The 72,089-nt window shown below is 38.5% G+C and overlaps 2 protein-coding genes across 3 annotated transcripts in view; both read right to left on the bottom strand.

The window, feature by feature from the left end:
- Positions 1-29,288: 29,288 nt before the first annotated feature.
- CDK7 (cyclin dependent kinase 7) lies at positions 29,289-54,202 on the bottom strand. 2 transcript variants are annotated; one of them, XM_036741973.1, is made up of 12 exons: positions 53,940-54,202; positions 53,635-53,694; positions 47,010-47,043; positions 44,701-44,768; positions 43,975-44,043; positions 43,418-43,528; positions 40,806-40,924; positions 36,741-36,840; positions 35,415-35,501; positions 33,070-33,219; positions 30,696-30,843; positions 29,289-29,484 (listed from the first exon to the last, which is right to left on the bottom strand). In XM_036741973.1, exons 1-12 carry the CDS (start codon positions 54,003-54,005, stop codon positions 29,456-29,458), a joined length of 1,041 nt encoding a protein of 346 aa, XP_036597868.1. In that variant the 5' UTR covers positions 54,006-54,202; the 3' UTR covers positions 29,289-29,455. The 2 variants fall into 2 exon arrangements, with proteins under 2 accessions (XP_036597868.1, XP_036597869.1); XM_036741974.1 differs by lacking the exons at positions 47,010-47,043; positions 53,635-53,694; positions 53,940-54,202 and adding an exon at positions 45,257-45,729.
- Positions 54,203-58,693: 4,491 nt separating this feature from the next.
- Positions 58,694-72,089, bottom strand: part of MRPS36 (mitochondrial ribosomal protein S36) — a 20,757-nt gene continuing 7,361 nt past the window's right edge. Inside the window, exons 2-4 of the mRNA XM_036742114.1 lie at positions 62,965-63,028; positions 59,531-59,718; positions 58,694-59,446 (exon numbers count right to left, since the gene is read on the bottom strand). Of these exons, the coding sequence (XP_036598009.1) occupies positions 59,429-59,446; positions 59,531-59,718; positions 62,965-63,028 (270 nt within the window). The 3' untranslated portion in view covers positions 58,694-59,428. The remainder of the gene's footprint in view (positions 59,447-59,530; positions 59,719-62,964; positions 63,029-72,089) is intronic.

The raw sequence follows: 72,089 nt of genomic DNA, 5'->3' as shown, positions 1-72,089 counted from the left end.
TTGTTAAATGGCTTTTCTTTTTCTTTTCTTTTTCCCTCCCAATATGAAAAAGAGGAGGTGAGAGGAAGAAAGAATAAATGCTTGTTAATTAAACAATAAGATTAAATTTAAAATGAAAGAAAAAAAGGAAAATATAGCACCTAAGCCTGCTTAGGGTCATTCCTTATTTGCAGAGCTGTAACTGGCATGGTTTGACAGGCTTTTGCCCTGGGGCAGAAGTGGGGAACCTATGGCCCAGAAGCCACATGTGGCCCTCTAGGTCATTAAGGGAGGCTTTTTGACTGAATCCAAACTTCATTTGTTCTGTAAAGATCTGCTTATTTCCTGTGGGGGTCTTCTTGGGGCTCTCACATATGATCCCTCACTTGGCCTCAGGCAGCGGCTCCCCTCCCAAAGGTCCTCCCTCTGTCACATCCTTCTGTTGCTGCCCCCCCACCCCCATTCCCACCCAGGGCCAGTAGACCTGCCCCTGACTGAGTTGGACTACCTGTCTTTCAATAAATATTTTTAGATATTTGGGATCTGGGGACCTGTGTCAACCAGTATTCCAGGTATTACCAGCAGGATCACTGACAAAAGCAGCAAGGTTGACCTCGAAAGCAATGCCTTCTGGTTTCTGTCTCTCCTCTCAGTCCACCCTCTGAATTTTCCCCCACGTGCCAGAATTCCCAATGATAACTCTGCTGATTTCAAACACTAGTTTAAATCTCAGGAGAATGAACAAAAGAAGACCAGTAATCTATGGGCAATGCATCCAGCAATCTGTTTCCTGGCCAGCTCACACTGGGCAATCCTGGAAGCCTCCATTTCTCATCTTGTTTGCTATCTGGTCATGTGAGAGGTCCTGGACACCCAAGCTGTCCCTTCTTCCCCAGCAGGGACTAAAGCCTGTAGTTTCCCCTGAGACCAGCCTCAAGAACCTGAGCCTACAATTGCAAATTAATTTAGGTGTAACCTGAGGAGTTGGGGATTGCATATGCAGAGCAAACTCTCTAGCAGAGTTTAAGCTCATCCCAGCTACTGAAGCCCATGGTTCCAGCTGGTTCCGGCTTCTGCTTTCTAGGCTCCCCATTAGTTACTTCTAGCCCGACCTTGGGTAGAAGAGAATGTAAAACATTGATATCTTGGTGTTAAAAGAATTCATTATAGAATTGGCCCAGGGATAGAAAACAATAATGTTTTGTCCTGAATTGCAGCTGGAAGTGGGAGGGCTTCAAAAACTTTTTAAAACCTTTTATCTTTTGGGTTTTTCTTGCTGGGAAAGGGGAGGAGGCATTCATTCTGCCAGCCACTTTGGACTGGCTTTGGAAATACCTTAACTTAACCAGCTCTGTGATTATGGAAAAGTCACTTCACTGAGCCTCAGTTTCCTCATATGTAAAATGGGTACAGAAAATAAGAGGATGCATGTCAAGTTCTTTGCAAACCTCAGGGTGCCAGCATTCCACCCTCTACTAGCTAGCCTGGCCTCTGTGATCTAGGGAGGCATAGGCTCCTAAGGCTTCTGGGACCTCCAGCTGAGACCAGAGGAGTTTAGAGGTATTGAAGGGCATGTCGTTGATTATTAGAAGGGCGATGTTATAATGCCTTGCACATAGCAGACATTTAATAACTATTGAATTAATGAATGAATGAAGACTCCTTTGACTGACCTCTGGGTCCTATTTATTTTTAAGACAGATGCGAAATCTGACTGAGTAATGTAGAGGGCTACATTTGTCTTATCTTCAAGTTTGAATGACATAAACTTTCCCACAATTCTTACTCATGGGATAATGAACATATATGATACTAAAAGAAACATTTGCATTTTTCCAGGAGGCAGCATAGCACAGGGAGCAGCCTGCAGGGTGTGGAGATAGGAATATCTGGGTTGAAATCCCACCTCTAACAATAGCTATATAACTATGGGCAAGTCACTTAACCTCTGAAACTTACCTGTTTCCTCTTCTGTAAAATGGGAGTAATGATACAGGGTTATCACAAATATCAAAGGAAAGGGTATATTGTGAGTGTTTTATAAATTTAAAACAGAAAATAAATGTCATTTATTTAGTTCCCAAATATTGGCCATGATTTTGAAAATGCTTAGAGTTTTTTCTCAGTTGTTAGACCCAGATTTCACCCAGAAAATTCCAAAATAGTTTAGATCTGTCCTCAGAAGAAGAAAAAAAAAGCAATAGGAAAGGCACAAGATGGCAGCCAGGAATTCAGAATCCTTGAAATCTCTTCTCAGGCCGCCTGAGCAAGTGTAGGCCCCTTGCCTACCATGTGCTTAGCTTATTTGCCATTTTCTCTTACTGGGAGAGGGGAAGGGGAAGGGAGAGACAAAGAGCTGCCCCACCCCCCCACTCGCATCACCAATCAGCTTGGAGATAGACCCCCTCCCCTATACCTCCTAATCAACATCAACTCATTAAATAAAATATAGTAGCCATCTCTCAAAGGAGCTTGGGTGGTTGACTCTAGACTAGGTTTTTGTTTATTTATTTATATTTGATATGAGTTCGTAATATATTTTTATTTATTTTGTTTAATATTTCCTAATTACATGTAAAAAAAAAAGCTAACATTTTTTTTTTAAATTTTGAGCTCTGAACTCCTTCCCTCCTTTCCATGCTTCCATCCTCCCCAAGAAGGTAAGCAATCTAACATGGATAGAAGTTGGTATGAGTCCTTAAAGGAGTTTATTTGCAAAACATATGATCGATATTCACAGCAGTTCCCAGACTTTTCCCCTGTGGGCTCATTGCTAGGCAGGCCCCTTCTCTTGAACTCTGTCATCTCACAGGAGAAGTAAATTCATCTCCATCCTCACCCAGTGCTGCCCCTTATTCTCTCTGTGATGCTGTTTCTTGCCTAATTGGTCCCTGTCAGCTCTGGGCTTCCCAAACTTCCTCTTTTTAAAGGGCCTTCTCTATCATTTCTAAAATACCCCTTGGCTCTTTCAGCACCTCACAGACCACATCTATTGGTGGTGGTGGGGGGGATGGGGACGGACAGACAACCAAACCTAAAACATCTTTTAAAATGGATACCTTTTGTTTTTATATTCATTTATTATTTAAATTTCTATATTTATTATATATAAAATATTAATATTTTATATTGTATGTAATAATTATATTATTATATGTATATTCATTTCTGAATATCTCCCCACTACACACACACACACTCAGAGAATCATTAAAAAGAAAGGAAGAAAGGCAGCTCAGTAAAACTAGCTAACTCGTTGTGAAAAGTCAGCCTAAGGGATGCCATGCTTAAACCTTGCTTAAAATTTTTGTGTACCTCCAGCCTGCAGGGAATGTGGCTTTGAAATGGGCAGCTAACTGGTACAGTGGATAGAGTACCAGGCCCAGAGTCAGGAGGACCCGAGTTCTAATTCAGCTTCAGATATTTACTAGCTGTGTGACCCTAGACAAGTCACTTAACCCTGTTTGCCTCAGTTTCCTTGTCTGTGGAATGAGCGGGAAAAAGAAAGAAATGGCAAACCATTCCAGTATCTTTGCTCCAAAGGCTTTTTAAAAAAAATTTAATGGAGTAGTATACTTTGAAAAAACAGTAAGATTAAGTTTTTAGAAATCTAAGAACTAGAATATATAAATGACTGACTTTCAAATATTTCTAATGAGAAATAGAGGCTTTGAGTATGTTTTAGTATTAAGTTCTAAAAATTGGATTAAGGATTTTACATATAAAATAGCATTAATAGTTGTAAAGAAATTTTTACCCTCTTTCTTATTTTGAAGTCTGTCTGATAATACTAAAGGAAGCGCTCATTTTCCAATTCAGTCTTTCATGGATCCTTTTAAGATTCTTCCTTTAGCCTCTTGATGGCATTGTCCATATCAGATACAGGGTTTCGGTAAAGATAGAGTGAGTGATATGTAAAAACTGAAATTTTCTGAAGTTTCAGGTAAATGATAGGTTCCTAATTTAGTGTTCTTGGGGGTGAATAGGATTAGATCCATAAGTTCTGAACTGGTTTTTACTACATGAACTAATTAGTAGAAGGCCAATCTGGTTGGATTTTGTCACATTTTACTAAATTATACTGTCTTATCACCAGCAGACTTTAGCAGCATTACCTAAAGAATCTCCAATAAGCAACCTGGAACCTAGAAATGGTTGAGGAAATACTTCCACTAGCCTGCCCTGATCCATGCATGGACGTTTGAGAGATGCACAGGAGGTGTTTGCCAGACTCCCTTTTAATATGCGTTTTTTTAAATAAAATTTTGAGTTCCAAATTTTCTCCCTCTCTTCTTCCTCTCCCCCCTTCCTAAGGTGGTAAACAATTTGATATAGGTTATATATGTGCAATCATGTAAAACATATTTCCATATTAGTCATGTTGTGAAAGAAGAAACAGAACAAAAGGAGAAAAACACTAAAAAGATAAAGTAAAAATAGTACTCTGTGATCTGCATAGACTCCTGAAGATCATGGTCACTGCCAAAGGACTTGACACCCCTGAAGCTACAGCCATGTTGCATTTTGGTATTTACCCTATTGTAATTTTGCTTGTTTTATTACTTCTTGTGTGTATGTTACAGACCCATTACCTCTTCTCTAAGATGCTTATCGTTTCTGCTTGAACCAATACTACAAGTTCGCAGGTCATGGTTTGTCCGTGGTGTTTATGTAGAGACCCATCACATGGTCTCTAGCTGCCTGTCTTGTCAATAGTTTAACTCTTTATGGAAGAAAATGGGGAGAAAGTGGGTGACCCGGCCATTTGAACAACTACAGATGAATACTTAATTGAATTACCAAAGTCTATGGGCTACAGATGGGGTTTGGTATGCCAAGACCAACTGAGTCATTGGGTAGAAGCTTTTCCAGATCCTGTTGACCAGTGATACCGCCATCACGGTGGCCAAGCAGATGACCTGAATACATCACTCCATGGCCTATACCCAGTGTTCTCACTTGGGCAAAGAAGGGAGGCTGGTAACATTTTCTCATCTTTTCTCCTAGGCCACGCTTAATAATCAACCACACAGCATTCAGCTTTGTGGGATTTCTTGTAGATCACACTTATTAGGCCTGCTCCCAAAGAGTGTATCTTGCACATATTTGTTACCTCCTGTGCTTGGCAAAGCCCGGCCAGGCTCTCTTATCAGCTTTCTTCTTGTTTCTGCCTGGCAGCTCTGGGGGAGCCCTGTGCAGAGATAGCCTCATCCTATGAATCCTGCTGCAGCTGCTCCTCCCCCGCCACCACCATTATCTAATCCTCAAGGCCCTGCTTCAGTCAGTAGCCATGATGTCTCTCTATCAGTGGAAGGAGAGGGAGGGCAATCTTACACATAGGTGGAGGATGTTAACATTAAGTTCCAGACGTGCTATTTGTGGCCTTGTTTCTGGAGCCAAGAGTGTAGGCTGGAGGGTTTACTATCCTTGAAGAAATTAGGCTACCCCTTAGCAGAGACAAACCACTCCAGTATCTTTGCCGAGAAAACCCCAAGGACACCATTGGCATGCCATGGAACACAGGGTCACAAAGAGTCAGACATGACTGAACAACAATCATAGGGGCATAATGAGGCATATATCATCCCACACGGCCAATGAGCTAATTTATTTTGTTTCATTATATGTCTTTGTTACTAGGGTAGGATCAGAGATGGGAGTCTTTGGAAAGTGACAAATGTAAAATTTTTTTTAAAGTGCATGTTTTAATTAGAAACAACTCTGGTTCCATCCATCAGACTCTAACTTGTGCCCTATTTCCTCAAGAGATTTTGGACGCTTAATGACTTGCCCCTCTCAATCATCTCTTCATAGGGCCAGGACTCAATAAAAATCAACAATACCCATCAATCGATCAACAAGCATTTATTAAGCACCTACTGTGTTCCAGGCCTGTATCATTCTAGGTGCTGGAGACACAAATACAAGGAAACAAACAATTCCCACTCTTAAGGAAATTACATACAAATGAGGAAGATAATTATAGTAGAGTTTTTAAGAAGGTAAGAGGTTACCCATTGTCTAACCCACTCAGTTTAGTGGTGCCCAAACGGAGGCCTGAGAGGTGTAGTTCCCAGAGTTATTTATAGGAATAATTAGTACATTTAGGAAGAAAACCCCTGCTGATGATAGCAAACCGTAAGCAAAGTATATATTAATAATAAACAAATATCTCACAAGGGTGGAAGAATCAGTTCCTCCTTTCATGAAATGGCAGGACCTTAACTTCCAAATCTCCAGAATATCTCTGAAGTTCTGTGCTACTGTCTTTCATCTGCGATCAATCTACACATCCGTATTGGCCCTGACTTTATAGAAGAAACTAGCTAATGTAGCCATCTGCCCCATCCTGCAGTCTATAGAAGGTCAAAAAGTCCTCCGCCCTACTTAGTCAAATGCTTTCTCTTAGGTCCTTCCAAATAAAACACCTTCATAATTCTTGATTCACTCTTTCTTTCTTTCTGTTCATTCATTCATTCATTCATTTATAAAGCTGGCAAGGCAATGTAATCACCTGTTTGTTTTATTTCATAAATTAAAAATAAAGTTTAAAAAAAGGAATTCAAAGACAAAATGATTCAGTCTCTACCCTCAGGCAACTGACATTCTGTTTCTCACACTCAATTTTGGGTGGAGCTAATGTTAGAAATTTTGAAATATTCTAATTAGCATTTCATAGAAACATGAAAAAGAAGCTGAATGGCCACTTGCTCCAACACCCTCCACCTAAAGTGCAGAAAGCTTGAATTCACTGGCTGAGGTCAGGACAGAGACCGTCTCAGGACTAGAATCCAAGTCTCTTGATGCTCCCTTCTCCCAAGTCAGTAGTCTTTCTATTAAAAGATTAGCAGTCAGAAAATTTTAGAAATGCTAAAAGTCAAAGATTCAGCGGCTTGGTGGTCCAGTGAATGGAGCTCCAGGCCTGAAGTCAGGAAGGCTCATCTTCCTCAGTTTAAATCTGGCCTCAGACACTTACTAGGTGTGTGACCCTGGGCAAGTCACTTAACCCTGTTTGCCTCAGTTTCCTCATCTGTAAAATGAGCTGGAGAAGGAAATATCCCAGTATCTTTGCCAAGAAAACCCCAAATGGGGTCACAGAGTGTTGAACATGACTGAACAAGAAGTCAAAGAATGCCAGAATAGTTCCCGCAGATTTGGCAAAGATTTTGTCTGTGAATTTCTGTCTGTTAAAGAGCAGCCACTGAATAAACACAATTGGGTGATTAAGGAGGTAAACGAATTAATAAATCAGAACAGGAAAAATATTTCCTTTAGTTTATGGAAGAATGAAGACATAAGATCAGGGACATGAACAAATTCTCAAATCTTATGTATCAACAATGGTCTTTTCACATACATTTTCTGATATGCATGCTCATGCTAGAAGATGACCCCGTGAGGTGCCAATAACAGGGGCCAAACCAGGGTCACTGAAGATAAAGGGACAGAGATCACATTTCACCAGCAAGCTGTAAAAAAAGCAAAAATCCAATTTCAAAAGCAGGAGAAAACAAAGCTCCCAAAGGGCTGGAGTTGGTGATGCTTTATTAACATTAGGAAGGATCAAAGGACCCTAAATCTTTGATTTTTAAATTAATCCTTTGTATTACTATAAACCCCAAACACGTCTCATCAAATGAAAAAAAAAGGAATAAAATCCTAAATATAGATATAATGTCAATTAATGAAAATATTAAATATTAATGTAAACAAAGTACATTCCTTTTAATGTATTCTCTGTATATTTATAAGCCTGTATTGCTTTTTGGAGCCAAGAGCGTAGACTGGAAGGTTTAATATACCTTGAGAAATTAATAAAAATATTAAAATAATAAAAATATTAACTTGAAGAAAGTACATGGCTTCTAATGTATTCTCTGTATACTTATAAGCCTGTGTTGCCTTTTAAATAACTAAAGTCCACATGGGTGATGTTCTAATTCTATTTTCTTCTGTATATATCCCACCACATTGACATGTCACCATTTATTTAGCCATTCCCTAATCATTAGGTATATAATTTTCAAATAAAGTAACTGTGATCATTTTTGTGCAAATAGGTCCTTTCTCCCTAAAAATACTGTAAAACAAATTATTATCATTTTGACTTATTTCAGTGCTTCAGAAGAATTGTAATTTCATCTTTGTGCCTGTTGATAGGCAGCAACTCCACAACTTGATGAGATTTTCATGAATTGCTATAGCTGAAACACCCCCATCTGGCGGCCAAACTGGTGATAACCCTCTCCAAACAGACTAGTTTTAGAAAGACATTCCACCACCCGGCCCCTGTGGACCCAAGACACAATGTGCCTTCTAGATGCTTTCAGCCTGATTGAAAATCATATCCCTCCTCTCACATTGGTGCCCTTCCCTCCCCCTGATTAGAGAGGGTGAAGGGTGGAAATTGCAGAACTACTCCCGGATCTTCTGTTTAAGAAGGACACGCAGGGCAGTGATTTCCTCATTTCCCATCTGGCCGCAGGATTTCATTGTGTCTGTTTGCTCAGTGTCTGCCCCCCTTCCCCCTTTTCAGAGTCTTTTTAAACTGGGAGCTCGTTGAGGGCAGAGCCTATGTTTTACCTTTTTTTCCCTCCTCAGCACTTGGCAGAGTGCCTGGCACATAGTGGGTACTTAATAAATGTTTATTGACTATTGAATGCAAGAAAAAGACAGGCATGCGTTGACACATTAGAGAGGAATAGGTGGAGAGTAGGAACAGATGACAGTAGCAAAGAGAATTGGCCCTAGCAAGAAAAGCCAACCCTTTTAGACTGTCCTACTGAGAATTTGGTGCCTTCTTGGCTGATAGGCTGAGAAAAATCGATGCTGAGTATACTACTGTGTTGAGATGGATAGGAAGTGATTAAGCAGAATAGCTTCAGACTTTAATCTTTAGCATCTTGCCATGAGTAATCTAACTGTCCCTTGCCTGCTGTGTGAGGGAGATATCAGAATTAACTGGGAAATGACTAGCCCTCCTCTGGAAGTACTAGAGTTGATAGCTATTTGTTATAGGTACAGCAAACTTTTACTTCTTGATTCAATTCCGTGCTCGTGTGTTTCATTAAGGACTGTTTGCTCTGAATTCATGTGTCTACCATGATACGAAATAAATATGGCCTGGTGGAGGTTCATAGCTATGGATTTGAATTCCCCAAATAGGGAGGATAGCTGAAAGGGGTGCTAAATGGAGGGAGGAAGGAGGGTCACGTCTCATTTATAATTCGAATGTTTATCTCATTGATCCAGTTGGATCTTATTGTATAATCTTTGAAAAACTAAACTTATTTCATCATCCTGTCTTATAATTTCCAAATGTTTCTTTTTAAATTGAATATGATTTCTTTTTATTGAATAACTTTTCCCAGGGTTTTCTAACCTTGGGTTTATCAAGTACTACTTATCTTCTATCTGTTTGGTTCTATTTCTGAGTTCTTTAGCTTGTTGCCTTGATCATAGGATTATATAATTTAGAGCTGGAGGGCAGCAAAAAGGTCACCAAAATCACACCCTGTGTGATCTATTTTTCCACTTTTTAATGTAATGGTCTGTCTCCCATCTCCATGTCTTTGCATTGGCTGTTTCCCATGCCAGGAATGCTCTTCTTCCCAATTTCCAATTCTGAGAATCTGTGGCTTCCTTTAAAATGCAGTTCAGATGTCACCTCCTCCAGGAGGCCTTGCCTGTTACCCTCTAAGGCTACTACTACCTTCTATCTTTATTATATTTATTTTTTATGTTCTGATTTATATATATTGTCTTCCCCATTAAAATGTAGACTCCATGAGGGAAGGGGTTGTTTTTGGTTTTTGTATGTATTGCCAGTGCTTAGCAAAGTGTGTTAGTACTAAGTAGTGGGGTATTCAGGAGGATTAACATCTCTGGTGTGAGGACTTGCTTAGCCCTTTTCAGGGCTGTTCACCCACCTTTGGTATCCACCTGATTCACCCAATTCTTACCTGTGGCTCCAAGAAGCTGTAGTATGCCCAGCAGTCACACGCCGGGAAACTGTCTCAGCCGAGGCTGAGGGTAACCAATGGGCCTCAGACCCATTGGTGAGTTGGAGGATGTCTACCCGAAGCATGTGAAGACTTCCTCCAGCAGAATGGATAGATGAGAACAATTTGTTCCAATGGCCATGAAGGCGGCTGAAGCAGGTGCTGTGAAGCACTTAGAGCTTGATCAGACACTGAAGACACCAAGGTAACCCACTGCATCCTGGGCCATCACCAGTCATCTTGACTTTTGCCTTGCCTCTGGACTTTGATGACTCTGGAAGACAGAGTAAGGTTGATGACTTTGTACAGCTCTGCCTCACTTAAATCCAGTTCACAGGCTACTTGAGACATCATCCCTGATGTCATTGGACCTCTTTGAAAACAAAGGACAAATAACAACATTACTAAGTAACAAATGCTTGTTAATTGTTTAATTCATAATTAACACTTCATAATATATCTTGAAATTTGACAGGGCAAGTCCCAACTCAAAGCTTTATTCCTATAATTCATAGCTTCTCTGTTTTTCATATACATTTTATTTAAATACAGTAGCACATTACTTTTTGATTGGAATTGCATTAAATCCATAAATTAATTTGGGAAACAGTGCCATTTTATTGGCTTGACCTAATTCTAGGCAAAGACTATCCTTTTAAAGTGTTTAGTTCTCCTTTCATTTCTTCCTATTAAAGTTATCTTGGATCTTGTGTATCTTGGAAGGTTAATATCTACAAATCTGATTCTTCTTTGGGCTTTGGGGGCAGAAGGTGTGCGAGATGAGAAGACTTGAGCCACACAAGTGTAATGGGGGTTTGGCAAATGCTTCAACCACCTAAAATGGCATCACGCGTGTGGAAGATGTGGGAGATGAAAGCTGGCATGTTCACGGACAAGCTTCAATGGCTTACCAAATGGTTGGGGAGCTGTCTTTTTCCATTGGTCGGAACTGTCCCCTTGGGTTTATCAAGCACCACTATATTGTGTATGTCTGGTTTCATTTCTGGGTTCTCTAGTTTGTTCAACCTATCATAAGATTATGTATTTTAGAGTTGGAAGAAACCTTAAAGATCACCTTACTCCAACCCCTTTGTGATCTATTCATCTATTTTTCAATCTGTTACTCCATTTCCTGTCTCTGTGTCTTTGCACTGGCTGTTTCCCATACCTAGAACGCTCTCCCTCCCAATCTCCAATTCACAAATGCAATTGCCTCCCCGGGCATGGGCTGGGGCTTCTTTCCTGCATTCACATTTGAGAGTGGAGGACTCCTTCACTCGCAGCAGGTGACACCATGCAGTAAGGGAGTGGCCACTTTCTTCCCCTCCTGGCTCCCTTGAGTTAGGTGGCCCCAAGAAAGAGGTTTGAAGTTTTGGCCTTGTTTCATGTGTAGCTTTTCAATTCTAGGTACAGGAAGTGACGTTTCCAACCTAGGAGCTTAAGCCACAGAGATCCAGAGTCCCAGGAGTCTCAATTGGATGTTGCAGCCAGAGCAAGGGTCCGGAGTGCTGGGGAGGGGAGGAAAGGAAGCACTGAAGTTGAATGTGGTGTGACTAATGCTATGTAGGAAGCATTATCCCTTCCTGCCCTAGAAAGGTGGTATAAAGGGAATTAAGCACTGAAGTATTGGAAGAAGTGATTTTATGTGGGGTAAATATTCCTATGTAAAAGCTCGTTTGATGTTAAATGATTAATGGAAATGGGGTGTTAGTCGCTGGGCCCCTAAAGTGTGGAGAAAACAATCAGCGGGGACTCAAGCCAATGGCAGAACAGACACTCGCCAGCTCTCACAGGGTGTAACAGAAATGGCCCTCAGCGAGCTGGGCCTGAGTCAAACATGCTACACAAGAAAGAGAAGGAAACTGTGTAGGAGCCTGGGGGTTCCGCCTAGTGAAGTAGGGCAGAGGTGGATTTTGAGGAGGAGAAATTTGTTAGCATTTAGGAGAAAATGAGGAATATTTGAAGGGGAACCATCTCTAGGCCCAGGTTCTTGTCTATATTCTCCTGCCAGGATGAAAGAGAGGCAAGATCAAGAATAATTAAGGAGGATATAAAAGAATGAAGAAGGATCATGAAGGTTTAGGAAGTGGAACCTGAAGGAGACTCCAGAAAGAAACAAAAAAGTTAGTTGGTAAGACAAGACCAATAAGTAAGAAGGAAGGAAACATGCATTTATTAAGTACCTACTATGTGCCACGCATTGTGCTAAGCCTTTATACATATTATCTCATCTGAGTCTTACAATAACCCTAGGAGGTAAGTATTGTTAATATTTCCATTTTACAGTTGAAGAAACTGAGGCAGATAGAGGTTAAGTATACATCCAAGACATAATAGAGAACTTCCCAAGATTTATCAAAAATGGATAACAACACCCACTTCTGCTGATTCACACGGGCACAGAGAACCTATGAAATATTGCTAAAGATTATGAAATCTTGGGAAAAAAACTAGGGGTACAGGTTGTAATTTTGTCACTGCTACCTGCTGAAAGCAAGAGATGCAGAAAAGAAATTAATAGGGGAAGCAAAGAGCTAAGAAGATAGTGGTCTGATGAAAGATGGAGGAGATATGGAAAAATTGGAACACTAATGCACTGATGATGAAGCTGTGAACTGGTCCAACCATTGTGGAGAACAATTTGGAACCATGCCCAAAGGGCTATATAATTGTGCATACCCTTTGATCCAACAACAGCACCGCTAGGTCTATATCGCAAGGAGATCAAAGGAAAAGGAAAAGGACCTATATGTACAAAAGGATTTATAGCAGTTCTTTTTGTTGTGGCAAGGAATTAGAAATTGAGGGGATGCTCATCAATTGTGGAATGACTGAACAAGCTGTGGTATATGATAGTGATGAAATACTATTGTGTTTATTCAAGGGGGATGCTTTCAGAAAAACCTGGAAAGACTTACATGAACTGATGCAAAATAAATTGAGCAGAGCCAGGAGATCCCTGTAAACAGTAACAGTAATATTATAGATGATCAACTGTGAAAGACTTAGCTACTCTAATCAAGACAATAATCCAAGAAAACTCCAAAGCACCCATGATGAAAAATACTATCTACCTCCAAAGACAGAACTGATGAACTCTAAGTACAGATTGAAACATACTTTTTTAAAACTTTCTTTATTTTTCTGTGTGTTTTCTTTGAAACATGGCCAATATGGAAATACGAAAAATATGAAATCCTGACTTCACAGGTATAATCATGTAATATCATACTGCTTGCATTCTGGGGGGTGGGGGGTTGGGAGGGATGGAGAGAATTTAAAACTCAGAAAAATTTTTAAATGAATATTTTTAAAAAATTACTTATAGAGCCAGCTAGGTGGCCCTGGAGTCAGGAGGACCTGAGTTCAAATCTGGCCTCAGATACTTGACACACTTACTAGCTGTGTGACCTTGGGCAAGTCATTTAACCCCAATTGCCCTACCTTCCCCCCTCAAAAAATTTACATATAATTTTTTTAAATGAGATGGTATCAGAATGGAATTTGGGAGTAAATTAAATACAGGAATGACTGATTCTTGGCCAAAGAGGGTGTATACCTAACAAAGGCCAGCAAGAAGGTACTTTCTAGGTGTCCTGCAAATCTTATTAAAAGGGCTTTAAATTAAAAAGGGATGAGAAAAGAAGAAGGCTGCCTATATATATCTCAATTTAGATACTATAGGAAATAGTTGCAATGGAAGAAGATGAGTTGAAACACCCAGAAGCTCCCAGGAAGCAAAACTTAAGAAAGGAACCAGTAGTAAAACTCATGGCCTCAAATTTCTTCTCTGCACAAATGCCCAAGTTTAAGGTAATAAACAAGGAAGAACTAGAATTTCTAAAGCAAGAATGCAAATTTAATCTCAAATGTTTCACTGAGACTCTATAAGAAGAAATCCATAACTGGACCTTGATTCTGGAGAGTCATACGTTATTCAAAGGAAAGAGGAAAGATAAAAGGAACAGGTAGCATTTTTTTTCTCCCTAAAAATGTGGAGTGTAGACAAGTATTCTTTGAATCCCTTCATTTTCTCCTTCAGGAGGGAGATCCTTACTTATTTTAGAGATGAGACCTTTATCAGAGACACTTGATGCAAAGATTCCTCCCCCACCCCGCCCTTATTTGTTTATTTGTTTCTCTTCTAATTTTAACTATATTCGATTTGTTCTTGCAAAAGCCTCAAAATTTAAATAATTAAAATTATCTATTTTATCTTGTGTGATTCCATCTATCACTTGTTTAGTCATGAACTCTTCTCCTATCTATAGATCTGAAAGGTAATTTCTTCCTTGCCCCTCTAATTTGTTGAAAATGTGACCTTTTATATATAGGACATGTATCCATATATCTTGGTATGTGGTATGAGATTTTGGTCTAAACCTAATTTTTACCAGACTGCTGTCTAGATTCCCCAGAACTTTTCTGTCAAATAGTGATCCCTTCCCCTAGTAACTGGAGTATTTGAATTTATCAAACACTATACTACTGTGTTTGTTTGCTTCTGTCTTTTGAGTATATAATCTGTCCCACTAATTGACTACTCCTTTTTAAAAATCATTTTATTGATTACTGCTTAGTAGTACAATTGAGATCTGGAATTGATAGACCCCAATTCCTTTGCACCGTTTTCTTTATTATCCTTGAGATTCTTTTTTTTTTTTTTTGAGAGAGAGGGAGGCAATTGGGGTTAAATGACTTTTCCAAGGTCACACAGCTAGTAAGTGTCTGAGGCCAAATTTGACTCAAGTTCTCTGGATTCCAGGGCTGGTACTCTATCCATTGTGTCACCTAGCTGACCCTATCCCAGAGATTCTTGAACTTTTGTTCCTCCATATGAATTTCTTTGTTATTTTTTTCTAGATTTGCAAAATGTTCTTTTGGCAGTTTGATTGGCATAGCACTCAACAAGTAAACTAATTTTGTTGATATTATCATTTTTATCATATTGGTTTGATCCACCTATGAGCAATTAATGTTTCTCCACTGATCAGGTCTGTCTTTATTTCTGCAAAGTGTGTTTTGTAGTTGGATTCATAGGGTTCCTGGGTGAATCTTGTTCAGTCAGTTCCTAAACTGTGATAGTTTCTGTAATTATTTTGAAAGGAATTTCTCTTTCTAAATCTTTCTTCTGGGTTTTATTGGTAATAAATAGGAAAGTACATGATTGATGTGGACTTATATTTTATCATGCAATTTTGCTGAAAGTTATTGTTTCAACTCATTTTTATTGACTCTCTAGAGTTCTCTGAGTAAACCATCATTTCCTATGCAAAAAAAAATGATAATTTTGTTTCCTCTTTGCTAATGGTTATTCCAGCTAATAACTTCTTGGCTTACCTCAGTGCTAATTTTATCCTTCTGAAGGAGGAGGAACCAATAAGGAGAAATTCCATTCTGAATGTAATTCTCACTAACAAGAAGGAACTGGTTTCTGAGGTTGAGATGATGGAACTCCGTGGGGGAAGTGATCACTCCCTCTAAGAGAAGAAGAAATTCGGCTATTGGGTAGCCTCAATTTTGGAAAGCAAGTTTCAGAGGGTTCATGGGAAATATTGGTAGGATCCCAAGGACTTTTTTTTTGGTTTTGTTTTTATTTTGGGGGGCAGGGCAATTGGGGTTAAGTGACTTGCCCAAGGTCACACAGCTAAGTACATGTGTCAAATGTCTGAGATTGGATTTGAACTCAGGTCCTCCTGATTCCAGGGCCGGTGCTCTACTCACTGCGCCACATAGCTGCCCAATCCCAGGGATTAAAATGCTACAGGGGAAGTTAGCCCAAGAGAGATTAGGGATGAAATTCTGAGGACACAAAGGAAAACAATTCCAAAGGGATTTGAGACTGTTGTGAATGTTCAGGGAATCTACCAACTTAGATTTTTTTTTAAATATAAAGAAGATGGAAGCACGGCCAGGTAACAGAGGATGGATATGAGTATGGCATGGTTCTATAAAAATAACGGGGAGAATGCTAAAGTTAAGATGAGCTGAGGTTGGGCTGTAAAGCTAAGGGTATCAAAAAGGATTCTTTCTTTTAGGTATATGGTATGAAAAAGAAGGATCAAAGAAAGGAGAGAATCTTTTCTGGGAGTGGTTGGATCGATGGTCACTGACAAAAGAGGGCAGAACTATTCCGTTCTTCTTTAACTTAGTCCTTCCCTGCCAAGAGTGTAACCCTTGTACTCAGAATGACAAAAATGATGGAAAGAGACTTGCTACCCGATTGGGATAAACAGGGTGACAGTAAGAAAGTGTCTGGTTGTTTATGAATTCAGGTCATCTGGTCCAGATGAACCACATTCTTATGAACTTAAAGAACTGGCCCATGTGATGCTAAGCCTACTATCTGTGATCTTTGAAAGATCATTGAAAATTGGAGAGATGCCTCATGACTGAATAAGAGCAAATGCACCAATTTTCAAAAAAAGGGTGAGAGAACAATCTGAAAATTATAGTGAATGCCATGGACTTGACTTCAATTCCTGGGATAATGCCAGAAAAGACCATTAAAGAGATGGCTAGTGAACATATAGAAAAGGGAGTGGTGCTTAAAAGGAACCAGTATGACTTCATTCATAAAAGTCATAACAGACTAATTGTACTTCCCTTTTTTTTTCTAACAGGTTTATTAAACTAGTAGGTGAGTAAAAAGCCTTTGATATTCTTGTGAAAAAGATGGAGGGATACAGACAATGCTCATGTAATTAGATGCATTCGGAACTGACTAGATGGCTGGACTGAGAGAATAATTGTTCACGGCAGGAGGTAGATGTCTAATGGAGGACCCTAGAGACCTCGGCTTGGCCCTGTGGTCTTTAGCATTTTTATCAGTGACTTAAAAACATAGAGAGCATGCTCATCAAATTTGCAGGTGACACAAAGCTGGGAGGGATAGCTCACACAGTCAGTCAATCAATAAACATTTTTATTAAGTGCTTACTACATGCCGGACACTGTGCTAAGTGTTGTGGATGACAAGATCTAAAATGATCGCAGGCTAATGCATTAGAATGAATCTAATAAGACCAAAGTACAATAAAGCTAAATACCTTATTCTTGGACACAAAAAATCAACTGCAAAAGTACAAGATGTGGTTAAACAATGGTTCTGGAAAGAACTGGGGATTTCAGCGGACTGCAAGTTCAGTGAGTCAGTAGTGTGATGGGGCAACAACTACAAGGACAGGTCAAGAATACATTAAGAGAAGCCAAGCTTCCAGGAATGCAGAGGTGGTAGTTTCACCATACTCTTCCCTTTTCAGAGCTCATCTGGAATGTTGTATTCAGTTCAAAGAGGATGTTAATAAGCTGGAGAGTGTCCGGGAGAGGGGAACTAGGATGCTAAAGGCCCTTGAGACTGTCATGTGATAATCAGTTGAAAGAAATGGGAACATTTAGCCTGGAGAAAAGAAGAGTCCAGGGGACATGATTTTTGTCTTCAAGTACTGTCTTGAAGAAATTCCAGTTGTTCTGTTTGACCCCAGAAGACAGAAGAAGGGATGATGAGTGGAAGTCACAAAGAGACAAACTTAGGCTTGATGTCAGGAAGAATTTCCAAACAATTAGGATGAATCAATGAGATGCCATGAGGGGCTGTGGGTTCCCCTTCTTTGGGTGTATTGCTAGATGCTTGTTTTTTTTCTCTTTTTCCTTTTTCCTTTTTTTCCCTTTTAAATAAAATTCTTTGTTATATGGGATGGCTCTCTGGGAGGGGCAAAAAGGAGCGATAGAGGGGAAAAATTGGCCAAAGTAAAAACAAATTATATCAATAAAAATAAAAATTTAAATTATTGTCCCATCCAGATCTACACTTTTAGATAACACTATCATGGTTGATAGTCTATTGCATTGTGGGCTATACAGCATGTAAAATTCTAAATCTACCTAACATTCTCTACATCAGAGAACAAGATCTTTTTGGCCAAACATTCCTTGTGTATTGTAGGGACTTGCTTGTCACAGATTGTCTGTATCATGATTAAGAATTCTCTTGTGCCTTGATGTACCCTACTCCACCTAGTATTCCTAGTATTGTTTATTTCTGTGCCTACAGCCAACATCTGGTCCATATAAAGACTTCTGCCCCAAGACAGTTGATGCTTGTTTTCCTGAACAAATACGTAATATGACTCAGGTGTGCCCTCAAAAATCCTAGTCAGATGCTGCCTAATTCTCCTGTTGGAAAAGCCTCAATACAATGCTTAGCCTTGATTGTTCATGTTGTAATGAATAATCCCCGTTGGATCATTCCTTAACACTTGAGAGTGATTTGTATATGATTTGTAATTTTTGCCGATTTTGTTTGAAATGAAATAACAAGCCAGCACCCGCAGCCAACTCCTCAGGCTGCCTTAACCTGGAGTTGATTCTGAGCTATACTGGGCAATCTCTTGGTTGGTGAATGCTCTGACACTAAATATGCCAGGGTTGGGGAGTCCTGAGACTCAGTGACAGCATGGCTTAGGAGGTACTTGTTCCTGCTTTGTAACTTTCTCATAATAAATATCTGGGTGAATATGGCAGCAACCTCCTTAGCTTAGACTCTTTTACCCAAGGAATACTGGCTGGACTAATACATGCACCATTTTTAAAAAAAGTGCATTCTCACTTTTCCCAGTAGCAGCTGTTTTGTGGTGTCAAAGAATTGGAAATCGAGGGGATGCCCATCAATTGGGGAATGACTAAACAAATTGTGGTATACAAATGTAATGGAATACTACTGTGCTATAAAAAATGAGGAGCAGATGGACTTCATTACAACCTGGAATGACTTACATGAACTGATGCTGAGTAAGGGGAGCAGAACTTGGAGATCAATATTACACAATTACACAATTACAGACACATGGTATCTGTAAGGACTAACTTTGATAGACTTGACTCCTCTCATCAATGCAGGGTTCAAAGACAGTCCCAAAAGACTCATGATGGAAAAAGCTATCCACATTCAGAGAAAGAATTATGGAGTCTGAGTGCAGATGCAGACAAACTATTTGCTCTCTTTTTTTCCCTTCTTTCTTGGTTTTGTTTCTTCTTTCTCATGATTCATTCCATTGGTTATAATTCTTCTTTACAAATGGACTATTATGTAAATAAGTTCAAAGTGAAGGTAAATATAGAATCTAGATTGGATTACATGCTGTCTTGGGGGAGAGGAGGAAGGAGAGGGAGGGAGAGAAATTTTAGAACCCAAAAACCTATGGAACTGAATGCTGTAAACAAAAAATAAAAATAATAAAATAAAAAGTACATAGAAAAAAAATAGTAATATTCTATTACATTCATGTACCACAATTTATTTTGCCACTCTCCAGTTGATGAGCATCTTATCTATTTTGTTGCCTTTAATTTTAACCTGGTTTCTCAAGCCTTTTCTTTTTTCTTCATTTATCCGAAATGCTTTGTTAACTTTATATTCATTGCATCCTCCCACCCCTTTCCTTTTCTGTTTGTCCTTTTTCCCCAAGCCCAATAACATTCCTCAACAATTTAATTACTACAGTAGTTTGCAATTCTGTGATTATTTTTATTACTATTGAGTTATGAAATAGCACTTAACTACCTTTGAACCTAAGTACTTCAATCTTTATTTTAAGCAATTGCATAACTGTTAGTTTGCTGAGAAAGAAAAAAGAAATGTTAACAAAGCTTGTTTCTGAAAATCTCCCAATACCTCATCTCTTGTTTGAATAGCTATTTCTTAACTATAGTTAATTGCCTGTATTATATGTCATCTATATCCTGCTTTGACTATACTATGTATCACTTGTAGCCTGCTTTAACAATCTGGACCATATATTACCTATATTTTGTTAAAGCTAAGTTGCTTAATGATAAGATTATATTCCTATATCATTATTAAAATGCTTTGTTATCATAAAATACCTGGTTAGTGTGGCTAATCAGAATCAACCATTTATTTAAGCATGCATAAAGCTTTTATTACTTAAGCATGTTTATTTTTGATATTTTTATGTGCAAAAGCTCTATAGAAAAAAATCAAATTGAGTTTATACTTAGATACCAATTTTCTTATTGCTGCTCCATTGTAACTAAAATATCTTTTATTTTAGTAATTATCTTGACATTTTATTTCAGGGACTCAGTTAACAATAATAATAATAGATTAAAATTTTACTTAGATTAACATAACACTCCTTAGTCACTACTGTTGAAAGTAAATTTTTGGGAAGAACCTAACTGACTCCATCTTATTCTGTATCCACCATTTTGTTGTATGTGACCCTTCATTAACTGCAAGACCAGCTGTAGCAGCTGGTGTCCTTGAGCATCTTCTTGCTACCCCTTATCAGTACAAAGAGACTTAGTTGCTAAAGGTGGAGGATTTCAGAGTCCTTAGAACATCCTCTTCCCTTGTCCTGACAGGCAGTTCTCTTTGATTTAGTGGAACTGGCTATACTAAGAAAAAATTAGTGACAAATGATGTGACAAATGATTCAGTTTTCTTTAACGAGTATACTGTTTTTCTTCATAACTCTTGAATTTTGACAAATAGCCATCTTTTTTCTTTGTTTCATATAATGTACATTTTTTGTTTCATGTAGTGTATATTTTGTTTCATATAATGTATAAATATTGCTTGCTGAATTGTGAATGACACAATTGTGAGAACCTATTTTCTGATTTGTTCTGGCTTATAGGCTTTGGCTAGTTGCACTGATAAGAAAATTCATAGGACAGAACTTTAAAAGAAGGTATTATTCTAAGCACTTAATTCTTTGGGATATTTGCCCACCTAAGTGTAATGATCCACCTTATCATTCTAGTGTAGTGGGTACACTAACTAGATTTTTAGGGATAACAAAGAATTTCACTAGGCTCATGAAGTCTAAATTCATGGGGCTGATTGAACCTTCCTATGGGAGGAAGGGAGAAGGATAGGAGAGAAATTCTAGTGCAGATGGAGTACCAGCACAAGGCACTTTAGGTTTATAAGAATGGGGTAGACAGATCAACAAAGCAAAAAGAGGAAGCAGGAGGCAAGGACCTGGTAGGAGGTAAGGCCCAGGTTTTAGGTCTGCAAGAGCTCCATCTGCAAGATGATAGATAAGGAGGGAAACCAAACAAAAATCGTGGGCTCACTTTGTCACATTCAAGGGCCAGGTGGGCATATTCGAGTTTGAAGCCCATTGCCTCTCAAAACTGGAGAGGTCACTATGCTGTCACTTACATCAAGCTTTATGTGGAATATCTGGAATGGGAGATACTCAGTTTCAAAGACTGTTTTCAAGTATGAACTCTTTAAGTTACTTTAGCTTTCTAATGTTCACCTTTTGCCTTCAAATAAAGTGATTGTTTAGAAATAGATCCTGAGATCAAGGCCCTTTATTACTATTGTTTTATGTTGTGCTCACATTTAGGTTTGTTTTTTTCTTTTCATAAAAAAAATCTGATGAGTTCTTAATTGCCATTTAAAAAAACATTACATGTGATCTCTTTTTTCCCTCTGGCAGCGTGGAAGATTTCTGTAATTGTAGTTTTGAAGGGATCCAATGGTCCTAAATGTGATGATTCATTAATTCAATAAGTATTAAGTAGGTACTCTGTTGAAAAGCACTGATACGTGCTAGAGTTGGCTCAAAATTTAGATGTGACAATTAGGGCCTTGGGGGCGAAGCCAAGATAACAGCTAGAAAGCAGGTACTTGCATGAGCTCCCCCCTAGGTCCCTCCAAAAACCTATAAAAATGGCTCTGAACAAATTCTAGAGCTGCAGAACCCACAAAATAACAGAGGGAAGCAGGGCTCCAGCCCAGGAAAGCCTGGATGGTCGTGGGGAACAGTCTATCACACGGAGCTGGGAGCAGAGCCCAGCATGGGCGGCAGCAGGACCAACCAGACTGGGAGCCAGTTGGAACAGGCCCTAGTGCCCTGAATCAGGGAGTTGTGGTTACCAGACTTCTCAACCCACAAACACCAAACACAACAGAGAAGGTTAGTGGAAAAAGCTGCAGGGACAGAGTGAAGGAGTTTGTGGTTTGGCCACCGCCCTGGGGGCAGCTGAGGTGGTGCAGCTCAGAACTACAGCTGCAGTTGCTTCTGGCCCCAGGCCCACCTGAGTGGGGGGAAATAAGTGGCGGATCAGAGCAGGAGTGCAGAGCCTGCTCAGATCTGAGTCACTGTCTAGGTTGGTGGTTCTTGGGGGGAGGAGGAGCACTGCTGTGGCAGAGCTTGCTGTGCAGAAATAGCTCTGAAAACAACAGTGCAGCCCCTCAAGCTTGGAACAAAGTACTCTGTACTCTACAAGCAGTCATACCCTGCTGAAAAACTCAAGGGTCAAGTAGTTGGCTGGGAACATGGCCAGGCAGTGAAAATGCACTCAGATTCTGTCTCAGACTTTGGAATCTTTCTTTGGTGACAAAGAAGACCAAAACATACAGCCAGAAGAAGTCAACAAAGTCAAAGAGCCTACATCAAAAACCTCCAAGAAAAACATGAACTGGTCTCAGGCCATGGAAGAGCTCAAAAAGGATTTGGAAAAGCAAGTTAGAGAAGTAGAGGAAAAACTGGGAAGAGAAATGAGAGTGATGCAAGAAAACCATGAAAAACAAGTCAATGACTTGCTAAAGGCGACCCAAAAAAATACTGAAGAAAACAACACCTTAAAAAATAGACTAAGCCAAATGGCAAAAGAGCTCCAAAAAGCCAATAAGGAGAAGCATACCTTGAAAGGCAGAATTAGCCAAATGGAAAAGGAGGTCCAAAAGACCACTGAAGAAAATACCACCTTAAAAATTAGATTGGAGCAAGTGGAAGCTAGTGACTTTATGAGAAATCCGGATATTATAAAACAGAACCAAAGGAATTAAAAAGTGGAAGACAATGTGAAATATCTCATTGGAAAAACCACTGACCTGGAAAATAGATCCAGGAGAGATAATTTAAAAATTATTGGACTACCTGAAAGCCATGATCAAAAAAAGAGCCTAGATATCATCTTTCAAGAAATTATCAAAGAGAACTGCCCTGATATTCTAGAATCAGAGGGTAAAATAGAAATTGAAAGAATTCACAGATCACCTCCTCAAATAGATCCCAAAAAGAAAACTCCTAGGAATATTGTCGCCAAATTCCAGAGCTCCCAGATCAAGGAGAAAATACTGCAAGCAGCCAGAAAGAAACAATTTGAGTATTGTGGAAACACAATCAGAATAATACAAGATCTAGCAGCTTCTACATTAAGGGATCAAAGGGCTTGGAATATGATATTCTGGAGGTCAATGGAGCTAGGATTAAAACCAAGAATCACCTACCCAGCAAAACTGAGTATCATGCTTCAAGGCAAAATATGGATTTTCAATAAAATAGAGGACTTTCAAGCTTTCTCAGTGAAAAGACCAAGCTGAATAGAAAATTTGACTTTCAAACACAAGAATCAAGAGAAGCATGAAAAGGTAAAGAAGACAAAGAAATCACAAGGGACTTACTAAAGTTGAACCATTTTGTTTGCATTCCTACATGGAAAGATGATGTGTATGATTCATGAGACCTCAGTATCATAGTAGCTGAAAGAAATACGCATATACATATATATATATACAGATATATATATATGTATGTATATATATATGGGTATGCATGTGTGTGTGTATATATATATATGTATATATGTAGACAGAGGGCACAGGGTGAGTTGAATATGAAGGGATGATATCTAAAAAAAATCAAATTAAGGGATGAGAGAGGAATATATTGAGAGAGGGAGAAAGGGAGAGATAGAATGGGGTAAATTATTTCACATAAAAGTGGCAAGAAAAAGTGGTTCTGTAGGAAGGGAAGAGGGGACAGGTGAGGGGGAATGAGTGAATCTTGCTTTCATTGGATTTGACCTGAGGAGGGAATAACATACACACTCAATTGGGTACCTTACCCCACAGGAAAGAAGGAGGAAGAAGATAAAAAGGGGAGGATGATAGAAGGGAGGGCAGATAGGGGGAGGAGGTAATCAAAAACAAACACTTTTGAAAAAGGGACAGGGTCAAGGGAGAAAATTGAATAAAAGGGGATAGGTTAGGAAGGAGCAAAATATAGTTAGTCTTTCACAACATGAGTATTGTGGAAGGGTTATACATAATGATATGCATGTGGCCTATGTTGAATTGCTTGACTTCTTAGGGAGGGTGGATGGGGAGAAAAGAGGGGAGAGAATTTGGAACTCAAAGTTTTAAAAGCAGATATTCAAAAAAAAAGTTTTTGCATGCAACTAGGAAATAAGATATATAGGCAATGGGGCATAAAAATCTATCTTGCCCTACAAGAAAGTAAGGGAAAAGGGGATGGGGGGCGGGGAGTGGAGTGACAGAAGGGAGGGTTGACTGGGGAAAGGGGCAATCAGAATATATGCCATCTTGGAGTGGGGCGAGGGTAGAAATGGGGAGAAAATTTGTAATTCAAACTCTTGTGAAAATTAATGCTGAAAACTAAAAATATTAAATAAATAAATTATGATTTTAAAAAAATTTAGATATATCATAATCTTAGCCTTCATGGAGGGGAATAAAATACAAACATTAGACAACTATAATCCATCATATTAGTACGATTCAATTCAACATATTTTTATTAAGTGCAAATTATTGTGCCACTCATTGTAGATATATTTAGAGAGGGCCAAAACAAAGTACTACGTGATGGCTAAAGGGGAAGGTCATTATTAACTTGGATGTTGGGGTTTTGTAATTTTGTAATTAGCTCTTGTAGCCTTAATAAGGGATACAGAAAGGAGGGAAAGAGACAATTTATAGTAATTTTATTAGAACACAAAAAAAGTCAAGGCTCAAAAGTCAGAAAACTTGGCTGTTATTGACCACTGTATTCAATATGAAGATAGATTGAACTTCATTCAGGATTAAGATTAAGAAATTTGGGAAGAATTAACCCTGTTTCTTTAAATGCAATGTGGTTAACCCGCGTTCTGCCACAATTCTATTACCTGAGAAAGTGGAATAAATCTGAGAAAGGGGAACATACTGGGGGCTAACCTTGTGGACACTTAATCTTCATAATCAGTTCTGACATCCAAAGTGTCAGGGATTCTTGACTGGATGTGGAAGCCATTCTATTCTCTGAAAAGTTTACTTGGGCACTGTGAGATCTGGAGACGGAATGTGAAACTTGAAGTTTAGTGGGATAACTACCCTCAAAACCCCAAAACCTCACCAAAACAGTACAAAATTCTGAGTAATAAGATGGTGGAGCTTGTATTATTTTTAATTATTTATTTGCAATGTGCTATTTCCATCTTCAAGGAAAGAACGTTAATCCTTTTGGTATTCAGATTTGTATTTGGTATTCAGATAAGTACAGTCAGAAACTCAACTGACAACCAGATACATGCAAAAGTATAGAACAAAGTAATAGATTCTTCTAGACATTCTTTCACCTTAGGATCCCCACCTGAAATTCTGCAATAGAGCAGATGGCCAAGAAAGATCAATAGTAAAGGAAGATTAATTATTTATGTCATTCAAAGTCTTCTGAAATTCTGCCAATGTAGTTAGAAGAATTAATTTTTAAAAATTATTGTGTTGTCAGTGTTGGCTTTGCAGCTCTTCATCTTTATATTGTTCTCTAACCATCCCATAATACTTTGAGAGCAAAGTACTGTCCAATATAATTAGCCAAGTATGTGACCTTGGGCTTTAGATTAGATGACCTCTAATGCCCCTTCCAGTTCTGAATCTACTATTCCTAAAGTATGGAAGTCTTTCCCTAATGTGTTAGATACCCTCAGGTGAAAAAGATAAAAATTGTAGGAAAAATTGAAAACATTCATATTGTGCCTTGAACTTGAGAATTTAAAATTTTTCTAAAAATCTTAACCTTGTTCATTTTCATGTATAAATGGAGTATTCAAATAAATAATCCAAATACATATGTACTACAAATGCAATGGCTATCATTTTCTCCCTCCAATCCTTACTTTGCTTTTATCACAAAAATTTTCCATCTCCTTGTCCTGCTCGCACTTTGTTCCCTTCCTCCTCAGCCTCCCTTTTATTTCTAGAATTATAATAAAAACCCAATTGCATTAAGAGTTCTTTACATAGTCATTTCTTCGCAACACTTAGGTAGGCAGACCTGTAGTTAACTGACAGCATGATACCATACCTGCAAAGGGCTGCTCTTCCATGTCTCCTTGAGTCCCTCCCCCAAACAGAGTGGGGGAAGAACGGTTATTGGTCTCCAGCTACTAGTCTTTAAAGAATTCTGCCCCCTCCCCAAGTTTCCCTTGTATGGTGGCAGTGGAAAGTGGACACCTCTCCCTATTATTCCCCTGGCCCCACAAACTCACACCATTAGATTACAACTTCTATTTGGGGGCTCGGTGGAATGAATTTTGTCAAATCTAACCTTAAAATGGCTAGCTCAACTCAGTAGGTCATCCTCTTGCTCATGTGGTTTCTGCCTGCAGGTCTGAGGTGGGTGGCCTCTAAGTTCTATTTAATAGTCTAAAAATCAGTCGTACAATTGACTGAAAGGGGTTTACTGTTCTTGGTTACAAAAAAGCACTTGATTTGTTAGAACAAAACGGCAGCCTCAATGACATTTCTCCAACAAAATATTGCCACTGCATATATTAAAATCATTACAAGGTTCCTAATCCAACAATTCATATCATCATCATCAAGGGTGATGTGGAACAAATTGCAGAGTCCATATGAAAGAGGAATTCCTTATTTATGGTAAAGAGTTCCATATGTTCCTACTTGTAGAAAATGTGCTGATTGCATCAAGCTCCAGAATATTACAGGGTCTCAATAGAGATTCTAGCCAATCAAGAGTTCTGTCTTACTAACTATCCATACATTAAAACCAAATGGATGAAAATTGCCTATTGTCTAGATCATGACACCGAGATGGACGGGCAGCTGAATTGATTTGTCAGCACTTATCTGCAGATGCATGAGTCCAGATATTAATATGAGGAAGAGTAAGCTGGAACATTTCAGAAATTGCATAGTGCCTTCAACAATCCTAAACTGCTCTAACAAAAAGGAAAAAAACCCCATCTTTTAAATACCAATATTCTGAGTGATGCTATATGGCAGCTATCATGGAATCACTACAATCTTACAAAAACTGTTCAGGGGTGGGTTCCTATCACAAACACTAGACTTACTCTAATGAAGGAAGTGTGCTTCAGTGGAACGAGTGCTGGATTTGCAGTCAAACAGTGGTCCAGATCCTTCCTTTCTGTGTCACCATAGGTAAGTCACTGCTTCTTTAGGCCTCATTTTCCTTTTCTCTATAATGAGTATGTTGGCTTCTCTGTTCTCTTCCAGTTCTAAATTTGGGATCTAGAGCCCAAGATTGATCCACTTTCCTTGTCATATAAATGTGAGGCTTTCATTTCTCTATAAAGCAGTATCTACATGGCACTAGATTAAGTGCACACTTGAACCAAACTTTCAGAGGCTATAATTACTTGTGGTTACTTTTATAAAAATGAGTATGTCTGTAGATAGATTAGAAACAAATTAGAAACTCACATGTGAGTGTAGATTTGACAACGAAGTGACACGTTCTTAAAGAATCAAGATCAAATCTCTCGAGAAAGCACTTGTAAACAGCACCGCTAGACAGTCAATAGATGCTGGCCTTGGGGAATTAGGACTAGCATTTAGAGGGACAAATAAGGATGGGTATTAAAATACCCAGACCAGGGATTCCATCATTTTAGGGAGTTCCTAGGTGAGAAAACTCCCTCTGCCAATGGATTGGCAACTGTTGTGTAATTGATAATCTTAGAGCATTGCACTGAGACATTTCAGTGACTTGCCTAAGGTCACATAGTATGTGTTAGAGATAGGGCTTGAACCCAGGTCATTCTGTCTCCTGAGATGAGTCTGTAGTTACTCCTCCACATATGAAAGCAAATTGTTTTATGTGGATGTGGACTGCTGGGTGACAGAGAAATAAATGGAACCAAGTCAATTAGGCAGCGACATAAAATCAAACCACATATATAATAAGTGTATATTTGTGGTGTCAAACTCAAATAGAAATGGGTCTCTGTAGGCCACACAGTTGACTCAGAAAACCACAAATTAACATTATCTATGTTACATTGGATTTTTATTTTTGAAGCATTCCCCAATTATATTTTGATCTAGTTTGGTCTACACTTGAGAGTTGTGTGGGCAAATGTGACACCTCTGGCCTATCTTAGCTCGATATCAAGACTACCAAAGGCAACAAGATGCAGTTATACCTTTGTGAAGTTTGTTAGAGCTGGAAGAGACCTTAGAGACATTCAAAGCTAACACCATGTCATGGAAACTAAAGTTTGGAGGTAAAGGATGAGAATACTAATTTTTCAAAGTGAGAGCCAAAATGTTTTCAGATCCAAGCTTGCAACACCTGGGGGTACTATTGCTCAATTATTTCATAGCTAACTTTCTGTGTAACTTTCAATTTGACAAGCATTTATAAAGCCCCAACTACATGCCAGGCACTGGGGAGACAAAGATAAAAATTAAACAGTCCCTGTCCTCAGAGAGCTTCCATTCTCCTGAAGACAAAACAACACAGGCACACAGAGAAGTAAATACAAAATGGACACAAGTGTGATTTGAAGGCAGGGTTGGGAAGAGCACGAACTCAACTGGGCAAATCAAGAAAGGTCCTGTTTAAGAGGTGGACATTGAGCCAAAACTCAAAGAAAGCCAGGGCTTCCAAGAGGTGAGATGAAGGAAGGACTCTGGGTGTGACAGGGGGAGAAGGGAACAGCCTGTGCTGAGGCATGGAGGTGGGGGCAGGAATGTCGTGTAAAGGGACGTCAGGAGGCAACTTTGGCTTAAACAGGATGCATGACAAGAATTAATATTTAATTAGTCTGGAAAGATAGGTTTTAAGATGAAGTCCAGAAATCCCGACCAAGACCTTCTCAGACACCTTTTTCTTAACCAGTTCACCTTCTTTAGGAAGAATTGTAAGTAGCATCGATCATCACCCCTCCGCTCCAACGCGCACACACACACACACACACACACACACACACACACACACACACACACACACGTCTATTGGTTAGTGATATATAGGATCCATTCCCAGTTCTTTACATGCAGTCATCATTGTCATTCAGGGCAAAGGTCAAAGTCAACAACAATCTGGGATCCATTTTTTACTCTTGACTGAGTATGAATCCGTAATGGAATGGTTAAAACGCAAGGGAAGAGAAGTAAATGAACCAGCTGCAGGGTTAGGGCACAAGTACTTTAAAATCCGAGTCAAAATATTAAGGCATAATCAGTTATGGAATAACTAATTTAAGGAACCAGAATTTTTTACAAAAGAATTTTATTCCACCAAGAGTTTTACATATCTTACATGTGTAACCTATTTACAAATTCACTTTTTATAACATTCATTTAATGTTTAATATTTTCCCATTATTCCTTTACTTTTTCCTATTTTCATCAGCACAATGCTGTCCAGTACTCACAGTAATTAAAAAATCAGCTTTTTCGGTAATCCTCCTAGGAAGAAATGGAAAAAATTTTACCGGTTACTAAGTTCCAATTATCTCCCCTATAGTAAGATTTGCTAAGATCACTTACTCAGTACTAATTACACTAATAGGAATTTACAAAAAAAAAAAAAAGATTAGGATAGCCCTTTTTTGTCAATTTAGTGTGGAAATGCAAGCTTCCTTCTGGGTAAATGATGAGCAGTTTCAGTGGGAGCATGTACAGCCATAATGACAAGTCTTGCTCAACTTGTATAATTTAAATTCATAAATAGTTAAGTTAGAAGTGAAGAGTCATTGGGAGTATATATCTGGAAATGACTATTATAAAAACAAAAGGCATCAATAAAATATTAGCTGAAAAAGTTACAATTACATCTTACTTCCAACTTTATTTCTGCTACATTTCATCAATGTACCTTAATTAGCATAATAATGAACACCAGCAGAGGAGCCAAATGTCTTTATAAACATCTGAGGCAGGTAGGTGGTTTGGCGGATGGAGCACTGGGCCTGGAGTCAAGAAGACTGAGATCCAACCTCAGACACTTAGTTGCTGTGCGACCCTCGCCAAGACACTTTACCTTCGTCTGCCTCAGTTTCCTCAACTGTAAAATGGAGATAATAAGGGCACCCGCCTCCCAGGGTTGTTGTGAAGATCAAATGAATCAATATTTGTAACATGCCTAGCACATTTGTAGGTTGTATGCTTACTGGCAGACATTTTCACATTTAGTTAGTTATTAGAAGAGATTAAGATTAAGGGGGAAATTCAAATAAAAGATAAACCATTTTATTAAAGTTCAAACTTAAACAAAACACTCAACTAAAAATCCTACATATTAAACCTATCTGCTGGTGATCTGAAAATACTATACTTATGTAAGATGCATTTCATAAAATTTTAGGGTATGTGTTTCTTAAAAAAGTAATTAACATTAACTAGCAGTTAGAACACTGAATCAGAATGAGTGAGTTCAAATCCAGGCTCAGACAGTTACTAGCTGTGTGACCCTGGGCAAGTCACTTAACCCTGTTTGCCTCAGTTTCCTCAGCTGTAAAACAGGGATAATAACAGCACCCACCTCCAAGCATTGCTGTGAGAACCAAATGAGATCACAGTTGCAGCGTGCTAAACCTCGAAGCACTCTATAAGTGCTAATGATTATTAATCTTGATATCTATGGTCTACTGAGCTCAGTTGGTTTCCTCAGAACCCACCTTGTTCCAAGGCATCTGTTCGTTTCCGTTTAGCTGCCATGGCTTGGTGTGGCTGCTCCTTCAGGGCTTCTGCAGGGCAGTTTGGTCTTGGTAGGTGGCACCCAGGAGTAGGGCCTGGTCGGTTACTGAAATACTTAGTTTTCAATGCCTTGAAAAAAAGGGGCAAAAGTAGCAAGGTAGTTTTAAATGAGCAACCAAACTTTTCATTACATTCCCTCTTTTCTCTAGCCTGAACAATTATATGCTTAAGTAACATCACAGAATTCCATGTTTGTTTATTCAGTGAGAACCAAGCATATCTAATCAGAGTGTAAAAATTTGGGGGGTTATTAGTAGCCCTAAAAATGCAAGCTGTACAAGAAAAGCCCAAACTAAAAACTGCCCGAGTTTAGCTAATCCCATTAGTTAACGGAAGGGGAAAATGTTCTTATTTTATAGCTCTTTGCAGTCACAAAGCACTAAACACAATCTGTGGCACTGGAGGAACTTGACATCATTTCTCAGAAGAGAATATTCTGTTGTATTTTACATCTAGGTTTAAATATTTTGTGTATTTCAGTTCTATACTTCAGGGACTACAGTCTAATGAAAGTGTGGAGAATGTCAGGAAAAAATGAGTGCTCTTTAATTAAGCTCCTGGTATGTCAACCAATATCTGGAAAAGTACAGATCCGGTACTGCCTTTTATGTTTAAATTTTTAGTAGATGTTTTATTCGAAGATTAAAGGATTAATTATAATTCAAATAGAAAAAAAGTAACTTGTCATGTTTGAACAGGTCTACTGTAATTTAAATAGGTAGTCAGGAAAGCACTCAAGGCTTTTAAATATTAATTTCTTTAAGTTTGCATGTAATTTCATTTTAGGGCAGCTAGGTGTTGCAGTGGATAGAGCAACTGGCCTGGAATCACGAGTTCAAATTCAGCCTCAGACACTTACTAGCTGTGTGAAGCTGAGCAAGTCATTTAATCCTGTTTGCCTCAGTTTCCTTATCTGTAAAATGAGCTGGAGAAGGAAGAGGAAACAAGTAGCCTTGCCAAGAAAACCCCAAATGGGGTCATGAAGAGTTGAATATGACTAAGACTGAACAAAATTCTCATTTAAAAATTTTTTTTCATGATATCTTTCACAGCACCAGTTTATCCTTCTCTGGGAGACCCATCCCACATAACAAATGATATTTTTTAAAGACAAAAAGAGGGAGAAAAAAGTCATCGTAACTGATCAATACATTGTTGCCTGAAAAATGTACAAGGTACAACCTTTGTAGACAAAGGGGCTGGGTTGCGAATGTCTTCTCCTACCTCTTCTTTCAAGTCATGTTTGTGCTCTATAATTTTGCGATAGTCACATTTGATTTTTTTCCCGGTTGTTCTTTGTTATAGTAATTGTGTATGTTCTTCTCCTGGCTCTACTTACTTTGCTCTGTATTTAGCATTGGCTTTTAAAGTATTATCTGGGCACCGAAATGGCCTTGCTACCATACCACCTTCCTTTCTATTGTTATTGTGACTCTAAATATTTCCAAAAAAATGAGTCTGCAAAATCCAGGGTTTCAAATGGTGGCAAAAAATTGAATATATTACTACCCAGAAACTGCAAATAATGGTCATTTTAATTAGAACAGGACCACAAAACTGGAAGAAACTTTAAGGTTTAGTCCAACTTCTTTATTTCACATGAGGAAACTGAGGCTCTGTGATTTGTCTAAGGGTCTCTCAGCTAAATGGTGGTAGGGTTTAGACCAGAACCCAGCTCTAGTGTTTTTTATCTACTTCTCCATGTATTTCATACTCTAGGTCCAAATCCAAATGAAAAGTCACACTTTTCATACAGATACATAAATCTGAAAGAACACAACCTCTAATTTAAATAGTTTTTTCCTGGTATTAATTCAACAAATTCTTGGCGATCATGGTCTAAAAATTCTAGTACCCAACAGAGAGGTCCTGCACTTCCTGCACTTCAATCAAAATAACTGAGCCTCTAAAATAGATTGTCTGCCAAGCCACGGGAATTCTACGGATAAGTAAAACCTGCTCCATCCTGTGTAGCAATCTCAGTAAAGCAAGTTTCTTCCTGCCTCCACCCAGTCATAAAATACACTGCTGAGAACTGTTTCGAGCATTCTGCTCTAATTTAGGTCACAAAAGATATATAAATGAAACCCAGTTTTTTATTTTTCTACAGTTCTGAAACAAAAATTTAAAAATATTACTGGGATACTGCAAATGGCAACTTTACTTTCAAGGTGTGATGGCAACTACCAGTATGTTAAAGAAAATGTTTCCCTGACATTTTTACTACATACAGTACTCTTTTTAAGATTCCCTTCCAATTACTTAACATGTTTTTTAAAGGATATGTTAAAATACCTGAGTTGCTGTGAGCCGTGTACAAGGATTAAACGTGAATAAACCTTGTATGAGGTCTAGTAAGTCATCTCCTGCAGCACTAAAGATGTGTTGTAAAGGGATTCCAGGGAAACTCTTAAATGTCACATAATCTGGAAGACTACACATACCCTGTAGAGATTGTAAAAATGATCAAAGTTATGGACAGGAAAAATGATGCATTAAAAAAAACAATTCGACACAAAAGATACTTCCCCGCAAACACATAATCAATCTACCTGCAAAGTACATCCCCCAAGAAACAGTCTGTAAGTTACCAAAACAAAGAAATCTGCCCTTCCACTTTAATGGTACAGTGAGTGTCAATATTGATCTCAGCTTTCTGCTGCTGCCTCTCCATGCTGACTGTCTTCTGAACTGGCAGACATACTGTGTAATCTGGCTCTACTTTCTCTGTCCCGAAACATTTCACACAAGTCTCTTCAAGTTTCTCTGAATTCTTCGCAGTCCTCTTAATGCAATGATATTCCATTACATTCATATTCCACAATGTTAAACCATTTCCTAACCCCTGGGCAAATAATTTGTTTCCAATTTTTTAAAACTGTGCACTCTAAATATTTATTAAAGACACAGAAAGGCAGCCTGGTCCAGTGTGCAGGGATCTGTCCCTAAAGTTAAGAAGATTTGGATTCAAATTCCGTCTTTGACACATACTGTCTTGGTTAACCTGGACAAGTCACTTAATCTCTCAGCGTCCCAGCAAGTTTCTAAGATTCTAAGTCGTAAAGAAGTTGCTGGTGGGCACTGGTAGAAGCAGCTGACTAAATATGGAATCCTCTATACTAATAAAATCACAGGTCTGGAACAAAAATAAAGGAACCAGAAATATACAAGAAAGGAATGGGAAAAGAACAAGGGACCAAAAATATTTAAGAATCCATCTGTTTGTGGCAATGTTAGATATTTAAATCAAACAGATATAGTTTCTGTACTCTAGACCTTATAATTTACAGCAAAAAGCAATGATAGTTAGATCTATTAAGTACAGATGAGGAAACACTGATTATAGACAGAATTTACATTTTATATAAAAACATGGCAAAGATTAATTCCGTCGAGATAGAAAGAAAAAGGAGGGCAAAGTGTCTAGGCAAGGTGGAGTTTAGAAGAAGCACCCCCCAACGTCAGATAAAGTTTCAGGGAAGGAGTGTAACATATTAAATCACAAAAGCACTTAACCACCTCTAGTACCTGGCACACAGCATATGTTTGTTGAATTTCTTATTCAGTTATTATATTATTATAATCCTCTAATAGATTCAAGGTGAAGAACACAACTACAATATCAAAATGTGGCTGACTACTTAGAGCAAAAGCCTACTCTCAATCTAATTTATGCTTTCAATGCGTTTCCTTTGATAGTAAGGCTCAATAGCAGGGACTAGGAAATAAACAGATTTATCCCTAAGATACAGACCCCTCCCCCTACCGTGCATTTCCTGAAATATTTAGTCACTGTGACTATTCCTTGCAAGAAAAGGAAATGGAAGAGGATGGCAATTTACAGTCTTAAAGAATTTCTCTGCCAACTTAAAGTCTTAAAGAACTGCCCAGTACACCAAGAGGTGAAATGATCTGCCCAGGATCGAAGGCAGTCTAGGGAGGAAATGGGGCTTAAATGAATCCAGGTCTTCTGGGTCCAAGTCTGGCTCTCTATCCATTACCCCACGTTGCTTCTCAAGAGAATGAAGAATGCCGCTAAAAGGCACTTCAAAGGGCATAATATTCAGTGAGTTACTGAGGCAACAAAAAGAAAAATACAAAAGCAGATCCAAAATAGAAGCAGAAATACAGAGAAAAGAGATTTCTAAAGGGCCTAGATATTCTGGGAACACAATGATTTTAACCTATTAATGACAGTTTAAAAAAGGCCAAAATTAAAGGAGTTATTCTTTAATCTGTGGATCTGAGTAAAGTTCATTTAAACCATTGTGGAGGGACTATTCTCTAAACATGATATATACTTCAAATCTCTTTGGGCTGTGTGGCTTCATGTGAAAAATCCACAGGTAATTCCGGCAGGGCATGTATGTTTGTTTTTTTAGACGCTGATGATTTTATTGCACTTTACCAGGACATCTAAATGGCTCCATTAAAAAAAATCCTTATTAAAGTTGCAGTAGCCTTGGCATTCCCAGAACTGCGAGAAATATGATCGATTAAAATGCTTTTAACAGTGCCATACTTATCTATAGTAGTGAAAAAACGAGATACCTGCAGTGAAATTCATCTGACACCAGCATTTAAGCACATGACAACGTCAACAAAGATAGCAAAGTCAAAGAGAATGTGGGAAGGCTTACAGGCCACTGCTCTTCTGTCGGTGTTCCTAAAGTTTCAAATATTCTTGTTAATTGATCAAGGTCGGAATCTCCCGGCAAAAAAGGAACCTGTAAGAAATGAAAGAGACATGGGTAACTTTCTATAAAAAGAATTTGTAACATAACCCCCCAAAAGTACCCAACTCCAGTAAGTTCCTAAAATGTTTGAAACTTTACCCTGAAAATTATTATCAGTGACTTAGTCCAGCCTAACCAAGTATAGTCTAGTGGACAGGACCTGGATTCAGAATCAAAAGTTCCGTGCTCATTCCATTTATTAGCGGTCACTGACTAGCAAGTAACTACATACCCTGTAGGCCTCAAAATAAGGAAGAGGAAGAGATCAGATGATCCCCATGCTAAATGTTATTACATAGATGAATCTCAGTGCTGTCGTGAGACCATCTCAGATGTAAAGTTCATCAAGACCTCAAATTTTTGTATTAGATGATCAGACCAGACTCTGATGTACACTACAGCCGTCAGTTACATTATGGAATATCATTTGCACTCAAATTAGAGTGACTTCTTTCTTTTTAATGTAATAGCTTCTAGAGTACAAAGAGATAAGTGTTACCCTAAATATGAAGCTGAAACTTGTGGACAAAGAAAAAACTAAGGAGACAACCTAAGCAACCACTATAAAATAACACTAAGAATAATGGTGGGAGAAGCCAGTACCAATTATATATTATATGTATATATACACACACAAAACATCACAGCATAGCATTATTATAGAAAGAATTTTGAACTTGGGACTCTTACCTCTGATACTAACTCTAAGACCAAATTATAGATGAGTTAAGAACCAAATCCTTGATGTATCACAAATACGATTAAGAATGATACAGTGAGCAGCTGCTGTGGGGGTTTAGGGCAGGATATGAATAATCAGTATAAACCTGATAAGCCAGGAAGGATTCTTTCTGTAGAAGGGATGGGATTTGAGCTACTCCTCAAAGGATGAATAGTCTGTGTGTATGTGTTTGTATGTATTAAAAATACATGTTTAGTCAACAATGATTCAGATATACAACATATATTATATGTGGCTGTTCTGCAGAATAGCCGCACATAATAAAAACTAAATAAATGGTCTTAGGTGTTAAACTCACATTACACAGCTATAAAGCATTAAGAAAGCTTATAAGCTTATAAATCCCTTAGGCTAGGCGTTTCTTTTTCTTTTTCCTAAAGAGGAAAAATTCCTCCATTTCTGGTCACGACAAAAAAATGCTCATCATGTTAATGTCAAGGAAAGGTGTACACAATACAGTAAAGTCTGTGTGGAAATTCGAGGCTTACCCTCAGAAGCAACTCTGCTAATATACAGCCAACAGCCCACATGTCAACTCCTACACCGTACATTCTGGCTCCAAAGAGGAGCTCAGGGGCTCGATACCACCTGAAGAAAGAATTAGAAATATTGCCTTCTTACAATAAAAGTACTAAAAAAATCCACCAAAGAAAAATTTCCAGCCGATTTCCCTGGTTACACTGCAACAGCACCGATCACAACTGCTTTATAGAACAGATGCATTTCTGAAAAGCAGGTCATAAAGGAAATTTCTGTAAGATATATACCATTTTGTCACTGATGTTTATTATAAGATCGCAATGCATTCCCAAGGATTATAAAAGGCTGCAGAGCGGGTAGAAGGAAGAGCAAGGGACAACTCTACAGCACGCTGGGCATTTTTGTCCTACAGGAAAGCCATGAAAAACAAAGTATTTCCCTGACTCTCGAACCTCACTCTCAAAAATCACCACTTCCTGGAACCCATGACTCCATGCTTAATCATAATCTTAATAGTGTTTTAAGGTTTATAAAGTACTTTACAAATATTATATCATTTAATATAACAACACTGAGAGGCAGGTGCTATCATTATCTTCATTTTAGAGGAGGAAATAGAGACAGACCTTTGTGACTTACCCAAGGTCATACAGCTAGTTTATAAGTGCAGATTTGAACTCAGGTCTTCTGATGCCATGCCTTGTGCTCTATTTGCTGTACCAGCTAGAATTTTAGATCATAGTGACAGAGCTAGAAGACACTTTACTTTGTCTTAATCCAACTTACTCGCCCATGAACTGTCCAAGGTTAAGCCACTAATCAGCGTCAGGGTTAAGACTAGAACCCAGAACTTGTGACATCTGTGTAAGCTCTCTTTCTACCATACCATTTTGCTCTTCTCTTCCTTTCTTGGGGGGATATGACAATGTCCAGGACAACTAGATCATCTCTGAACTGATTTTCCATTTTTCTACTGTACAAGTTAGAAATTTTATACATTACTTACACTTAAGATAATGAGGATATACTAATTGTAAGCTACAAGAATAGGCAAAGAAGTTAACAAGAAATTCAGCAATCAATGTTATCAGAAGGGTGTATTATCCTCATTAGCTTTCTTTGACAAGAGATTGTTTAATAGGCCATCTTAAGAATATTCCCAGCTCTTCCAAGAACTGTATCATACCTTCAAATACTCTTTTTCTAACTCCACTTTTTTAATAGGTAAGGCTTACTCAGCTATTGGGAACAACAGTTCAATCAGTGTCCTCAGACAAATTTAAAAGAAAAAGACTTGAGGATGCAAATGAACACTAAATTAGAATCTTGCCAACAGATATAAGACACTTTGCAAATGAATAATCACCATTAATTAGATCAAGAATAATTTACCAACTATTAGGTATTCAAAAGAGAAAAAGGACAAAAAAAGAGATGCTTCTATACACAGAGAAATAGTTATAGCAGCATTTTTTGTAGCAGAAAAAACTGGAAACCAAGTAGATGGCTATTGATCGGGGAATGGCTAAATAAAGTGTGGTACATGAATGTAATGGAATCTTATTGTGCTGAAAAATTATGACTATGATGAAAACAGAGAAGCATGGGAAGACACGTGAACTTATACTTGGTGAAATACATAGAATCAGAAAAATAATATACACACAACTTTGTAAATAAAGAAAACAACAAAATGATTGAAAAGGAATACTGGAAAATTCTAATGACCAACCTAGGTCCCAAAGCAGAGATATGAAAAGGTATTTCACCTTGCTTCTTTACAGAGGCTATGGGTGCATCATAATAATAAGTTAGCACTTTCTGTAACACCTACTATATGCCAGGCACTGTGCAAAGCACTTCACATTTGTTACCTTATTTGATGCTCACAACAACCCTGGGAGATAGGTGCTGTTATCTCCATTTTACATAAGAGGAAACTGAGGCAAACAGAGGTTAACTGAGTTGCCCAGGGTCACACAGCTAATAAGTGTAAGAGGCCAAATTTGAACTCAGGTCTGCCTGTCTGCAGGCCCGGCCCTTTATTCACGGCACCATCTAAGTGCTACATGTAATGTTATAGTTTTTTAACATGTTGGTTAGTTTTGCTGAACTTTATTCTCTCCTTTTTTATTCTGAGTTATAAGAGATGGCTCTCTAGAAGGGATGCCCTGGGAAATGTAGGTAACATAAAAATGTTATCAACGAAAAATTTAAAATAAAATAGAAATAGAAAAGTATGTTTTGCTCATATATTTTGTCATTTTTGGTTTTGAGATATTAAAAAGGAGAAAAAGAAAACATTAGAAAAGATTTATTCCCTCAGTATACATTTTTCTCCCACAATTGTCATTGAAAATTTCATTTTCCATTGCTTACAAGTCTAGGTATGTTCAAGACTACCTTTAAGTTGGGCACTAGGTGGCGCAATAGTGCAGAGCACTGGGCCTGGAATCAGAAAGACTCTTCTTTCTGAATTCAAATCCTGCCTCAGACACTTACTAGCTGTGTGATCCTGGGCAAGTCACTTAACCCTGTTTGCCTCAGTTTCCTCATCTGTAAAATGACTTGAAGAAGGAAATGGCAAACCACTCCAATATCTTTGCCAAAAAAACCCCAGATGAGGTCACAGAAAGTGGACACAACTGAAAATGACAACAACAAAAACCTTTAAGTTCCTCTTACATGGTTGTGCTGAATACATCACTAGCTCTGGTAAGACCATCAATGGAGAAGGACAATTAAAATCTCAAAGCAACAGCCTGTTATATAAGAGATTGATTAGATCTGCAGAGGAGTATAAAGGCAAAACTAAGGGAGAGAACTTTGAAAGTTACATAACAGATTTTGGACAGGCAGAAAAATTGCCATTAAAAGCTAAATGATCTTCAGCACTCTCAATAGCAAGGTTCGTTTATGTGAAATATTTAAAATATGGTTTTGAACTATGTATATAAAGCAAGACTGATGCACAGCCACGATAATCAGACATCATTTTTTAAAGAGAATCCTGAAGCATCAGCCCAATCCTCTACATCAAGAAGTGTCAAAGACACAGCCCATAACACTTCTGAATGCAACCCAAACCTAAAATGTAACTGGGAAATAGTTAACACAATAAATGAAAATACAATAAAAGATGTATAGTATTACATTTTAAAATTAAGTCAATACGTGGCCTGCAGGGGTCTTTATGGCCCAACGAATGGCCCATTTCCATGAGTTTGCCATCATTCCCCTACAAAATAGTTTTTAAACTCGGGTTTTATCAATAGGCTCTGGGTAGAAATTCTGAAGGCAACCAACCCTCTATAAGAAGGAGCACTTATATTTTCCAATAGTGTACAAAAGAAATGCCTCTGGCATCTCCTCAGATATTTGAGAGAAGATGAGCAGCTGCCTTCATGCAGTCCGTTATCCCAAATGGCAAAAGCTGGGCTAGCCTCCACTTTAGTCCAGTCAGGGGCTTCCTCCTCCTCCTCTGGCCTGGAGAGCATCGGTGGGTTGACTGTTTCAAAACTTTTGTGTATTTTTTGGTCTCACACATCCTGGTTCAGTCAGAGAAGCAGGGTGTACCGCACACTCATTACCCAAAGCCAAGTTGCCAGTGGCCACATAAGAACTCTTCTACCCTCCCCATAATGCGTGCCGGCCATCACATGTAGCCCTTCTCTGTGCCTCTTCTGTCCCTCCTCAAAGACCCATATCACAAGTCAGGGAACAATCCCCCTTGGCAAAGCCTTGGACTAAGCTTGAAGGTTACTATTACCATAATTTACGTGGTTAACACCCATTTCTGATATTCCAGGCTTCCTTTTATCTCTCAGCAGCAGCTCTAAGTACCATTATCACTTTTTGCCTCTTCTCTTCTCTGGTGTACCCTGTTCCCAGATAACCAGAAAAGAACGATTACTCTTTAGAATTCTGCCAAATCTATTAACCAGAGGTGGGCAAGGTACAGAAAAATAATTCTCGAAGCTTTCCTTATATCGTTAGGAACATTATCAGTCTCTGTATCCTCCACAGTGAACCAGGAACAATTTTTAATCCCACAGCCATTTATTTTAACATACCTAGTTACAACCTGATGTGTATAGGCTCTATTGGGACTCCCAAATGACTTAGCTAGGCCAAAATCAGCCAATTTTAAAACTCCATTTTCATCCAATAGCAAGTTGTTTGGTTTTAGATCCTATAAAGAAAAGGAAGAAAAATTAAATTTTATAACAATAAATTTAGCTAGCTTAACTTGACTTTTAAAAGAGCCAAAACATGCTATACTTCTATATTAAGTAAATATATTTGTCATTAAAAGTGAAATTTGTATGAACTATACAAATTTCAGTCTTGAGATACTTTGGACCTGTGCTAAAAGTACTAAGTAGCTCAATACTATTAAAACAATGGCAAAGAAAAGTTTTAAGATGTGTAATACAACAAACTGCTGCTCTCAAGTGCTTGAAAAGCAGTTTTACACATCAATAGCTTGCTATTTAAAAATCTTTTAAAATCTTGCTATTTAAAAAAAAAATCTTCATTCCAAACAAAACACAAAGGCCATCTACTAAAGTAACAACACAGTTTGTCTAGACCTGTTGTCCCTGAAAGTAAAAGAATGGTCTCTTTAAAGGCATTTTAGAATTTGCACTAATTTAGACTGGTCTTTTTATGTGCAGTGAAGGTTTGTTTATACTTTTCTTTAGTTGAAATCTGGAAAGTCACAGCATTCTGTAATCATTATCCCATGCTGTTTGTTGTTGTGGTCCAGTTCTGCTTCAGTGGTGTCTGACTCTTCATGACCTCATTTCAGGTTTTCTTGGCAGAGATACTGGAGTGGTTTGCCATTTCCTTCTCCAGCTCATTTTACAGATGAGGAAACTGAGGCAAATAGGGTTAAGTGACTTGCCCAGGGTCACACAGCTGCTAAGTGTCTGAGGCCAGATCTGAATTCAGGTCTTCCTGACTCCAGGCCAGTGTTCTATCATACTACCTGGCCGTCCCATATTGTTGGGCTAACCAATACACTCCAATGTTTTGTGGTTACTATGAGAACTCTGACACTATGATGTATATCAACAAATGTTTTCACAAAAACTTACACTGACTTAAGAATATCTGAAATGTGCAGCAGTTTGAGTACAGAGGAAAGAGGGTCAGACTTGGTGAAGTCCAGAAGACCTGCCACTTACTAGCTATAAGAACTCAGGCAAATGACCATTCTCAACTTTAGTTTTTGCACATCTGTAAAATGGGAAGGATATTTGTACTACTTACCTAATAGATTGGTTAAGAGGATCAAACAAGATAACTTGCATAAAGTGCTTCATGAACTTTAAAGTGCTGTATAAATGTCAGCTATGATTATACTTGATAAGCACTAAGTCTAATGTAAGGCTCTCTAGTATATTACCATTTTAAAGAGTACAGAGCAGGGGTGCTCCATAGAGCTCCACAGAACAAATCCACTTCATAAAAGGATTTGTTCTGTAACACTTGGAGTCTGTCAAAATGCTGCACCCAATGTCCTAAGGCCACAGGTTCCCCACCCCAGAAATGTGTTGGAGAAAAAATTGTAACCAGGTGGAATTCCTCATGGTAGAGTTAGGCTTTAGGACTGAGATAATGGGAAAGTGAGAAACAAGTATTTTGTTTTATAACTAAAGCATTCATGTAATACTGCATATCAGTGCCACCTGAGCTGCTACATTATATTCTTATGAAACTAAACTCCATAAGGCCACGGGCAATCTTAATCTAAGCTTTTCATCTCTCCTAGCCCCTGGCATGGTGCTCCTACCTCCCAGACTCATCTCCACAGACCTTTGTCTACCAAGTCATGGAAAGAAATCTCTTCACCCTGGATGCTCACTCCACCCCTAGACTACTTTTCCCATCTCAAGGACCCTCCAGTCCTGGGCCTCTCCCCACGATTGGCTGGTTTTTCCCAGAAGCTCCAATTTAAGGAGGCAGTCCAGGCCAACCCTGTCTTCACTCCTCTCCAGGACTTTCTTTACCATATCCCCTCTTTGAAGGATACCTTCACCTCTGCTCCTCCCCCCAAACTTTTCAGCTCTCTTTTATTTGTTTTCTTCCCCATCAGAATATAAGCTCCTTCAGAGCAGGGCCAGTCTTTTTTCAGCTTCTTAGCATGGTGCCCACACATAGTAAACACTTAACAAATGGTTGTTGACTGACTGAGTAGGTGATCTTTTACACATATTATATAGTTAAGACAGCATGGAGTGGTGGGTGGAAAGCAGGCCTCAAAGCCAGGCCTGCCTTTGACACACAACCTCTCAATGCTCTAGGCAATTTTCTAAGACTATCAGCTGCAGAGAAGGTCCTGACTTACATTGGTAGTGGGCATGTCCTAATGTAATGCAGTCATAAGCCCAGTCCCCACGTTCCTACACTGTTAAGAAGGTTTAGGTTATACTTTCAGGAGTTAAGATGCCTTGGCATTGTACCTCTTGGAAATTCAAATGTGAATTAGCAGAAGACACCAGGTAGTAAAGATGACTACAGTGTCTAGGGCTAGACCTTGAATGGTTGTCAAATACAGCAATGTAGGGATAGCAATCAAATGACAAAGTTTCTCTACTTATTGGTCCCCTAATTCTGCCATGTATAACTAGACCACCACATGTAGGAGCAATCATATTGGCCATGACAGCTAATATCTTACCCGATGTAGAATCCAGTGTTGATGCAAATATTCTAATCCTTGAAGAGTCATCAGCATGTAGGCTTTGATATGTGAAGGTGTCAGCACAAGACTATTATCCTTTATTATTACCTATGAAACAATTTCATAGTATATGCTTAAACTTTAATAACAGAAATTATTTTCCTTCAAATAAAACACTATACAAATGTCATGAAGTTTCTGAGACTATTTCTTACAGGCATGATTTAAGGGAAATAAAAGCTTTGTGCTTTTAGTGAAAGGTGAGATTTGTACCCCACTTAAACAAAAAGAGGAAATTAAACCACATCAATAGTGCAGAATGAAAATTTTCTAGGTAGTTTTTGTGGCTTGTATAAAGATGACTTAATGATAAAGGAGGTAAGGGGTGAAATATGGAGAACTTCAGTGTGTTACAGATTTAGAATGTGTGAAGCTATGATTAGAACTGGCATCCCTCCTACTATCAGTACATTCATAAACACAAACAGAACATTTATACCTCCTTTTGACATCAGACAAATAAGTTTCCTCCAGGTGTCTTGAGTTACTCTTACCTCTAGATCAGTTTCCATAAAGTCAAAGACAAGACTAATATTCGACTTGTGCCCAAAAGCATCAAGGAGCTATTTAAAAAAACAACAAAATTTTTTTACTCTTACACTCTTACCAATGTACTACACACACTAATATTGAGACTTATTTTTTTTTAAATTAAACACTAAACACAGATTATGAGCCAGTTCATATTTGTTCTGTTATTCACTATGTACTGAAAACTCTCTATATAAGTTTATTTTATTGAATTATCTATCTAGGCAGTTTCAAATGTTATAAGTTAGTTAGCTACTCTATAAACAAAGCTATTAAAATCTAGTTCTTATGCTTTTTATTTCCCCTCACATATAGAAGTTACAAAATGACTTCTTTCTAGATTCCCATTCGAAAAAATACTTTGGTACAAAGTAGAAAATTGCTGTGAAGGAAATCAGTGGCACCACAATGGACAGTGCTCACCCTCCTCCTCCCCCTCTCTCCCAAAAAGCAAAAAAAGCCATCCAACCCAGCATTTAATCACCCACTCAGGGCCAGAAAAGTGCTATTTCATTAACTATGAAGTAAAAGAAATGAAGCCTGTAATAAGATGAACAATATTTTATGGGCTAGTAAACTTTTAATAACAAGGCAGCAACTTGTCACCCCAGAGGGTCTACGAATCCTCCCCAAATTCATGCAGAGAAGATCAGGCCCTGAAGCCCAAGTCTCAGTGAGGTTGTACTCACACCAATAATGTTTGGATGGCTTAGTTCCTGTAGTAATTTTATTTCCCTCAAAGCTGTTCTGTTTATACCTGCAAAAGAGTAAAGTGAGAACCAACATTTCTGAGATATCATCATACTTTCCTCTAAGCATGGAAAAACAAGCATCTTGACATCTAAGAAGGATATTCTAAAAAAGTTCAACGGGTACAATGTGAACCTTTAAATTCTGACCAAAAGCTGCACTTTTTCTTTTCTACTTCTAAACTGCAGTTAAGTTAGCTCAAGAAACAGGGAAATGAAAAAAAAAAAAGAAACAGGGAAATGATTAAAAGTTAAGAAGCAATAGCAGTAACTCAATTTGCAGCATCTTATGATCTTACGATCAAGATCTCTACTGAAAAAAAATGAAAAAAAAAAAAAAAAAACTCTGCCAAAAACTGGGAGCTATGTGAATATTTAGCCTCTTTAGTACAAAAGGCAGAAATCCAAGATTTAAGAGGTATGGTCACAGTAGCTATTGGGATGGGGTCTTCTTTGTGGCAGCCTGCTTTATTAGTGGCTAGTCATGCCTTATTACCTTGGAAAAGCATTGTATGTGGAAAAGGGACTCAAGAGCTTTTTTCCCCATACTCTCATCTTCCCTATAATCCATACTGTGGTCAGCCATTACAGCACACCAATCCATCTGAATTTCCAAAGAAAAAGGGAGTTGAAGAATACAACAAAGGAGAGCTCTTAAAACTTAAAAGAGAAACAGAAGCAACATCAGCCTCTTCATTTATGAGGATGGCTCCAGATATTTTTTTCAAAACTAAATCCTGGCTATTTACTTAGGTGGAAATGTCCCTTCTCTACCTAATCAACCCTTTCCTCAGATTTGAGACAATCATCACAGCTTCCTTTGCTCACCACCCCCAATATCTTCCTTTCTTCCTTCTCGTTAGCTCCCCACCTCACTACTCTTACTATGGAGTTCTTCCCCACAGACCTAAGTGATGGAATCAAATCTAAAAAAGTTTGAAAACACTAACTTCACAATGATTTCTAGAAACTTCCCTTCTTTCTCAAAAGCGAACCCTCCTTTGTAACAAAGAAAAACAATTAAACAAAAAAAAAACCCCAACAAACCAACCCAAACAAATAAAAAAAACACACCAGTGACTACAATTGATAATGCATAGAATATTCTGTCTCAGTAGTTTTTTGCCTCTGTGAAATGAGGGAAGTTAAACATACATTTATTTAAGATGCTTTGTTTGTATGGAATAGTTTAGGTTATACACTCCTGAGGGGCATACATTCTAATATACTGGTGTAAATTTTTAATAGTACCGAGTAGGGCATTTATATTAAGTCTATAATAAACTGCAATCAATTCAATTCAAAGCACTGTGCAAGGTACTAGGGGTCAAGAGTCAAAAAGAGGAAAACAGTTTTTCCCTCAAGGAGAGTATGTTCTATTCATGATGTCTTTGGAGATAGGAAGTTTAAAAAAGGAATGAAAAGGAAAACTGGAAAGAAAGAAATGAAAAGACAAAGTTTCCTATTCTCTGCTACACCAGGGGGTAGCAACTAGCACATGCATCCCTGCTAGAAACTCTGCAAACAAAGAGCCCACAGAACACTGCTATGATATGAGCATGTTCCAACAATGGCATTAAGCCATTATTTCTTTTCCAGGGATAAGCATTCACCCCTAGAATATCATGCCAAGTAGAATTATAACACAGGGAGAAGTGCAAACGCAAGGCTCTAAGAGTCGTTTCAAAGGTCCCTCCTGGGAGTGACCTGTTTCTGGCATCCATCCCACACCCCCAAGGGTGTATTAAGTCTTAAAGCAGTCAATGCTCACCATGCCCTTTCCTCTAATCCTTGGCTAAATGAAGTCTGCTCACCCCTCAAACTACTCCTATGCTGTGTTTGAAGTCAGCCTGGTGAAAGTATACTGGCTTTTTCTCTCCAAACCAAAGCATCATTAACTCCAAACAGAATTTTTATTATTTATTTCTTGACTAAAAGACAAAAAATCACACCATACTGGCATGCAGACAAATGCAGCTTGAGGGCAAACATTCTCAACAGAAACATGCTCTTGAAAGGGCAAGTTAATAAAAGTGGTTCAGGTTCTACGAGAAGGCTCAAAGGTCCCACATGCTGAGGAGCTTCATGGGCTTTTTCTCTGCTACGCTCAGTACGCAAGGCCTCATTTGATGATGTCTATGTTTCACAGACCACTTCAAGACTTCCCTTTATGCAAGAACAGAGGCTTTTTCCACCATGTCAAAGGGCTTAATTTATTCATTCAGTAAACATTTATATACGTTAATTACCATCTTTGGCTTCCGATCTATGTCCAAGTTTGATCTGGAGAGGAAAAAAGCACACAAAAATTTAGCAACATAATCAATAGATTTAAATACTTCTAAAACCCAACCATCTTGCACACATGAACCACTTCTAGAAATCATGAAAGCTAGACTCCACCTGGAACTTTAAAAATCAGCCTAGTCCAATCCCCTCATTTAAGATATGCACATTCAGATAAATTATGACCCAGAGTACTTACAGCAATGATAACAAAACCACCATTAGTAATCTAAGAAATAATGGGAAACAGGCAAAGGGCCAGAAGGCTGAAGATAGGTAAGTACTGCCCTGCTTTTAAAAGACAGAAAAATGTAGATTCTGCAAAGTTCGAGCCAGAGAGCTAGAAGTCTACATTCAGAACAAAAGTTCTTAAATAGCAAACAGCTTAAAAGGCACTTAGAAAAGTAATCACTGCCTCTATGGATAGGAGAGTCCAAGAATAAACAAGGGATAGAGAAGATCAAAGAAGATAAAATGGACAATTTTGATTACATAAAATTAAAAAGCTTTTGCACAGACAAATCCAATGGAGTTGAGATTACAAGAGAAAGAGGTAACTAAGGAAAAAATCTTTGCAGCAAGTTTCCTTGATAAAAGTTTCATTTCTAAAATGTATTTGGAACTAATTCAAGTGTATGAAAACAAAAGCCATTCCCCAAAAGATATGAACAGATAGTTTTCCAAGAAATTTAAGCTATCAAAAGCCATATGAAAACAAATCTCCAAATCACTAATAATAAGGGAAATTCAAATTAAAACAACTCTCATGTTCCACCTCATACCTATTAGATTGGAAAAGATAATTAAAAATGAAAACAAAAACTGAGGAAAAAGGAATTACGAATGCATTGTTGGTGGATCTGCAAATTAGTCCAGCCATTTTGGCAAGTAATTTGGAAATCAGCCCCAAAGTTCCTAAATTATGCATAATTTATGACCTAGAGATATCACTTACTAGGTCTCTATCCCAAAGGGATCAAAGAAGGAAGGGAAGGGCCCTTGTGTACAAAAATATTTATAGCAGCTCTTTTTATACAGGCAAAGAACTAGAAACAAAAGCAGTGTCCATCAATTGGGACATGGCTAAACAAACTATGCATATGAATGTAATGGAATACTATTGTGCTATAAGAAATAATAAAAAGATGGTTTAAGAGAAGCCTGGGAAGACTAGTATAAACTTATGTAGAGTGAAGTAAGCAAAAACAAGAGAACAATTTACACTATAACATTGTAAAAACAACTTTGAAAGACATAAGAACTCTGAACAATGTAATGATCCATCACTATTCCAGAAGACCAGCGATGATGCATGCTACCCACCCACATCCTGACGAGAGAAGTGATGGACTAAACGTGCAGAATAAGACACAATTTTAGAGATGGCCAATACGGGAATTTGTTTCAACTATGTGCATATTTGCTACAAGTGTTTTGACTTTTCTTTTCAAAGGGGGTAGGAGGTGGAAGAGAAAAAAAATGCTTGTTAACTGAAAAAAAATTTCATTTTAAAAAGTTAAATAGAATTAAACACTGCCCCCCCCCCCAAAATAAGAACAGGTCTTGCTCAATTAACCTCACTGGTTCTTCTGATAGGGTTACTAAACTGGTACATCACAGGAATGCCATAGATATTATACACTTTGATTTCATCAAGTCATATATCATAGTCTCTCATTATATTTTCATTCACATTAATGAGTATATATGGGATGGGTGACTACATAGATAGGAAATCTAAGGCTTCTGAATGACCATACCCAAATAATAATTATTAATATGCAAATATCCATGTTGACAAAGGGCTCTGGTGACATATTGTATGACTCTCTACTTAGTCCTTTCATTCAAACATTAATGGAGCACGTATGTGCAGGGCATTGTGGTGGATAAAGAAATGAAGACATGCTCTCTGCCTTTAAGGATGTTATAATCTAACAGTTCATGTAAATAAATAAACTACAAACTACCAGGTAGAATGAGAGTCTGATGTCCTGTGCAATTAATTCTAATAAGTGTTAAAAGGAACTCACAAGAGGGCTTGGGAGTGGAGTTAAATTTAAAAAAGAAACCTTCATGGAAAAAAGGACTAGAAGAAGGATGGGTCAGAAGGAAGCAACAGTGGATCATAGATTTTAAAGCTGAAAGGGACCTTAAGAAATCATCTAGACAAGGGGTTCTCAACCTGTTTTGTGTCATGGACTCCTCTCAAGTGTAGTGAACTGTATGGATCCCTTCTGAGAATAATGTTTTTAATGCACAAAACACACAGGACTATAAAGCAAAGGAATGATATTGAAAGTTATCAAAACTTTAAAAAAAAGTTCACAGACTAGGTTAAGACTCCGATCTAGTTCAATCCCTCATTATTACAGATGAGGAAACTGATGCCAAAACAGACTAAACTTGCTCAAGTTTCTATAGCTATTAAATACCTAAGCATAAATTTGAACCCAGATCTTTTAACTCAGCACTCTTCTGACTAGACCAATTTGCCTCCATCTCCACTTTACAAAGAGGGAAAATGAAGACCACTCAGAAACGTTACATGACTTTTCTGTGACATACCTGATGTAAGTCTAGATTTGAACCCAGGTCTTCTGACTCTATATACACTGCTTTTTTCACTACACCAAGCTGCAAACTCAAATGAAACACCCTCATATTAACGATGAGGAAACTGAGGCTGAGAAGCTAAGTAATTAATTGCCCAGAATCATAGAGCTAATAAGTGTTTACAGGATTCAAATTCAGATCTTCCTGACTTCAAGACCTGCACTGTCCACTATACTACCTGGATGCCTTTGTAGGTAACAAGGGAAGAGAGAGGGCTTGATAAAAAGTCCAGTTGTCAAATAAGCTTCCCTTTGCTAGAAGGATGCCTAACATGCAATTTCTGCATCGGATAGGTCAGAAGATGGCCTGAATTTGTCAGAAGGCCTAAAGAAAGTTCATTTCAACTTTACAATCCTATATTGGGGATATGCTAGTAAATGTACAACAACTTAATCTCTGTAAAACACACATACACACACACACAACCAACTTGTATGCATGACACATTTTTAATTTTAATCTACATTATTAACATTTTATTCATCACTTTTTAAGTCCAGACAATCAACAAAACATTACATCAAGCCTTTTGTAGTATTTACTGATTTTCAAGGTGTAAATAATCACAGTGAAAATTTAAAAATTTGTTCTCTGGCTCTAGCACACCCCTGCCTGTGAGCTGAACTCCTGATTTTGTATGTAAGTAGGCAAGTAGACAGTTAAGATTGCAGATACAAAGTTAATTTAAATCTTTCAGCTTGATGACCTATTCAGGGAGCACCAATACAGACATAAAACAAACACTTCCTATTCTCAAGGAATTTAGGCTCTTCTGAGGGATACAGAGTAAATAAAAGATAATCTCAGAAGGAAGAGCTTCTTGTGGGCAGTAGCAACCGAGCTGACCCTTCAAGGAAGCTAGGGATTCTAAGACGTAAGGTTTAGGATAAAGATCAATCCAGCTGTACAGGCCAGCCAGGAGGAATGAGATAGGAGATAAAATTTTAAACTTGGGAAAGTGCAAGTAACCCTGTTTGGCTTAGAAAAGGCAAAGAAGGTGGTTGAAGCCCCACCAAGGCAGACTTTAAACGTCAAATTGAAGAGTCTAAATTTTGTCCTAGAGGTTAGAGAGAGGCACTAAAGCAGGGAGGGGAACCTGTGGCCTCCTACTTCCTTGGGTGTGACCTTTTGACTGAGTCCAGGTTTTACAGGACAAATCTTTTTATGAAGAGGATTTGTTCTGTGAAGTTTGGATTCAAAGGGCCCCACTTGAGGACCTAGAGTGCTATGTGCAGCCTTGAGGCCCAAGGTTCCCCACCCTTTAAAGCTTCTTCAACAGGGTCAGACTTCTGCTTTGAGATTGTTTTGGGAACTATGAGGAGGAAGGCTGGAGAAGAGAAAGCCTGGAAAAAAAGAGAGACCAATTAGGAAGGCTTTTTTGCCCTTTCTAATTAATAATTCAGGAGAAAGCTGATGAGGTCTAGAACTAGGGTGGTGAAGAGAAGGCAACAAATGCAAGAGACATTGTAGAGGTAGAATTAACAGCCCCAGGAAATTGACTGGATTTGGGTGGTTGAGTAGTGAGGGGGCTGGATATGAGAAAAAGCATGAATGGTCAACTATGATTCCAAGATTGCCTGCCTGGGTGACTAAAAGGGGTGGTGGTAGAGTTTTAGAACCCAGAATGTACCTCAGCAATCACCTAGTTACAGAGAGAAGGTAAGTTACTTTTCCAAAGCTTCCAGCTAGCTTAGGGAAGACTAAGAAGTCAGGTTTTCTAACTCTTAGTGTTCTACTGTACCATGCTGCCTCCTTCCATATGAGACTTTTACAAGGGAGGTAAAAGCTTAAACTGGAGTCTGAGGAATTTAGACTGGTGAAGGAAACTTAATTTTCAACTATAAAGCAAATAATTTTATAGGTAATATCCTATTGCTACTACTACAGGGTGGCTGGTTTAGGTGTGGTCCTGCCTAAAGGCAGAAGACAGCTACTAGAACCTCTCAAGGTGCTTCCAGCCCTCCAACTGGATAGCCATTCCTTCTCAGGCCCAGGGTTACCAGAGAGTAAGCGCTAATGAGAAAAGACAGGGCTAGAAGACATGTAGCTGGAAGGCAGAACTGAAGATGTAAAGCTGGACCCTAGAGGTCATCAAAAGTCCAATTCCTCATCTTCACAGATAAGGAAACTGGTGCCCCCAAAAGGTAAATAATTTCCCAAGGTCACACAGGTATATAGCTTGAGATATTATTCAAACCTAGGTCTTCTGTGCCCTTCCCACTGTACCTGAAAAAAAAAAGCAAGGGACTAAGATAAGTTTCAAACTTATTCTCTTCTGTTAAATAAAAGTTGACTTTATTAAAGTCATAAAAACTGAACAAATTGAAAATTATATACATTACAAGGGAAAAATATTTCCATGATAAAGGACAATGGATCAAAGTAGTGAGTTGTTTGGAGGAAAAAACAGGATAGTTATAAAAGCAAAACTTAGAGATCTAAAATAGTATGTTGGGGGGGGGGAGGAAAAAAAAAAAAGCAAACCAGAAAATAAACAGAGTCCTGGAGTCTCTGGGATGAACAAGATAACAGAAAGCTTGGTGTTTGATAGCATCTGCAGCACAGGGATCAAAATGAGTAAAAAGATTTTATGCTTAATTTCTTTTTAAAAACTGTATGATCACAAACAGGTTCCCACATTACACCCTAAGTAAACATAAACATCACTGCTCTAGGCCTATAGCTTGTTAGGAAGCTAAGGTACTCAACTGGGTGTTGTTTTGGCTAATGATCGGATCTGATATATAAAGATCAATGTAGGGAGCTCCCTTTATCTATGCAACTGTTCTGGAATTTATAGTTTTAGAGTGCTGCCCAGGGCACTGAAGACACTCAATGATTTGCCCCAGTCACAGGGGCAGTTACACGCGTCAGAGGTGACACCTGAATCTGAGTTATCCTAATTCTGTTGACAATAATGATTCACACAGGAGAGGAAAATAAAGACTATAAGAACAGAATTCTATCTCAATCAACAAGCATGAAAATAAAGGTCTGCTTCTGGGCCAGACACTACTAGGCTAAAGATAACACAGAAACGGAAACAATGTGTCCCTATAAAAGTACATATGAAATGTATACTTACATCCGTACACATATAAGTATGTATACACATATGCATATATACATGTGTATATGTGAAGACAGCTAGACCTAGACCTATAATTTTCTATGCGATAGGAAATCACATAGCTCCTATGGGAGCTCCCTTTACCAACACAGACTGGCACCTACGACACAGGTTAAATAACTTACCCAGGGTCAAATGAGCAGCATGTGTCGGAGGGCGAACTCGAATCCAGGACTTCTAGACTGCCAGGAAAGCTCTTAGCCACTGTACCATTTTGCCTCTCAATACATATTATTGGACCTGTGACTTCATCCGTATAGGCGAGCCTGACGAGAAACTTCTACCAAAGCAGATGGGCACTTTCCCTGCAAGTCCCGAACCTCACCCTTTTACCTTGTATTTACTGGATGTGTATTTTGTATAGTATAGTATATAGTATACTAAGCATATACAAAAGAGATACAAAGTAAATACTTCGTTAAAAAAGAAAAAAGGAAAGGCTGGGAAGGCACTAGCCCAAAGCAGGTTGTGGGGATCAGAAAGGCCCCTTGAGTTGAGCCTTGAAAGAAGCTAGGAGCTTAAAGAAGACGAGATAAGGATCCCAGGTATGGAGGACGGAAGACTGGCGATGCCTGAGGAAGAGCAGTAAGGCCACTTGTCTGGTACAAACACCGCATAAAAGGTTAACTCTGAACAGTAAAAGAGAGCCGGAGCCCGGCTGTGAGGGGCTTTAAATGAACAACTGAGGATTCCGCATATGATTCCCGAGGCACTGGGGAGCCACGGGCAGCTTATGGAGCAAGTAAGTGTTAGTCTAAGAGCTGGGCTCACCCTTCCACCTTAAAATCCTCCTTTTCACTCGAGTCAAGAAGCAGATTAAGACAAGAGAGGGCAAAACTCACTTTTTTAATAGCGACGATCTGACCAGTGTTCTTGTCCCTGGCTTTGTAAACCGTGGCGAACTAGAAGGGAAGAGGCAAAAAGTTATTTTCTCCAGGCATCCGCTGATGGGGGTGGGGGGGTTGGGGGTGGGGGTGGGGAGAGGAGGGCATCGCGAACGGCCAGGACAGAGGCCCCACGCATGGGGGCCTAGCCCGCGGCCCGGCCCGGGTAGCGTCCAACTCCCTCGGTCCACCTGCTCCCGGCCCGTCCGGGCGCGGGGCTCCCGAGCCGCCTCCCTGACCGCGGGTGCCCCGAGCGCTGGTACCTGTCCCTCCCCGAGGAAGTCGAGCTTCTCGTAGCGCTTCGCTCGCGACTTCACGTCCAACGCCATTGACGCCCGCGCGGAGCCGTGGAAGGGGGAGGGGGGGAAGGGAATTTAAAGCGACCTCAGCCGGCCCCAACAGTCACTTCCGTCCTTCGGCTCCCCCCTCCCCCCAGATTCTTAAAGCTTTCAGCCCCTGACTTCCGCGATGGGCGGAGCGATTGAGGATACCGCCATCTCATTGGACGTCAGCTACTCCCGCCCCCGCTAGGAAGCGACGAAGAGACTGCTTCCGGGTGTGTCTAGCGAATCCCCGCCTCCCCCGGCCCTAGCAACCGCCGTGGCTTCTCTAGTGATTCAGCTTTGTCGCCCCGCCTATCGCCGGAAGTGAAGATGACAAGGGGTTGCCCAGGAGAGCCAACATGGCGGCCACCTGTCAATTTATTCTGGGCTGGAGAGAATTGATGATGTTTTCTGCCGAAAGCGGGGAGCGGGGCCATAGGCTCTCTTTGCAAATTTCAAGCCTTCCTTGACCTCAGCTCCATAGTCCGCGTTGTTGTCCTTCCTAGCACGGAGCCTGGCTCGAAGGAGGCACTTTCATAAAGGCTCATGCGTGCATTCCTGTGGTCATGGTAACGAGGGACGCCACGGTTTGACCTGAGGCTCGTTGGACCGACCACCTCTCCATGCCTGATTCCCCTCAAACTGTAAAAGGAGACACTGAGTGAGCCGAAAACTGTCTGCAGCCATAACTCAGGTTTTTATAATGCTTTAAGAGTTACAGAGCAGTTTCCTCACATCCTGGCGAGGTAGGCAGTGCAAGAATCATTCCTAGTTTACTTTTTTTTTTTAAACTAGTTTATATACGTCGAAACTGAGACTCAGGAGTTCAGCTGCCTAGGGTCACACAGCTAGCCAAATATTATGTGGAGGTGGGGAGGGGGAGGGAATAAGGCAAATCAATTTTTCTCGGAATAGGAAAGTAAGTCCTGAACTTGAAGTAAAAAATAAGTTTGAATGCTGGCTGTACCTGTGGGACCTTGGGCAAGTGACATAACTTCTTTGGGACTCAGTTCTTCATGTGCGAAGAGAGAGGGTTTTAGGGTTTTGCTAGTTGACCGACCTTCGAAGTTCTTTACAACCGTAAATCCATAATCCTATGATTTCATGTGATGGGAAGAAGTAATTAGTCTTTATCTTCATAACTTCTTTCATTATGTTAGGACCTGGGGATAGTGAGTGGTCTTAGAACGTTGGGGTGAGGGGTGAGACAGGTAAGGGGCGGTAGTGAGGGGTTGGAGGGAAAGAGAAAGCTAGAGTAATGAGGGAGTAAAATGAAGGGGCAAAAGGGGCCAGAGGCGTAAAATAGGCAGGAGAGATGGTAAGAGCAGAAGGTATGAGAGAGAATGATGTAGCTTGGGGAAGGAGAACAGGATGGGATGAAAATTAAAGACTGTTCCCCTAAATTAAGGTGAAGATGAGGGAAGGTAGCAAATTGTTGGGAATGGGGATACTGGAGAATATTGCATTAAGGTTTACAAGGGACTTTACACACATCATTTGAAATTCACAATGTGAGATACTACAGGCAAGATTACATCCATTTTATAGATGAGGAAACAAGCTCAGAAAAGTGATTTGCTCAGGGTCATACCAATAATATGAGACAGGATTTGAGTTAAGGTCTCCCTGATTCCAACTCCAGCATTCCATCTACTAAGCCCTACTCTTGGTAAAGGCATTCCCTCCACCCCCATTCTTACCGGATAAAAGAAATGCAAGGAGTGGAGAGGAGTTAATGTTGGTAATACCTAGACTTAGGGGTGGTTGCTTCGATAGAGAACACTAAATATACATAACCAATGATTACACTGGGATGGTTTGTGCTTGACTTGCATGTGTCCCAATCATTTATGAAGATGAAATGTAATTTGGAAATCCCGGATAGCTATTGTGTGGTCCTCACCTGTTCTAAGCAGGGTTAGGGCAAGAGAGCTTGGGGGAGGCCTAAGTGCAGTGCCCTTAACATCTGGGATTTCAAGAAAACTTTAAACAAGGCTTTGTAGAAGTTTTGGAAGACTGCATGATGTGGTGGGGAAAAGTGTGAGACTAGGAACCAGAAGACCTGGGTTCAAATTCTGTCTTTAACATGATGGCTATGCAATAAGCCAGTACTGCACTTAACCCCTCCAGTCCTGTTTCCTCCATAAAATGCAATTAAGGCAGATTTGTGTTGTAGAAAGAGCACTGAGTCAGAAGATCTGGCCTCAGACCTGAGTTTTGCCACATACTAGATGCAGGAATTGGTCACAAGAAGGCTTAACCTCTCTAGGTTCCACTTTTCTCATGTGTAAAAGGGGTTGGAACACATGTTCTCAGTGATCCTGTCCAAATTTAAATCTATGATTTTATGAAAAATAATACTGTCAAGCAAGGTATTCTGATAGTAGGGGAATGAAGTGGAGGGAAGAGTCATTATAGGTTATCCCCCCTCCCCAGCTGAAAGCATTCTATTAAATATTTATTACATACTTAGAGGGGAAGGATTATAGGAAAGGTGTGTCACTATTCAAGAAGTGTACCACAGCCCTACTCTAATGGTGCTACATACTGTGTATTCCCTTTGGAATCCTTGCAATATCAAGAGATCTAGAGGAAGGTCCCCAGAATGTTGGGTGGATCCTCTATGCTAGATTTATGGGGGGATATAAATAGGAGTTGCATATGGTAAGCAGCTGTGTATGAGTTACAATTTACATTGCTAGAAAAAAAGTAACCAAGTTAATGAGGTCAGATCTGCCTAACTGGAATACTAGACAGTAGTCATAAAATCAATTTACATTTATATAGTTCCCTATGGCTTACAAAGTACTACAAACATCATCTCGCTTAGTCCTTACAACAACCCTATAACACACATTTGTCCAGTGCTTTAAGATTTACACAGCCCTTTCCCCTTTGTGAGGTAAGAAGTACAAGTGTGATCACTCTCTTTTACAGATGAAGAAAACTGAAGTTCTGAGGAACTAACTGATTTGCCCTGTGGTCATCCATCCAGCAGGGACTTGAGCTTCATTGTCCTAACTCCAAATCCAGGGTGGTGGTGGTGGTTGTTTTCCCCACACCATCATGCTGCTTCTCATGAGGTAGGCACAAAATATATCATTACACCTATCTTATAGATAGAGACATGCAGAGAGGCTGTGATGTGCCTGAACACACAGCACCCCAAAGGTTGGCTTCACTGGTCCACAAGGCTAACAGGCATTCGAAGATCATGAGAGCATGAAGGAATATGAAACAAGAGGAAGATTCCTCCCACTAGGAAACAATTCCAAACAGACAAAGCTTGAGGAGGCATCTTAGCATCTTGCTTTTTGCATTCCTCTCCCTAGGCCCTTACTGCACAGGTGCTGCTGCTCTAAGGCCTTCACTGTAGTACGTACCCAAGCCTGCCCCATCCCCAAAGCACTTCAAGCTCTAGATTATCTACCGCTTTTCAAAACACCCATTTTGTTACTGCTAGGTGTTAGAAAGCAAGGATGCTGGCTGATTCATGTTGTGTGAATGACTCACCCTCACAGAGACACATATTTTGAAAAGAGGATGTCTGTTAACCAAAATGAATTTCAGGCAGTAAAATAATTGAATTTCACTTAACATATGAAACATAGGAAAATAAGTCCTGAACTTGAAGTAAAAAATAAGCTTGAATGCTGGCTGTACCTGTGGGACCTTGGGCAAGTGACATAACTTCTTTGGGACTCAGTTCTTCGTGTGCGAAGAGAGAGGGTTTTAGGGTTTTGCTAGTTGACCGACCTTCCCTATGTTCAGTTTCCCTAAATTGTTCCTACTTTTCACAACTTCACTTTCTGAACATCCAAATTATCTAAAAAGATCATTTTTGTTTTTGTTTTGTGAAATGAACACAGGGCAGCCATATATACTTAAGGGAAATAGTTTTTAAGTTGGACACTGCCTGTATAGTTTCTATAGTGCTATTCCATAGCTTTATTCCAACCCAATCCAGTACAGAACAGTAAAAGAGAGATGATTCTTTACCCTTTTCCTGTCTCCTGGATCATATATTTTGCATAAAAATAGTAGATGATGAAAAGGTGCAAAAAGCCTGCCCTGAAAGTCAGTTTCCCACAGTGTAACATACAGTATAAAGAAAAGAGAGTAGTAAACTGTTTTCTCAGTTATCGGGTAAACTGCAAATTTGTCATTCAGTCGTTTTCAGTTGTGTCCGACTCTTCGTGGCCACGTTTGGGTTTTTCTTGGCAAAGATACTGGAGTAGTTTATCATTTTTTTCTCTAGCTCTCTGTACAGATGAGGAAACTGAGGGAAACAGAGTTAAGTGACTTGCACAGGGTCAAACAGCTAGTAAATGCCTAAGGCCAAATTTGAATTCAGGAGGATGAGTCTTCCTGACTCCAGGCATAGCACTCTATCCACTGCGCCACCTAGCTGCCCCAAACCAAATTGCTCTCAGGAGTAACAGACTACTCATTACTCACAAATTACATGGGAACCAATAATTCTTACCAGTACAAAACAGTTTTACCATTCTGGTTTACCGAAGTTGAAATATTAGAATTGAATTTATTTAGTTTTATGGGCCTACCTGCCCAAAAGAGATATTTGTCATAATCCTTAGTGGAAAAAATCCTTATTATGGTCAATTATAAAACTTTGTTAAAGTAGAAATGTTATGTCAATGTTTTATGACACTAACCAATATGTGACAGGGACAAGTGGGAAAATAAATATTTAATTCGATTTGTGCTCACAATACACGATCAAAACATAACAAACTCAAAGGGCAGGAACTTTTTCTTCTCTCAAGACATATACAGAATACCTTTTAAAACACATCCCCCTATTTCTATTTCATTTTTGTTTGCCATTTTATGGTTTTTGACAAACAGAAGTTTGAAAACTGTAATAAAATACATTTTTCATTATAATCCTACGTTCAGTAACACAGCAATCAATCCTATTTGAATTTTATCCTTCAGAATAGACTAACACTGATTCTCATTTAATTTCAAAAGCTTTGGTATCTCTCCTAAAACGATAGTTCTACCTGACCAATACTTTCCATCACTAAAGAATAAAAATGAAAAATTAGGGGAAATCTGATAGGTTACTAGAAATTAACCTGACCTTTTAAACAGTTAAATATTAGAGATAACTGAAAATTTAAAAAGTAAGCTAATATGCTATCTAAATTGCAAAAAAAAAAAAAACAAAACCCTCCACTTTAAGAAACAATAACTCAAACTCTCAGGTTAGCTTATAGACAAGCTGAAGTAGAAACAAATTAGGATATATAAATGTCTATCTAAATTTTCTACCCTTCATTTTACACAGAATCTTATATTAAATTGGTTTCATATACAATTTAACATTAGTCATTTTTGAAGGCCTTTATTGTGAAGATAATCACTCTTTGTCTGACAATCATAAATAACAGGCTTGTCAGTGATTACTCTGGACCTCCACGCTGCAAGAGAAAAAATAAAAGATTATATAATGTCTTAAAAGATGCTATCACACTTTTACGAGGTAACAAAAGGAAACAACATACTTGAATAAATTCAATCTCTTCTGGAGACATGAGTTTCCTCCTGTATTTCTGAGGTAATGTTTTTACTATTTCAGCAGTATCTGGCGGACCATGATACACTGGCAAACCTGATGATTTACCGCCCACAGTATGCTGTGATATTGCAGAAGAGTGAGATGGAAGCACAGATGATTTTAAAGATCCTGGTACTGAAATTAAGAGTTTTAAAATTAGAAAAATTGTCTAGGAACTTTATAATATTTACTGTACTAAACAAACTAATCCATTCTTGTAGCTATAATGCAGTTGTAGGTACTAATGTTGCACAGAAATAACATGAAAATTTAATAAACTATTCTTATCATGCTGCATTCTACCCCCTACCCCACACCTCCCTTTCCCCAACCTGGGGTGTGGGGAGCTGCCTTGCCCCCACTCTCTACCCCTTCCCACCCCGGTGCCTCATGGAAGTTCTCTTCACTTTTTCAATGCTAGCCAAGGCCTTGCTTGTGGTGGGCTCCACTGTTTCAGCACTGCTGCCTTCTCTGGCTTTTCTAGGTTCCTAACACATAGAACCCTTAAGGAAGAGGAGAATGGAATCAGGATGTGGGAAGGCTGTAGGGCTTTCTTCCATTCTTTTGTTCGACAATAACTGCATATCAACCTCTCCCCAATGAGGGCAGGGTTATTTCACCATAGTTATGTTTTTGAACTAAAATAATGTGATAGTATTTATTATATAGAAGCAACAAGATATAGAAACTAGAGCATTGGGCATGGAATTGGGAAAGATCTCAGCTCAAATCATGCTCCGGACATTAAAATGCCAGACCCGGTAGCTTTTTCTCTTCCTCTTGCTTTCTTCACTGTCTTCTTTATTTTTGGTAAGATGCATTTGATACCTTAATTTAAGTATTATTCCAACATATTTGAAATGGATGTTTGATAAGCAAAGTTGGTTTGTGATTAATATAGTAACACATTATACACAAAAAGTGGGTCTCATCCTTGTGACCTCGGTGCAGCACTGGACACAGTTAACTATACTCTTCTCTGGAAAAATAGTCTCTTCCTTGGGTTTTCTTGACACCATTCTCTTGGTTTTCCTCCTTTTAATAGGACAGCTTCTTCTCAATCTCATTTACTGAATCATTCTTGTGCTGCTCCCAAATTGTGGGTATACCCCAAGACTCTGTCCTGGGCCCCCATCTCTCGAAGTGACTTAGGCTGTTCTCATGGGATCAATAATCATTTCTATTCAGATGACTCCAAAATCTTAGAGCCCTGGGCCTGCAGTCAGGAAGGCATGAGTTAAAATCCAATCTCAGAAGTTTACTAGTTGTGTGACCCTGGGCAAGTCACATCACCTTTATTTGCCTCCCTCTTTCCTCATCTTTAAAATGGAGACAATAATAGCACTTATTTCCCATGGCGGCTATGAGATCAAATGAAATAATAATTGTGAGGCACTTAGGACGGTGCCTGGCACACAGTAAGTGCTCTATAAGTGTTAGCTATCATCATCATCATCATCATCATCATTATTATTACATTCAGCATCATAGATCATCAGCTTCCTACTGGGCATTTCCCATTGGATAGCCCACATATTTGAAACTAAGTATGTTCAAAACAACTCAATATATTTTCTCCCAAATGCATCCTTCCTAACAATTTCCCTATTTCTGTTGACACCACCACTACTGTTCTAGTCATTTAGGTTCCTAACCTCAGAATCACAGTCAAATTTTCACCCTCTCCTCTCTCACATGGAAGTCTTGTCATCTCTATATCTACAACCTGTCTCCTCACTATCTCCATATCTCTCCATTCACATAGCTACAATCCTAGTTCAGCCTCTCCTTATCTCACACTGTCTTCTGTCTTTCTTTGAATCATCAGCACTCAGGAGAATTCATGGCCCATAGTAGGTGCTTAATAAATACTTTTTGACTGACTGGACGATTGCAAAAGCTCCTTTAATTGTTCTTGCTGCCTCAAGTCTCTCCCCTTTTTATTCATCCTTTATGTAGTTGCCAAGTGATATATTCCTAAAGCACATTTTGAGCATGTCAACCCCCCTGCTCAAAGGGTCCCAGTGTCTCTCTCCTGTGTCTCAGATAAAATACAAAGTCCTCTGTTTGACACTTAAAGCCCTTCCCAATCTGGAACTAGTCTGGGCTTACTATGCATTACTTTCTTTCTATACACTATGTTCCAGACAAACTTGCTCTTTTTTGTATATAAAAATACCTTGTATTCAATTTGTATGTATTTTGTATTTACTTACACTTGCACATATCGGTTCCCTGGATAGGACATAAGATACTTGAGAACAAGAACTGTTTCATTTCTGTTTTGTTTTTGTATCCTCGGTGCCTAGGAACATAGTAAGCATAAGATGTACCTAAATAAGGGCTTGTTGACTGACTGCTAGCTAGCTACTGTAACCCTTGGAAAACCACTTAATGCCTACTGCCTCAAGCAGGGAACTCCCTTGGATTTACTGACGACACTGTTTAGATGGGAGTCCTCTCAGCTGAAAAAGTCATATATTCTTTGTCAGCATAGTTAACAGATACGTTAATTCCTTTCTTGTAAAATTATTTGCAAGAAGTAATGTAGTTATTAGAGATCAACTCTTGTGTAGTAATGTGTTATACTATATTAGTCACATATAACCCCACATTGCCTATCAAACATCCTTAGCAAGTATGTTAGAAGCAGTAGCTGGAATGAAGGTATCAAGGGCATTTAATTGGAAATAAGGGAGATAGTAGAGAAAGGAAGAGGAAGAGGAAAGGTGAAGAGGGACAGAGAAACCTCTAGAGCTTTCTTTCACTTAATATAGTTATTGCCAAGGTTGTTTCCAAGGCTCAGAGGTCTAGAGAAAAGAGTGAGGGAGGTCATCATACCCTACATCCATTGATGAGGGGTAAGGTTAGGGGAAGCATCTGGAATCTTCCCCACTGGAAGAAGAAACAGGAGAGAAGAGGAAATGGAAAATGGGAAAGAAATACTGGATTCACAAGAAAAGAAAAAAATACCTAGAAGAAAATTATATTCTGGGTTCCTTCTTCCTTGCCCTCATATTTCTGACATAAAAACTCATTATCAATGAAAAGGAAAAAACATTCTACTACTATCACTGCCTCCATGCCACTTCTCAGCTATTTCCACACTTAATAAATGCCTTATATGGCTATCATCAGTTTTAACATTGAATAATTACAAATTAGAAGAAAAAGATACATAATAGAAAAATTGGTCCTAGATTTCCCTGGCAAAGAGTAACTAATTAATAAAGATTTGTTGAACTGAATTCACTCTATTTCACTAACACCCCCTAAGACACCATGGCTAGCTTAAAAAAAAAGGCTACCTGGTTTATGATGAAGACATACAATCTATGATAAGGGTGCGTGTCTGTTAATTTGAGGGAAGATGGTACTTGCCATTCAGTTTGGGGTAGCCTTTTCTGTCAGGGAACCTTATTAGTGGAGTATGTGGCTTGACTACCTAAAAAAAAAAAGAAAGAATAAAATAACATGAGAAAGATAAATACTATTTGTAAACTCAGAACAGTCATTACAAAAGTATACCATGATTAAGAAATCACCTGTCAAACCTTATAAATGATTTATTGCCTTGTTCATTATTGTTTCTAATTGCTGAATTTGCACAAGTAAAAGACCAAGTGACCTTGAAGGCTATCTACTTTCCATTTAATTCTCTCATTCGTCCACCCTGCCCTCCAAAACCCCCTAAAACAAAAGTAACACAATGGTGTGCATATATTTCCTTTGCAAGACCACTTACATTTCTATGATCACAGGATATGATTTACTTTCTCAACAGAAACAATATTTGAAGTAAATATCAACATTTTAGAAATTTCAGGAATGATATATTATGTAACATACTTCTATAAATTTATACTTATGTAATATTTTGTACTTTAAAAAAGTATTTTCACATACTTCATTTCATTTGAACCTTATAAAATCCTTGTTAAATTGAATTCTATTATTTATACGCAAATACTTTTTTCTGGAGGAAAATGTGTCAGAGGGGCTAACTGGGTTGTTCAGATTCACCAAACTAGTTGGTAAAGAGAATTATGATTAGTATTCAAGTCTCTTGAATTCTTGTCTGATGCTTTTTTTCCACTATACCAGACTATACTTATTTTAGTAGAGAAGAAAAAAATACAAAAAATATACAAGAGATTTGGAAAAAATAAACAACTTTAGAGAACACTATTTCCTTTGGGCATAATGCTACAGCTATTTACTTAGGGTGTGAAGTCTTAGGAGTAGGCATCAATAAAATTCTAATTAATAGAAGTTCTATTTTTTAAAAAGAAATTAACGAGTTTTTTTTAAACACTAAAATCATTATCTAGTGATCTCATTCATAATAGAACCTCCTCAATAAGCAATAAAAGTGGTTAAGAAAAACCTTCCAATCAGCAAATTTGCAGCATTCCTCACCTGTAGTTCATAATTTATTGAAAAGAAATATGTGTTACACTTATCTAAAACCAATATTGGTCACTGCAATTGAGATGATTATGTTGCCCTCCAGTGCTGTTTTCAATCACATTATCATAATTACTGTGTATACTGTGCTGGTTCTTCTTTCTTCATGCTGTATTATTCATACAGGTTTTCTCATATTAATAACTTCTTATGGAACTATAATATTCCATTATATTCATACAAGTTCGTTTAGCCATCACCACTACTATGAAAAATGCCTTCATGACTATTTTGGCATGTATGAAACTGTCATTGACATCTCTGGGTTATAAACCCAGTAGTGAGTTCAAAGGGTCAAAGACCATGAAAAGTTTAATATTTTATACATAATCCCAAATTGATTTCCTGAATGGTTTGACCATTCACAGATCTGCCAACACTGTATGTATATGCCTGTCTTTCTACAACCCCTCTGATAAATAACTCTTTTAACCTTTTATCATCTTTGCCAGTTTCATGGGCGATTCCTCAAAATTGTTTTAATTGCATTTCTCTTAGTGTTTGAAGGAATTTTTCTCCTTATGGTTGTTGATAGCTTCCTTTTCTTCTTTTGAAAACTTTCTTCACATCTTTAACCACTAACAAATCTATTGGAGAATGATGGCTATAATATATTTGAATTAATTCCTCAAGAGAGATGTCAGATAAAATTGTATCTGTTTTGTCAGAAGCAAGGAATTTTTCCTAAGTTATAGCTCCTCCTACTCCATCTGCATTGACAAGATCCCTAAATCCATTTGGAGCTTCTTTTGGTATATAAGATGCTAATCCAAACCTATTATCTGCCAAATAACTGCCCAGTTTCCCCAGAAGGTTTTGTCATACAATAGGAAGTCTTACCAGTAGTTTGTGTTCTTGGTTATAACAAACATTGACTATCATGTTCCTTTGCTTCTGGATCTTGCTTATCGAATCTGTTTCACTGACTTACATTTTTGTTTTTTAATCAGTGCCAAATAATTGTGAGGATTACTACTTTATGAAACAGCTTGAAACCAGGCAAAACTAGGCACCCTTCATTTCTACTTTTCCTCATTATTTTCCTTGAAATTCTTTACATTTTATTCCTCAAAATAAATTTTATTAGTTTGGTAATAATATCGGTATTACACTAAATCTGTAATTTAGGCAGCGTCATATTAGATTGACATAGCCCTACTATGAACAGTAATTCCCTTTTCAAGCTCTTTTAAATTGAATCCAGGAAGCTCTATTTTTTAAACTAAAGTAGCCTATCAATTTATAACACATTTCAATTGGTAATCCTTTTAGGAGTAAAGATGGACATGCACCCATATCTCCTTCTTCTATGCCATTACTGTCCAGGTCTTCTCATAAATCCTTCAGAGGGGGTCTACAAAAAGTGAAGGGCTTTCTCTAGCTTTCTTAACATGATCTAATAGCAGTGTGGTCAGCAGGCTACACATTCACCATGTGACTGACCATTTCTTTATATGGTCACACATTTCTTTGATAGTCCTGTATGCTGCTTCTTGCAGAGGCTGTTATTGGTAACATGATACAACTGTTTCTATTCACTGTGCATCTCCTGATGGCCCTGGAGATGACCCACAAGTTTGACTCTTCTAATACTGTAATATTTTATAATTCACAAGCATTTGTCACCAGAAGAACACTGGTGTTGAAAAGAGGGGTTTTTATTTCTAGGAGAAACTGAAGTTTTTATTGAACATGTTGGGCAACGTTTCATTTGCAATCCAAACTGCTCTCCTCTTTCACTCATTTTAGTTCTGGACCCAGTCTCAATGTCCATCTGAGGAGTCTGTGATAGAGTAGCTCAATGAATTGTATCATAGTCTACAAGCAGAAATCAAACTCATGGCCAGTTGGCCCATGGCTCCTGAACCAGATTAAAATATAATTGGGAAATTTTTAACAAAATAAAAAAATACAACATAGATAATGTTAATTTATGGTTTTCTAAGTCAATATGCACGCAGCAAGGATTCTTTTTTTAAAAAATGTATTTATTTATTTTGTTAAAATGTTTCCCAATTACATGTAAAATTTTTTAACAATCATTTTTAAAAATTTTGAGTTCCAATTTCTCTCCCTCCCTCCCATTCTTCCCCCCTCCTTGAGAAGGCAGGCACTTTGATTGTAATTATACATCTGAAGTCATGCTATTTCCATATTAGCCATGTTTCAAAAGAAAACAATAAAAATAAAGTTTAAAATGCTTCAATCTGTATCCACAATTTATCAGTTCTCTCTGTGGAAAAGGAGTTGCATTTTTCATCGTGGGTTCTTTGGAATTGTCTTGGGTCATTGTCTTGATCAGAGTACCTAAGTCACAACAGATCAAAGCATTCTTTTCTATTTGAGTTTGATACCACTGGTTTAAATAATAAGTATTCTTCATCCACTTGATTTTCTTGTGTGGATTGTTAGGCTGAACTCTAATGACAGTGAATCTCCTTTAGGAAGCTCTGTAGTGCTCCAAGGCTTGATACTATAGCATGATATCATCTCCAAAGAAAAGCATCTAGAGAGCTTCATCTTCAATAGGAAATCCTTCTACCTATTAGACTCTACATTATCACTTCATGGTAGTATTTTCATTTTTCTTCTTTAATTGATAAAAATTAGCATATACTACAGTCATCATTCCCATAGATTAGTTAGTGGTCTAAGGATAAGGAGAAAGTTTTTAAAGAAAAACCGAACCTATCAAAGATCATAAGGAAAAAAATGTCCTAAATCACTAAGAAATGCAAATTAAAACTGTGAGGAATCACCCACAAATTGGCAAAGGTGATAAAAAGTTAAAAGAGCCAATATTGAAGGATTATGAGAAGACAGACATATCCACACACCACTGACAGAGCTCTGAATTAGTCAAACTGTTCAGGAAATCAGTTTGGAATTACTGGACTGCTAGGTGAAGCAGAAGATAAAGTGCTGGGCCTGGAATCAGGAAGACCTGAATTAAAATCTGGCATCAGACACTTACAAGTTGTGTGACTCTGGGAATGTCACTTAGCTTGTTTGCCTCAGTTTCCTCATTTATAAAATGGGAAAATAATAGCACCTGCCTCCCAGGGTTATTACGAAGATCAAATGACATAAGAATTGTAAAGTACTTAGCATATGTAATGGTAATGTAAATTTGAAGATCTTCCCATACATTAATAGGCCCATGTGATCTGCTTACATCACAGGAAGCCTAAGTCACATGTGGTTGAAGGAGCTTGCTGAACAAGTGGAACAGGAAAGGGTAGAGCAGGAAGGAAGTTGGTCAGAGCAGTCTGAGCTGTTAGAGCTGAGGGAGACAGCAGACAAAGGCAAAGAGTCGGCTAGGATTTGTGAGTGTTTGTGGGAAGGCCCCAGCAGCGGGGAGAATGGCTTTGAGATGGAGTAGCTCCCTGCTGTGATAATGTATATTAACTTCTTTGCTGCGTGGATGGACTGGACTTACTGGTTTTGGGATTGGGCTTCTAGTGTCTGAATAAATGTTTTACTTCTGTCTTCTATATGGAGAATCTGTTATATTTTGCAATTCAAAACCATGCTGGGAAACACATAACGGTAGCAATTGCCAGAATCATGACCCCAAATCTGCAAATTAGAAAACAACAAACATGTAAGATCCCAAATATTGAGTATTGGACTGTGAGTGAAGATGTCCCAGCTCCATATATAAGAACACCTGGTTCAGCAGGATATGATTTACATTGTTTAGAGGACTTCTGGTTGGATAGAAAAGAAATAAGAAAAATCTACTGGAATATGTATGAGAATCCCTAAGAATCATTTTGGACAAATTTTACCTAAATCAGGATTAGCAGCTTGAGGAATACATGTATTGGGTGGAGTAATAAATTCTAATTATCAAGGAGAAATTATTGTGACATTCCAAAATTTGGGTGAAGAACCCATACAGTTTTGTAAAAATGATAGAATAGCTCAAGTGATTATTATTCCTTGTGAAACAATACCTCTTGTGAAAACTGACCCTCCTTCCAAAATAACTATCAGAATAAATGAAGGGTTTGGTTCTTCTGATAGAATAAAATTGGGAGCTAAAGTATGGGTAAAACGGAAGACAGACAATGTTTCAAAGGCTGCAGAAATTATAGCACATGGATAATACTGTAATATAATACTGTATAATACTGTTACTGTTGTTTATTCAGGAGAAGATGATTACCAAATTATACCTTTGACTCATGTATTCTACTGTGAATGAGACTATGATAGTGAGTTCACGAACTCCAGAAACACGGCTAACCCTACATCTACCCTGCTTCTGGTTATTGTCTCCTTGTTTCTTTTTGGCTTTTTGTCTGTCAAATTTGTTTGCTAGATTTGTTTCCTGCAGGCTTAGTACCCTCCACCTGCAGATGCCTGATCTCCTAAGCTGGATGTCACCCTCTGTCCATGGCTGTGATGTGTCACCTCTGGACCTGACAACTGTGATGTATCACTCCTGGACCTGGCATCAACCAAGCTCTGGATGCCAGCTAAAGAACTGACCTCTCGAATGGGACTCTTGATCTCTTGGGGCAGGGACAGCTCTACGTCCAATTTCAGCAGAAAGGAGTTATGGAGGATGCGACCTTCACCCCTTACCCCAAGTATGTGAGCCCCATTCATTTGGGGAGGGGAATGATGATATTGTTTCATGTGCTTATTTTGTGTTATCCCTGTTATACTGTTGTAAAGTTATGTTGACACCAGTTGCCCCATTGACCTATGTAATAGATAAGAAAGATCTTGGGGCTGAATTCAATGGTATTGCAAATTCGAAGATCTTCCTCTCCATTAATAGGCCCATGTGACCTGCTTACATCACAGGAAGCCTAAGTCACACGTGGTGGGAGGAGCTTACTGAACAAGTGGAACAGGAAAGGGTAGAGCAGGAAGGAAGCTGGTCAGAGCAGTTGGAGCAGTTAGAGCTGAGGGAGAGAGCAGATGAAGGCAAAGAGTTGGCTAGGATTTGTGATTGTTTGTGAGAAGGCCCCAGTAGGGGGGAGAATGGCTTTGAGATGGAGTGGCTCCCTGCTGTGATAATGTGTATTAACTTCTTTGCTACTTGGATGGACTGGACTTACTGGTTTTGAGACAGGGCTTTCTGGTGTCTAAATAAATATTTTGCTTCTGTCTTCCATATGGGAAGTCTGTTATAGTTTGCAATTCAGAACCACGCCAGCATACTCATAAGAATAGCAACCGTTGATACATCACACAAGTGTTATATAATTGTTGGTTATTATTATTAAAACAAAGTAGGTACTCATCCATTTTAGGTGATAGCAAAACAAACGTGTGTGAATTTAATGGAATGTTATAGTTCCTTAAGGAATGAGAAATCTAATATGAGAAAACCTGCCTGAACTCTTACAGCAAGAAGAAAGGAGAACAATATACACAATGAACAAGACAATGTAATAAAAGACAATACTAAAGGGCAACATAATCAGCTCAGGACTATTTTGAAGAGGGTAGTAGATTCAAAAAATTGGTGTGGAATGGGACTCTGGTTTACATCTAGCAGAGGTGGAAAAGCGTTTAGTGTCCTGGAAGAATTATTACCTTCAATGTCCTAGACCAGTAGTGTCAAACTCAAAATAGAGTACAAAAAGTACAAAAAGATCCCTGTAGGCCCCTACTTAGTTTTAAAATATGTTATCCTGGTCCAACCATTCCAGAGAATAATTTGGAACTAGGCCCAAAGGGCTATAAAACTTTATACACCCTTTGACCCAATAATACCACTTACTAGGTTTTGTATCGCAAAGAGATTTTTTTAAAAAGGGAAAAGGACCTATTAGTACAAAAATATTTATCACAGTTCTTTTTGTAGTAGCAAAGAAATGGAAATTAAGGGGATTCCATCAACTGGGGAATGACTGAACAAGCTGTGGTACATGAATAATGGAATGGAATGGAATAGAATACTATTGTGCTATTAGAAATGGGGGGTAGGAGGAACTGCTTTCAGAAAAACCCAAGAAGATTTATATGACCCAAAGCAAAGTGAAATATACAAAACCAGGAGAACACTGAACAAAGAACTAGCAATATTTTATGATGATCAACTGTAAAAGATTTACCTATTCTGATTAATACAATGATCTAAGATAATTCCAAAAGACTCATGATAAAAAATGCTATCCACCTCCAGAGAGAGAACTAATTGAGTGCAGACTGAAACATACTTTTTTCACTTTTTTTTTTTTGCAATATGGCTAATACGGAAATTTGGTTTGCATGATTTCACATGTATAATTGACATATTTCTTGCTTTCTCTATAGGTGGGGGAGGGGCTGGAAGTAAGGAGAGAATATGGAACTCAGAATTTCAAAAAATAAATTTTAAAAATAAAAAAGTGACTTCAAAATCTGAAAAAATATATAATGTTTTCTATGTTTTATTGTATTATTATTTTGTTAACTATTTCCCAATAACATTTTAATCTGGTTGGGCCCACTTTAAAGTGTTATACCCCTAGACCAAGGGTGGGGAACCTGTGGCCTCAAGGCTGCATGTGGCCTTCTAGGTCCTTGGGTGTGGCCTTCTGCCTCAGTTCAAGTTTTATAGAACAAATCCTTTTATTAAGGGGATCTGTCCTGTGAAATTTGGATTTAGTCAAATGGCCACACTTGAGGGCCTAGAGGGCCACATGTGGCCTCGAGGCCACAGGTTCCCCACCCCTGACCTGGACTAACCATCCATTATCCCTAAGATTCTACTTTCTTCAACGTTGTAGAAAGGAAGAACAAATCCTCTCATTTTAGTATTTTTATCATCCCATTAATGAAAAACATTTAAATAACACCAACTTCTCCACATCCCTCCCAGCCTGCTCACTCACACAATCCTTAAGGAGACTAGATTTTCCTTTACTCTTAGGTATTTAGGAAAGCTCCGAAGTAAGTCAGTTCAAGAGAAATGTGGGGAAAAAAGGCAAAGAAATAGTCACTAATTACATGTTCCTAACTTTCTAAGGATTTATGGTTTCATGAGCCTGAATACTTAACCCCATCAACTCAAACTGCAGTCTTCTACACTTTGTTAAATATTCTTCAGGAATTGCTGTGGCCACACAAAGACTAAAAAAAAAATCCCACAATAAAATCACTTGCTTGCTAATTTCCTTGTGATGAGCCCCTCTCTGAACTCGACAAAGATAGTCTGAAGTTAGCAAATAATCAGTTTGATCAATAATAATATCAATCATCAATAACCAAACAATCAATTTGGCCTCTACATATTGTTAGAACAAGAGCTTTTCTTCTGTTGTGTTTTTGGGAACCTTGAGTCATCATGGTAAGCTCCTTAAGGGCAAGGCCTATTTTTTATCTTTGTATTCCCAGTACCTGGGATACTGTTTAGAACATACTAGGTGCTTAACAGGTAGATGTAAATAGTTAAATGTTGGAAGGGCTGTTGGAAAACAAGCACACTATTCTAGAAAACAATTTGGAATTGAGCTAGAAAAGTAACTCAACTGTTCAAACCCATTGATAAAGCAACATCACCGCTGGACTAAGTCAAAGCTACAAGGAAAGGTCCTGTATATATAAAAATATTCATAGTAGTATTAATAATGAACTGGAATCAAGTTAGATGTCCATTGATTGGATATGCTGAACAAACTGTGATATATAAATATAATATTGTTGCTATAAAAACTGAAAAATATGAAGAATTTAAAGTAACTTTAGAAGACTTAAATGAACTGATACAGAGTGAAGTAAGCAAAACCAACATTATAAAATAATCACAATATAAAGGAAAACATGAAAAGACATTAAGACATTGGTCAATGTATTCACCAATCTTGACTCTAAAAAACTGATTATGAGGTATAACTCTCCTCCCCACTCTTTGTGGAAACATGGTAGACTATATATCGGTGGAGAACAAAGCATGTTATCAGACATAACCAACATGTGGGTTTGTTTTGCTTAACTGTATTTTTTGTTACAAGAGAGTTATATTGAGAGGTGTTACTGGGAAATCAATGAAACTTAAAAAAAAAAAAGAAAGAAAAATTATGGCAGAATAGAAA

This window comes from Trichosurus vulpecula, chromosome 1 (genome assembly GCF_011100635.1).
Source record: "Trichosurus vulpecula isolate mTriVul1 chromosome 1, mTriVul1.pri, whole genome shotgun sequence".
In the NCBI taxonomy this organism is placed as follows: Eukaryota; Metazoa; Chordata; class Mammalia; order Diprotodontia; family Phalangeridae; genus Trichosurus; species Trichosurus vulpecula.
The sequence above is the reverse complement of the archived record's forward strand: the minus strand, read 5'-3'. Positions and strand labels throughout refer to the sequence as shown.

Excerpts from the sequence above, each read along its gene's own strand:
- CDK7 (XM_036741973.1), bottom strand. The coding sequence starts at position 54,005 with ATGGCGTTGGACGTGAAGTCGCGAGCGAAGCGCTACGAGAAGCTCGAC. Across the intron at positions 53,695-53,939 it reads ACTTCCTCGGGGAGGGACAG|TTCGCCACGGTTTACAAAGC; the intron begins GTACCAGCGCTC and ends CTTCCCTTCTAG. Across the intron at positions 36,841-40,805 it reads ACACATCAGGTTGTAACTAG|GTGGTATCGAGCCCCTGAGC; the intron begins GTATGTTAAAAT and ends TTCTTTCTTCAG.